The 62,901-nt window shown below is 37.5% G+C and overlaps 1 protein-coding gene and 8 non-coding genes across 9 annotated transcripts; 2 read left to right on the top strand and 7 right to left on the bottom strand.

The window, feature by feature from the left end:
* Positions 1 to 11,705: 11,705 nt before the first annotated feature.
* LOC115230011 lies at positions 11,706 to 11,844 on the top strand. Its single transcript, XR_003883388.1, has one exon. It is a non-coding gene; the product is annotated as a U4 spliceosomal RNA (small nuclear RNA).
* A 2,903-nt stretch (positions 11,845 to 14,747) lies between these two features.
* On the bottom strand, positions 14,748 to 14,885 carry LOC115230015. The gene has a single exon (XR_003883392.1). It is a non-coding gene; the product is annotated as a U4 spliceosomal RNA (small nuclear RNA).
* A 3,933-nt stretch (positions 14,886 to 18,818) lies between these two features.
* On the bottom strand, positions 18,819 to 18,956 carry LOC115230010. The gene has a single exon (XR_003883387.1). It is a non-coding gene; the product is annotated as a U4 spliceosomal RNA (small nuclear RNA).
* Positions 18,957 to 24,996: 6,040 nt separating this feature from the next.
* On the bottom strand, positions 24,997 to 25,134 carry LOC115230014. The gene has a single exon (XR_003883391.1). It is a non-coding gene; the product is annotated as a U4 spliceosomal RNA (small nuclear RNA).
* A 4,494-nt stretch (positions 25,135 to 29,628) lies between these two features.
* LOC115230007 lies at positions 29,629 to 29,766 on the bottom strand. Its single transcript, XR_003883385.1, has one exon. It is a non-coding gene; the product is annotated as a U4 spliceosomal RNA (small nuclear RNA).
* Positions 29,767 to 34,271: 4,505 nt separating this feature from the next.
* On the bottom strand, positions 34,272 to 34,409 carry LOC115230008. Its single transcript, XR_003883386.1, has one exon. It is a non-coding gene; the product is annotated as a U4 spliceosomal RNA (small nuclear RNA).
* A 4,753-nt stretch (positions 34,410 to 39,162) lies between these two features.
* LOC115230013 lies at positions 39,163 to 39,300 on the bottom strand. Its single transcript, XR_003883390.1, has one exon. It is a non-coding gene; the product is annotated as a U4 spliceosomal RNA (small nuclear RNA).
* Positions 39,301 to 41,296: 1,996 nt separating this feature from the next.
* On the bottom strand, positions 41,297 to 41,434 carry LOC115230012. The gene has a single exon (XR_003883389.1). It is a non-coding gene; the product is annotated as a U4 spliceosomal RNA (small nuclear RNA).
* A 1,361-nt stretch (positions 41,435 to 42,795) lies between these two features.
* On the top strand, positions 42,796 to 43,494 carry LOC115230006 (zinc finger BED domain-containing protein 5-like). The gene has a single exon (XM_029800254.1). The coding sequence runs from the start codon at positions 42,796 to 42,798 to the stop codon at positions 43,492 to 43,494; it is 699 nt and encodes a 232-aa protein (XP_029656114.1).
* Positions 43,495 to 62,901: the final 19,407 nt, after the last annotated feature.

The raw sequence follows: 62,901 nt of genomic DNA, 5'->3' as shown, positions 1-62,901 counted from the left end.
TAATAGTCCAACGGATTATGATCTGGAGAATTAGGAGGCCAAATGTTAGGGGTTGTGTGATCTTGAAAATTTTCAGCTATCCATTCCTGTGTTGCTTGAGCCTTGTGTGATGGTGCAGAGTCTTGCTAAAACACATGGCTTTCCATTGTGTACATTGTCTATCCAGAGCTTAACAATTGTTTCCAAGACCTCAATATAGGCAGCAGAGTTAACTCTAAGGCCTTTTGGAAAGAAGTAAGGAGGCATAACATGTCCTTCATTGCTGACAGCCCTTAAAACCATGACAGTTGCATGGAATTTTGTATGCATAACTCGTGGAACTTTAGAAGGGCCTGCACATAACCATCTGTCATTTCTTATGTTAACTTTTTGATCTTGGTAGTAGTTTTTCTCGTCTGAGAAAAACCAAATTAAATCTTCTTCTGCTGAATTTTTCAGTTGGTTTAAGGGCCTTTTAGTTCTGATGCAGTAATTTGTTTTTGCTTTTTCTGACATAAATTAGCCATTCCTCACCATACAAGACTTATATTTAATGTCTTCATTACTGGTTGTTCCTTCTGACACACAGAGATCTTTTGCAATTGACTTCATGGATTTTCTTGGATTCTAATCTGTTGAACTTACTGGATGAATTCAGGTGTTCTGATGATTTCAGAGTGTTTAGAATGCTTTTTGCATTTTGATACTCATGATACGATTCCATTTTCGGTCTCTTACTTCTTAGAAACTTCATAGATGAAAGAACTGGTGACTTTTAAAAATCGAGATATTTCTAAATTGCTATGCTCAGCCTTTATAGCCATGATAACAGCATGCTTCTTCATTTCTTAAGTAAGCTGAGGGTCTGCTTTTATTATTTTCTGAAACAAAGATTATATAGATTATATAGCGAGCAACAAATGCTGCAGTGATGAAAAAAGGTATGTCCTCAAATACCTTACACACCCTGCATACACTCACATGTGCACATGTGTTTCTTTGTGTCTGTGTTTGTCTCCCCATCACCACTTGTGAACCAGTGTTGATGTGCTTGCATCCCCATAACTTAGCAGTTCGGCAAAAGAGATCGATAGAATAAGTACCAGGGTCAATTCATTCTACTAAAAAAAATTCAAGGTGGTGCCCCAGCTTGGCTGCAGTCTAATGACTGAAACAAGCAAAAGATAAAAATATAAAAGATATATACATACATACAGACACACACATGTACATACACACACACACACAGTGGATCACAACTGCCCAATGAACGGAAACGTAAAACTCTGCATAGCAGTTTTTTGTGATGTTTTTGCAGCTTTTATTATAAAGTGTATATATATATATAATATATATATATATATATATATATATATATATATATATATATATATATATGTATGTATATGTATGTATATATATATATATATTATATATATATATATTATATATATATATATATATATATATATATATATATATATATATATAAAACATGCAGACAGTTAGACAATATAAAAAGGACAGGAAAAACAAGGACGGGTCATTCGGAGCCTACTATCTTCAGTTGAGTTCTAGATCGTCATTGCAGTTTCAGCCAGTTACACTCAAGAAGAAAATCTAAGCTAAGAGCACTAGATTCTTTGGTAGAAAGCAAGCGAATGTATACAAAAATAATGACAAAAAAATGAAGAAATGGTACACAATTACAAATACAAACAACAGCGTACACGTTTGGTCTCATATATATATATATATATATATATATATATATATATATATATACAAATACATATATATATACATACTGTTTGTTTATTGCTATGTTTGATAATTGAATGTAATTAATATGTTTGAGGGTAATCAAATGTATTTGATATCTAGTAACTTAATTGATTTCTGTCAATAACTTGAGTGTGAAAAACAGTGTTTTATTGCATTTTCAATCATCAGCTGGTGCAGCTGTATTGTATGAAAGCTGCTTATTAATTAGTTTGGAGTATGTAATTTTTACTAAAAGAAAGCAATTATTAAAGTCTATGCTGCTTACAAAGTTCTTACAAATTCTAATTTTCAAAATATTCTCTTTTTATCAAATGTTTTTCAAGTTTCTTCTGTTATTGAAGATTTCAACTACAGAAAATTAATGTAAGTTCACTGTGAGATAGAATTTCCTACTTGTCTTCTCTGCCTGTAGAAAGTATGCAGCACATCTATGTCTAGTGGTTGTGGTGAGTAAATCTTAACCAGTCAATCAGTTAGCTTTCTTTTGGATGTAATCTAAAACCTTTGTATGTGTGTGTGAATGAGAGAGAGAGAGAGAGCAGTACCATCTCAGATATGTAAGCAGTACTCCGATGCAGGTTTGAAATTTGCATAAGATCAAAATTAACTAGTAGTGCAATATTTTATTGCTCTAAAGAGAAAAGCTATTGATGTATTACAATGTGAAAATGCTTTGCTTCCTCTGACCTGGACATGTGAACAGCCAAGGTCCATCAGGCCTTGCCTAGGCCCACCTGATCAACTAGCCTTTCTCCTTCTCATCATTCTTATCAGGTCATATTTCTCTTCACTGTAAATTTTGCACTAAGCATTTCACTAAACCATTCTTCTCCCGAGCACTCTCCTTGCCTATATTTTCTCTAAACTTCCAAAGTTAAAAAGAGTCTCTATGCATTTATTCAACTTGCTAGAAATAGCAACTAAATCTCCCTTAACTCTCACTCTGTCAAAGGTTAACATCTGGCAATATGTAATGAAGTCTTATATGCAGTATACCTAACTAAAAGAAGGATGGTTATAGTTGGAACACCAACTGTATCCATCTTCCTGATTACAGGACTAATTGATCAAGGCTCACCTGGAGCTAAACATCAACAACAAGCCAACAAGGAACCTCTTTTGTTGCATGACCTGCTAGAAAAAAACAGTCAAATTTCCCCCAAATCACACTGAATCTTCAAAGAGGAAGAATACATTAAATAGTGTAACTCCATAACACAATTTTTTTCCAGCTCAAATGGCCAACAAGGCTGTTGTTCACAAATGTATGGAGTAGATAAAAAAGATAAGGATACATTATTCCTATAAAAAAGATTGGATGGTCACAACTAGAATGATTTTGATCACATATTTGCTAACTCAGAATTACTCTGGGTCTAAATAACAACAATTACTTCACAGTCTAAGAAAGCCTGAAATGGTTATGATCCAGGTTCTTCTTCCTTAGACCAAAGAATGAAATAAAAATAACCAGGAAACCAACCAATGAAAATAATTTTTTGGTTAAGGATTGATGTGCCTATAGATTAGCTGTAATAGTAGTAGCAGCAATAATAACAACTCTTTTACGTCATTCATTATCTCCAATTACATAAGTAATATCCAACAGCTTTACAGCAGCAGTAGTTGTTTTGTACCTGCAGCAGTAAAAGCTAAGCTTTTACTTTCCCCCAAGGAAAAGCTATCATCATTATAGTAAGATTGCTCATATAGACCTAAACTTAAAATAGGCTATTTGTTAGGTTGGCTACAGTGGCTTAAAAATGTATACATACAAACACACACACACACACATGCAGCATGGTTGTGTAGTAAGCAGTTTGCTTTCCAACCACATGCTTCTTGGTTCAGTCCCACTGCATGCCACTTTGGACAGGTGTCTTCTTCTATAACCCCAGTCTAACTAAAGCCTTGTGAGTGGATTTGGTAGATGGAAACTGAAAGTAGCCTGTTGAGTGTGTGAATATATATATATACTAGCAGCATAGCCTGGTGTTGCCCGGATATGTAAGAGCCCCTAGTAGGCAATGAATAATCCCAATCTAGTCCTTTCCCTCTAGGGAACGAAGGCACATGTGTAGGTTGCAATATCTTCTCTTCACTCCCAAATAACTATCAAACAGCTATCAAAATAACTATAATTCAACCCAATCAATTCCTACCAGGAAGAAATTACATTCGAGACTTTACCCCCAACACTTCTGCTAATAGCTGCTGCAGCTGCAAGTTATTCGAATACTCTTTTTGTTTAAACTTTCTTTATAACTACCATCCCAAACGTTTTACCTTAAATTTTTGACGTACCCTAAGGGTCCTCGGATGCTACTTGCAAATTCTTGGTTTATTATAAACCGCTTTTGTCGTGTGCACCAAAAAACCTTTTCTATTCGTTTGTTCAGTTTGGTCACTTTTGACTTTTTCGTTGTTGTCACTCACATTGCTGCCCGCTTTTTTGCCGTTTTTGTACATTTTTATACATTTTGGGATACTTACCCCACATGTTCCGAGAGTTAAAAAGGTCGAGTTGCGTCCCCTAGACAGTCTGTAGAAAATGTGTTGCTTATAAAAAGCTTAGATTCTCGACCCATGTCGAATTTATCGATTTTTTTTCAGAACTGGGGGAACTTTTCAAAATTTTCGCTGCGTTAGTTTTGAATTATGACATTGGGCTATGTGTGTGTCAAGTTTCATCAGAATCGGTTGAAAGCCGTGGTCAGGGTGAGGGCACAACCTGACAGACACACAGACAGACAAACTGCCGTTTATATATCGAGAGATGAATATGGATATCTGTGTGCGTGTGTGTCTTTGTGTTTATTCCACACTACCACTTGGTTTGTTTTTAAATCCTTGTGACTTGGAGGTTTGGCAAAAAGTCACTGATAGAATAAGTACAAGGCTTTGGAAAACATAAGTACTGAGCTCAATTTGTTTGACCTTTCAACTGTTTAAGCATTAACCACAAACACAACACAGGGAGACTAGTATAAACCACTGACCTCACAATTGGTTGTCCAGTAACCTATCAGTTTGACCATAGACAACACCAATAATATGAAATAAACAGTTGACTTCTCAGTTGGTTACCCACTACCTTAGTGTTTCAGAAACAACTAAGAACTGTAGATACATTTGTAATTATACAAGAGTTTTAAAAGAGGATTAAAGAGAAACAGAATCAAAATGTGAAAAGACTTTTTCCACATGAAAGTTAGGGGAAAAAAATCATTATAAATACCTTCAATTTTCTAAGTAAATTTTCTCTTAAAATCTAGACTTTATGGTCTTTGTCTGGTTGTGATCATTAACATGAATTGAACTACTACATCATCATTGTTTTATGTCCACTTTTCCATGCTTGTATGGGTCAGATGGAGTTCATTGAGGCAAATTTTCTAGAGCTGGATAACTTTTCTGTCACTAACCCTAACTTGTTTCTATGCAGAGTTATATTTCCTCATTTCCTCAGTACATTGTCATATCTACTACTGATACCACTCCCATCTATGTTCATCATTCATTATTTTCAACCCTACATACCTCTGACCTCTGTCTCAATCACTGTGCATCCCTCCTCACTACATGCATTTCACATTATCCCATTATTTCTCATCTGTCTACATTTTATTACACCGTTGCTCTCCAGCTCCTTTTTATGCATTGCCATCTATCAACTCCTCTTCTCTAACCCTCTTCTATTTCCTTCACCTTCACCCTAAATATTGATATTTACCATTGACCATGCCCTCACCTGTGGTTACCATTCACTGCTTACATACATACAAACTGAAAGAAACCTGTTGTATATATATATATATACAACAGGCTTCTTTCAGTTTCCAATTCTCAAATTCATTCACAAGGTTTTGATTGGCTCAGGGCTTAAACACTTTATGGACATGAAATCCTAGGTAACACCATAGACCAGCCATAATTATCTTCATCTGACTACTCTACTGCTCTCTAACTTAGTGTGCTTTTCTTTTGGATGTATGATTTGCTAATGATATATAAATAGTTGTTAAAGAGGACAACAAACATTCAGGCAAGGCAAACATCTCAAGCTCTATAAAATATTATTATTGTATAGGACTTGAGGATATGAAGCCAGGAAAAGCCCCTGGCCCATCAGGAATCATCGCTGAGATGCTTAAAACATCTGGTGGTGTGGGCTATGGCCTAGTCACCCATATTGTAAAACAGTTAGTTCATGATGGAGTCATACCCAATGACTGGCATAACAGCACCATAGACTACTGCTACAAAGATAAAGGTGTTGCTTGTAGGTAAAATTAGTAGGGGTGCTGCTTCAGAAAATTTTAAGCCACTGTTTTGATATTGTGTAAAAAGAAACAAACATATAAAAAGAAAATTTATACATAAACTTGATCTGTCCGCATTTTAGCCACTGCTGAGTAGTGTATTTAATTTGTTCACTGAACACCACTACAAATTCCCACTTGTTTTTCAAAAATCCCCTCTAAATCACAAAATAAAGTGGGGAAATGTGCCCTATTTTTTAAATCCTGGCAGCAACACTGAAGCAGGAAGTAGGATAATAATCTAATCCTACACATTATTATATTCAAGAATATGAACACATTTTTAAGCATAACACACATGGGGTCAGTACTGTTGTTCATGCAGTGCTCTCTCTCCCTAGCATGAAGCTTCTTATCTCAGACATGTGAACATGTGCACAACAGCCAAACACCATGTCACTGGAATTGTGAAATGCACAGTTCTATACAAGGATTTTTGTATTTTTTTCATAAACTAGGGGATGGCTACTAACATTAAGCTTAAGGGTTATATAATGTACAAGTATAAAGAAAGAATTAAAGAAAAAAGGACTCATTATATTGAATGTTATCGAAAATATTGAATGGAAATAGGGGGTGCTGCAGTTGCACAGTGCCAATACATGAGCCGCCACTATCTCTGGCTTAACAGTTTTAGTCAAACCGCCTAAGCCATGCCAGCATGGAAAACAAATGTTAAATGATGATGATCACACACACACACATGCAAAAAATAAGACAACACTTTCAGAAAAGTGTGACAACAATTCAATGTTAATATCTCTTACACAATATAAATTACAGTGAGTGACTAATGACACTTAGCAAGCTAAAGAAGAAAGAACAGCTGAGAAATATCAGGATAGATAACTATTTTGATATTATGTGTCCCATTCAAGTGTGAGCATGCACACACATAAAGATACTGTGCTGACAAATGGAAAGTTTTGATATAAAATTATTAATGCTATTAATTTGACAACCCCCCTTTCTCCAAACATGTCCGACATAATTCGGATTTTTTAAGAATTCAGAGTTTTATGAATAAAAATTGTTTCTGTAGACTTTTAACCTTTTGCCTGTCCTGTATATCACATGTGATACACAGGAAATACTTTCCTGGTGTCTCTGCATCATATATGATACATATTCACAATTTATTGATCATCAGAGTAACTGAGGACTTATGAAAGGAGATCTTTATATTACCTACAACATATGAAATAAAGGTTAACTAAAAGTCCGAAAACAAGCATGGACATTTAAGACAAACTTATGAAAATGCTTTGAACAGGCAAAGGGTTAACAGGGGGAAATTGGGAATTTGAGATGTCCATGGATTTGCCAAGTGTGTTGGTTATTTAAGAGATACAAATTGGTTTTAACTTGGAAGGAAGAACAATGTTATTGGAAATTTACACAGATGTACAGATTTCTAATTTAGAAATAATTAATATTGATTTTTAACATAGACACAAGGCCCTAAATTTTAAAGGGAGGGTATAGGTAATTTAGTTTATTCAAATACTTGATTGTTACTTATTTTACTAACTCTAAAAGGATGAAACAAAGTTGATCTCAGCAGAAAAATAAAAGGACATTTTTTAAATATATATTTTAATCAGAAGAAACGGCAGCGTCCATGACCCTTTGCAGGGCCTCCAAAACTGATGGGAATGGAGAAGAAGGTATTCTCAAATTTAAGACCTGGCACAAATGCTGACTACAGAATAGATTTTGCTAAAGCCATCTACTGTAGTTCTAGAAAATGGTGTTAAACTGGGTGATAGAATAAGTCTACATGAAAAAATAACTAGAAATTAACTAATGTTAGCAATGCCTTTGACTGGAATGGTAAGATTGATGCAGATAATGCACAAGTCAACCATCTGAGAGTTGATATCTGCTGGAAAAAAAAAAAGGGGGCTTGAAAGGGAGCTATGATAATTGCATTATTCTGAATGCTTGCTACAGAATGAAGTCTGCTAAATGCATGCAATGATTGCATTATGGTGTTAAACTAGATGATGTTTAAACAAATGTCATTCAAAGTTAAGCCTAACCAAATTTAGTGATGCACAATTTAACAAGAGAACTTCTATTTATTTGTTTACCATGTATGAAGTGGCACCCACAAAAATTTCTTATCAACAAGCTCCTTACTGTCTTTAAAATAGGAGATTACATTTGAAACTCTAAATGCTATAACATATAAGCTCTTAATAAACTTAATAAACATAGGATAATTAGAAAACATCATATGAATGTATTTGTTTTCTTTTTGAATAGCTACCTTCAAACATTTGAAATCCAGAAGAGGTAATAAGGGCTACCCAACAACAAAGGCAACAAAAAATGAGGGGCAGCTCTACTGTCTAGAAATAACACTCAAATTTCTTTCAATTCACACCATATTGCCTTCAAAAACAGGATGTACTGGAGAATGCAGTCCTAGATATATAAGACTAGCACTATGACCCGGCGCTGTCGGGTCTAGTGCTAGTCAAGCATATTTGGTCTTTCATGAAAATCCCTCTCTCTCGTCATTCACTTGGCCTAACTCGTTAATTATTCCCTGTATTTCTCAAATCAAAAAAGCATGCACGTTTGAAAGCCAAAACACATGATAACAACACTTCTTCGCAAAACACAAAAATGCGCAGTCATACAGACTGTCTGCAAATGCACAAGTACATCCAGCTGTCAGGTGTAAAATTATCTCCGTCCAATCAAAATACAGACATTTTGCCATTTATAGATATAGAGATATTTTTTAACGTCATTTTCAACAAAGGCCACTTAGATGCTGTAGATTCAAAGTATATAAGGATTTATGGGAAAGAATTTTTCTGAGGAGTGGGGAAAAGAGTTTCGGACAATTCACACAATCCAACTTTTCTCCCGCATAACCTTCAGGAAAATGGTTATATTTAAATGAAATTTTATACAAATACCTTTCAAACGGCATAGATTACGATTATAAAGAAATGTGTGGAGAAAATTTTTTCCGAAGGTGTGAGGAGAGGAGTTTCGGATTAGGATGACCAATTAAGTTGGAACTACACTGTTTTTTATTTCCTCACAGCCTTCGAAATGGTCGGGGGGAAGCATCTTTTTATGAAAAAAAGTTTTGAAAATTTTTTCACCTCCATTCTTCACCAGTCCATTCCAGACCGACTTTGGCCATTTTTTAAAAATTAAAAACCTTCTAGCACATCCCAAACTACCCTCCGTTTTCACCTCTCAAATGTATTGATGTTTTTCAAATATTTTTCTCCTATTAAACATATTTTATGGAATGATGATGCCCAAGTTAACAAATGCATGGTCCATTGGTGGGATATAAGCAACAACAACAACAACAACAAAAAATTGTAATTTAAATTTTTACCCCCACCTCAATCAAGCGAAGCTGTGTGTATGCGTAAGAAAAAAAAAAGGATCTTCTGACCATCAAATTGAAAAGATCCGAAAGAACATTTCCTAACAGAAGAGTGTGCTATTAATATGAATTATCGTTTACATACCTCTTTTTTAAAAATCACTATGGATAAATACCAGTAATAACCTTCTCAGTCTCTACAATATTTTAAATTATAAGCAGAAACAATGACAGGCAAGAAGTGGGGGTTGCAAAAAATTCTTTTTTTTTTATAGCATTTAAAGCGAGGTGGGGGGTTGTCTGAGATGTGTTAGAAACAACAGCCAAATCTCCTTTAAATAGCTTTTCCTCTGAAAATATTAATTTTTTTAATGTTTTTTTTTATCGAAAAGACTCCTCCCATGGCTTTTAAGTGCAAAATAGCTGGCCAAAATCAATCCGGAGTGGGATGATGAGGATGAGGGTGGGGGAATTGTAAAAAAAAAAAAAAAAATTCAAAACTTTTTTTTTCATAAAAAGATATTCCCCCACCCATCATTTCGAATGGTGTGGTTAAATAAAAAATGGGGGAAAAAGTTCCAACCTATTTGGTCTTCCTGATCCGAAACTCATCTCCTCATCCCCTCGGAAAAAAATTCCTCACAAATTTCTTTATAATTGTAATCTATGCCGTTTGAAAGGTATTTGTATAAAATTTCATTAAAAGATAACCGTTTTCCTGAAAGTTATGAGCCAGAGCGTGTGAATTTTCTTCTCCTCACCCTTTCGGAAAAATTATTTCCAATAAATAGCTATATACTCTGAATCCACAGCATCTAAGTGGTATTTGTTTTAAATGTCGTTAAAAAGTATCCGTTTTCCTGGACGTTATGAGGCAAAATAGTTGTGGGGGAGAGACTACACATCTAGTTATGCCAAGATTTTTTGTAAATACGTTGGTCAAGCACTGACCAATAATTTCTTTTATTTATTTGGCGATGTTTCGCTTGTCGTAACACACGTTTCCGTAAAAAATGTAAACACTGAATCGTCCATACATACATACACACATACATAGATACATACACACACACATACATACACACACACACACATAGATACATACACATACACATACATGCAGACATACATATACACATACACCGAGTAAAAAATTTCAGTTATCTCTCTCTTTCACACATTACTCTCTCTGTCTCTTCGCACACACTAACAGAAGCACTTCACTTACACAACATACTGTCTGTCTCCCACACCCCATCAAACACACACACGGGGACTTCAAAGAGAAATTTCCTCGTCATAAAATCGCTTCCTCTTAGTCTCTTTCGCTCTCATTACTTATGTAAAAAAATAAAAGTTTTTTTCGCCGCAAGGAAAATATCTTCCTCTTACACTAAAAAAACTGACACTAATGTTTGAAAAAGTGAAACTGGTACGTTAAACTCCAATAACGTCTAGTCCTAAAAACACAGGCGCGAAAAAATAACATTAAAAAGAAACATTATGGGTTCAGAAGAATGTTCTCGATTAGAAGTCTTTTCGACCAGAGCTGATCCGGGTTACAAAACAAAACACGTCTTTTAAGTTTAACGAAATTGTTTTCCTAACAAGAGTTCTCTCCCTTCTATAATATAAGTTCTCGAAATTCTGAGCGGTTCCGGCTGAACGACAATATTAAATTTCTAAAAATGTATTTCTCTTACTATTTCTTAAATATGTGTATAAACATTCTTCTTTAGTTCCACTAAATTAAATTGACATTTCGCTCATGACCTATGTCACCGGCGATCGAATGTTAAAACATAAGTTTATCAATTTCTGTAAAGTACGTTAACAAAATCATAAATACTTATATATATATATGTAGTTTTAATTTATTCTTAGCAGTGTCAAGCGGTTATTCTTTATACATTTTCCTCTTGTAATTAAAGGCTAATATTTTGTTAGAACTTATAAACAACAGGAAGTTAGCCCCTTTTAACTTCCTCTTCTCTCCCCTTCATCCCACTTAATGGTCTCAAAAAATGGGTTGGTGGTGATTAATTTCTGTAAATGATTATGAAAGTGTTCTTTAATAACAGTAAAATATTGTTGCATAAGACAAAACTATTGGAAATAAAAATTTATAATTGAAAAAATATTAATATTTTAGCAAACAATTGATGGCAATTAATAATAAACAAAAAGCTGATAGCTAACGCCAGTGAATAATACATTTTAGTATAAGGCTAAATATATGTCAATTTCACTGTATCGGTAGCTTTGCGCAGAGGCGGTACCATGGCCAATGAGGTAAATCCGAGGCGTGGTTATTGCTAGTTGAAAACTATTCCCAATACCCCGCGTATGGCATCCCACGAGGGTGCTGTGCGCAATTTTTGCGCACCTCTACGGAGGTGTAGAAATCAATGTAATAATAGATTGTAATTTTATTTGTAAGTTGCAGAGATGATAACCCAGGTAAACCTATAACTAAGTTGTTCGTTGCTTTTGAATTTGTTTACTAGTGTCCCTGCTAATTTACGCATGGTAGATTATGCAGTATTCGCTGTTATATCTAGCACATCGATTAACCACACTGAGGGCCTCTCGATTGTTAAAAATGGAATATCATTATTTATTACAATCCAGTGGATCAGTACAATACAGATAAATACATTTCATTAACTGGTAACACACTCCCGTATTTTTATTTCGACTTGCAGATTATTGCAATACTGATTAATTCGCCTATCCGCAGGAGAAATGCTTTTTAACCTTCATCGGGATTTGAATACGGCGTAAGGTATAGTGTTCGAAGCTTTATCAATTCCATCATTCACTGCTGGCTCTCTGGACAATAAGACCAGTCATCTAATTTTGGGTATACTTTACTTTAGCGACTGAAAAACAATTGTCACCCACAATTATGACCCTACTATCGATCTATTGCATTTCAATGTTTTAGTGTTAGGGGTGGGGGTAAGGGTATCTTTTTTTCTTCACAAATGTAAATAAACCCAACCTGTTTCTTAAACGAAGGACATATTCATAGGGCACAGAATTTTTTTACCTCAATAGACGTCATTGATTGGTTGAAATTGAAGAAAAAACAACAACAAATATCTTACAAACCATTGAATCTTCTCAATAAAGCCAAGAGAAAAAGATGTTTTATAAACACATTCAACCAGTATACGAAGTTTAAAAGTGTTTAGTTACGTGGAAATTATTTTAAAAAACTGCCGTTCAAACTGAAAAGATCCGACATGTCTTTTACCAAATGCTCGTCATTTATTAAGTGTTTCAACCATGATTAGGGATTCAAATGTAACCATCTAGTCTTTTGTAAGAGTCAACAGTGACCTTTCCATCTTTTTTTTTTTTTTTAAGCCAAATAGGACTAACCTTAACGACGAAAATATATGTATTGAAGATAAATGAAGCTGTTATTTCTAGCATGTTGAACAGCAAGAGTACATAAACATTAACACACATAAGTTTACCACTTGTAATTGTTTTTAGCTCCAGGTCGGTTCTGATCCAGCAACCTCATGATCCAAATACACGACTACATTATCCAATGCACCTTTTAAATAACAGGGTGTGACATGCGGGAGAATTTGACTATGTTCTGAATTATTACAATTGGAACGTAAAAACCAGAAATGTAAAAAGGTGGGACTCGCTTTACTAAATAATTCATTACTATTAGAGAACATATTCATGTGAAGAAAATGTTTCGGAAAATGAAAATATTATTTAATACTATTAATGATAAGTCAATTTTTAAAACAGTTAAATAATGAAATAGGTTGCCTTTCGTTCCAGGGACGTAGAAGTAACGGAAAACGAAAAGAAAGTGTGACGCCGAGATTGTATAAAATTAAACATGGGTATCCCAAAGCGAAACGAATTTGTAAATACTTGAAAGTAGTTTTATTAAGCATCAGTTTAATACATCTATAAATATATATATATATATATATATATATATTATATATATATATATATATTATATATATATATATATATATATATATATATATATATAATATACATACATATATATACATACATATATATACATACATATATATATACATACATATATACATACACACACAGAGATTTATATGGTCGCCATCCTTAAACCCATTCCAATACAATGGTAAAGGACTAAATAAATAAATAAATGAATGAATGCTGAATAGGAAGGGGGTTACCCCTTCTCTGTCAGTCTGTCTGTCTATCTATCTATCTATCTATCTATCTATCTATCTATCTATCTATCTATCTATCTATCTATCTATCTATCTATCTATCTATCTATCTATCTCCATTGTCATGGAACCTCACCCCAAAAAACAAAAACAATGTTCTCTTCTAAACAACCCGCCACGAAAACAAAAAAAGTTTTATATAAATGAACAAGCTGTTAGTACATTCACAAATTTTTATTTGATAAGCTCGAGAAAGGAACGAAAGCGTTAATAATAACGAACTTTTTTCTCAATATTCAATTTCTGTAAGTCACACCTAACACACTCTATCTCTATATATATACATACATATATATACGTATAGATGTATGTACATATACGTATGTATATATAATTTATATATACTTTTACTTGTTTCAGTCATTTGACTGCGGCCATGCTGGAGCACCGTCTTTAGTCGAGCAAATCGCCCACAGGACGTATGCTTTGTAAGCCTAGTACTTTTTCTATCGGTCTTTTTTGCCGAACCGCTAAGTTACGGGGACGCAAACACACCAGCATCAGTTGTCAAGCGATGCTGGAGAGACAAACACACATTTATGTTGTTTGTAGCTGTTTTGTTAAGAAGCCTGCATCTCAAACGTGGTCTCAGATTTAACCCCACTGCGCGGCATATTGTGCAAGCGTCTTTTGATTTATATATTAGTGTGAGTATGTGTCTATCTGAATGTGTAGCTGCCGTTTGACTGCCGGTGCTAGTTTGTTTACGCCCCGGTCCCGCGAAAGAGATCGGACTTGCCCGATCCTATCAAACCGTCCATCCCAGCCCTGCAAACACACACACACAAGGTAGGGAGGGAGAGTGTCTCCCTTGTCAGCCGTTAGAAAAGTGCTCTTACGTGGTTATGAGTTGTTTGATGATATCAAGGCCATTAGACTGACGCATATTTCTTCTGTTTATGTCTGCACAAAGCTATCGGCAGCTCATTCAGAATTTAATACCCAGTCCTCGTCAAAACTCACACACAAGCACGTATAAGCGCCCACACACGATCACCAAAAGGCTATATTAATGTCTATTCTTTAATTGATATTGCACCTCCTCAGAGGTGAGTAAAAATTGCGTTTGCTATCTATTATGGATAGCAACGCGGGGTATTGGGAATAGTTTTCAACTAGCAATAACCACGCCTCGGATTTACCTCATTGGCCATGGTACCGCCTCTGCGCAAAGCTACCGAAACTGACGCCATTTTTCAACTTAACAGAAAATCAACCCTATACAATCACTGATATTGCTTTTCACTTTATTGTTATTCATTAATTCCCGTGAATAGTAGCAATAGATTTCTTTAGTGGCTGTGCATCGGTTGTATATACTTAATTGTTTAACTAATACAAGAATGCCAAATATGTAGCTTTTATATCATATTTCTGTTTTCATATGTTTGGTATATGACTTCATACAGAAGTGACCTTTGTTTGATGATATCAAGGCCATTAGACTGACGTTTATTTTTGTTTGTGCCTGCACAAAGCTATCGGCAGCTCATCCAGAATTTGTGCCCCGGTCCTCGACAAAACTCATACACTGACAAACAGACATACACACGCATGCATGCATGTACGTACACACGCACACACACACACACACTATTTCTTTATTACCCACTAGGGGCGACACAGAGAAATACATCACAACACATTGAGGACATAGAACAATCTAAAATTATGAGAAATTAATTTTAAAATGAAAATGATAAAATGAAAGCGGTGCTGAACGGCCCCATCCGCCAGCACCACTTACCTGTCCTTCATCACCCATTTCCAATCACAATTCCTTCCTTTCCCATCACACTCTTCGTTTTCCTTTCATACTTCTCTATCTCTTCATCCTGCATTGTCACTTTCATCACTTTTATACCCTTTTCCTCACACAACATCACCATTGTGTCCATAATTTCATCTTTCAACACCGCGCAACTCCCGTCTTCACGTTCATGCCATAAATCTTTATGTATTATTCTCTTTGAGTTCTGGGTGTCCTTCTTCCTCACAACACATAAAAAATAGTGCCTGGGACTTCGTTCGTTCTGTGTGTCTGCATTTGTTTTTGTTTTTCTTGTAGGCGGGGAGTGGGTGGAATCACTGTTTGCAGAGGAAGGATGGGACTCAGAGGGTGCGGGTGGTGTTGGGGTGGGTTGGGGTTTCATACTGTTTGCTTTTTTCTTTCTTTTTCTTTTTTTTCTCCCTTCTTCCCACTCTTGCTGGTTCTCCTCTTCTTCAGTTGCTTCCCTTTCTGTTTGGTTCTCCCTTTCCTTAGTGTCTTCCTTTTTTGGGGGTTCCGTTTCCTTTTCCTTTGGTGGGGGTGGGCAGTTGGCTCTTATGTGGCCTCTCTGGCCACACTTATAACATCGTGGGGCTCTGCTCTCCACCCACACTCTCATAATAATGTTCCCTGTTCTTATATTTTCTGTCAACCTTTCTATTGTTTCCGCTTCTGTCTGTACATTCATGTCCAAGGTGGCACCTCTCACGCCTTCGTATTTCATAGTGGCGTGGAGGATGTCCACCTTTTCCTCGTTTCCCTTAATCACCGCTGCCGTTATGTATTCACCCTCTAGGTGTGGGGGTATTCCCTCCACCCTAATTCTTGTGGTTCTTCTATTTAGATACGAGGGCAGTAAGTATATCTTCTCCGTTTTTACCACCTTGGTTGCTATTTTTCTGGCGACGTTCTCACTTCTATATTGAACCGTTACAGTTCCATACTCCATTCCTCTTGTCAGGTAAACAATTTCCTCTCCAGTCTGTTTCAATGCCTCTTCAATAGCTTCCATATTTACTATTTCAATCCTTCTTCCTCCATTCACGTACACTCTATATTTGATGGTTCTACGGTTGAACCACTCGCCACGCTTTGCTGGAGGTGACAGCTCGACTTCGCCGTTCTCCTCCTCTTTCATAAAATCCTGGAAGCCTGGTAATTTAGCCAGGTCCACCTCTTTTTCTTTCGGCCTCATCACTCCTGCATACGTCTTTTCCAGCCTTCTATCCATTTCTTCCACTGCTCTTTCCAACTCCTCCTCCTCAGATGACGATAATTCCGACAAACTTTCAAATAAATTCTTCCCGAGGGAGAGGCGGTTCATAATCCTTTGTCTGTCTCACCTCAGACAGACAACGGCCGCCAGAACAGACGCCGTGTGACGCGAAACCGTATCAACAATTATTCAAATAACAAATATGGCAACTTACGATAGAAATACTCCAGCTCCTCAAAACACGTGCGACCTGAACAAAACTTGAGCTAACACGCACACACACACTCAATCTCCCACGTAATTTCTGTTTATTCCCGCACAAAGCCATCGGCAGCTAATCCAGAATTTAATTCCCGGCCCAGGACAAAACTCATAGGCACAAACACTCATACATACGCATGCACGACCGAACCTATGCACATACGTCCACATACGCGTATATACACGGACACACACACACATGCGCACCCACGTGATTTCGATGCCTTCTCTTTCTTAAATTTTGAACTAGCTGTCGTTCCTATGCATCATTGCCAAAAAATGACGACGATATGCTTTTGGGGTAGTTGTTGCTCAATAGAGTGTTACTGAGCTTAATCAATTCTTCGTGGTGGGTATCACGATCGCTACTTATATTCATTGCTCGATGAATATATATATATATGTATGTGTGTCTGTGTTTGTCCCCCTAGCATTGCTTGACAATGCTGGTGTGTTTACGTCCCCGTCACCTAGCGGTTCGGCAAAAGAGACCGATAGAATAAGTACTGGGCTTACAAAGAATAAGTCCCGGGGTCAATTTGCTCGACTAAAGGCGGTGCTCCAGCATGGCCGCAGTCAAATGACTGAAACAAGTAAAAGAGTAAAAAGAGTATACCGTTTCAACATACTGATTCATTTTTAAATTGCAATTTTTAGTGTTTAGCTATAAAAGAAAATTCAAATGTCCGAAGAACAGTTTATTTCTGGATTGGAGTATCATCGCATTCAACTATGTAATGTTAATTCGGACATTAGTGTAAATTAGCTTTAGCACTTTGCATTTTACCACATAATATGCTGACTTGGACAGAGTATTCAACTATATGAATTTTAAGAAATCAGATGAGCATAGAAAGTTTGAACACTAAGAAAATTTGAACATCTCACATGCACATTACCGAAGTGACAATTGTCGTTATGATCATAAACGTCTTAGCAAACTGTTGAAAAAAAAAAAACAAAAAAAAAACAGGGCCCATAGATGTTTATAAATCACGAGAAACTGCTCTTTGGACATCAAAAGAAAAGGAACAGAAATTGTGTGAAAGCAATTATGTTAATTCGATTTCAATTTAATTACAATAGTTCCTTTTTTATTTTAAACAAATATTTTGATATGTATACCCCTTTATGTATTTTTTGCTTAGCTGCTATTCTTTGACACCTATCACTGTTATGTTTTAATATTTAGCTATCGAAATAGTAAGTTATAAAATTTTGTATTGGCAGTCGTTCCTATGCATCATGCCAAAAAATGACGACGATACGCACTAAATGGTCAATGGGACTCTAAGTTAAGGGAATCATTTAAACAGAGAACGATTGCAATAGGTTTTCCGACTAAAAGGCTATATTAATGTCTATTCTTTAATTGATATTGCACCATCTAACATGCACTTCACCGCAGTGAAGTGAAAATTGTTGTTATGATTATAAACATCTTAGCAAACTGTTGAAGAAAATTGGATCCATTGATGTTTATAAAACATGAGAAACTGCTGTTTAGACACCAAAAGAAATTGTGGGAAAGCAATTATGTTAATTTGATTTTAATGTAATTACGTTAGTTCCTCTTTTGTTTTCAATAAATATATTGATATTTACACCCCTTTATGTTGTTTTTTGCTCAGTTGCTATTCTTTGATACCTCACTTTTATATTTTAATATTTAGTGCCTTTTAGCTACCGAAATAGTGAGTTATTAAATTTTGAACTAGCTGTCGTTCCTATGCATCATTGCCAAAAAATGACGACGATATGCACTAAATGATGAACGGGACTGTAAGTTCTGAGGAAACCACCACTGCAGTAAGTTTTCCAACCAAAAGGCTATATTAATGTCTATTTTTCAATTGATATTGCACCTCCTCAGAGGTGAGTAAAAATTGCGCTTGCTATCTATTATGGATAGCAACGCGGGGTATTGGGAATAGTTTTCAACTAGCAATAACCACGCCTCGGATTTACCTCATTGGCCATGGTACCGCCTCTGCGCAAAGCTACCGAAACTGACGCCATTTTTTAACTTAACAGAAAATCAACCCTATACAATCACTGATATTGCTTTTCACTTTATTGTTATTCATTAATTCCCGTGAATAGTAGCAATAGATTTCTTTGGTGGCTGTGCATCGGTTGTATATATTTAATTGTTTAACTAATTCAAGAATGCCGAATATGTATTTTTATATCATATTTCTGTTTTCATATGTTTGGTATATGACTTTATACAGAAGTGACCTTTGTTTGATGATGTCAAGGCCGTTAGACTGACGTTTATTCTTTGTTTGTGCCTGCACAAAGCTATCGACAGCTCATCCAGAATTTAATTCCCGGCCCAGGACAAAACTCATCGGTACAAACACTCATACATACGCATGCACGACCGGACCTATGCACATACGTCCACATGCGCGTATATACACGGACACACACACACACACACACATGCACACCCACGTGATTTCAATGCCTTCTCTTTCTTTTTTTTAGTATTAAATGTAATGTTACATTGAGTACTTTTCCACTGAAGTGAAATCAGAATTGAATTCGGAATTTTCTTACCTAAATTTAGGTCGCATGTCATTTCAACTACGCACTCAGAATTTGCTGTTGTACAAATTTCCACATTTCTCCAGGAATTTCAATCATCATCAGAATATTAGAGACAATAAAAATCATTATAGATTTGAAATATTCGTAGGACAAATTACACTAAATATAAAAATCATTTATTCTTATAAACGTTTTTGAAATACTTTTAATCCCTTCATTATATACAAGCGCAAAACCCGCAATCCATGCAAACTTTTATGTTTGTTCTGTGGTGTGTGCGAGATAGTTGATATGTAAAGGCACCTACCTTCTCTTCGCTCCGATAGAGACCCTTCAGTGGTAACGGATCCTTCGTCACAGCCCCGACCCGAACGCTAAAGATAGCAGCTGCTTCACCCAACCTTAGCAACGTCTTCACACGTCTTAACACCTCGACGACCCACGTTGGAAAGGCCGAAATCCCCGCAGCCTGCGCACGCCTCACTGCAGCCCCTTCCGGTTGCCCCAGCTTCCGGTCAACGCACCCAGCTGCTGACGTCATCCCACACGCCACCCTCATCTTAAAGATCACAATCTCTCCGCTCCATGTCGTAGTCCACCATCCAACCGGGAGGGCGCCTTGCGCGTCGAGATCTTCTCAAGCTGGGCACCTCGTTCTCCCCCTCTCCAGAATCGTCGTCGGTCGAAGCGACAATCCTGCGAAGGTCCAAGACGTGTCGCGGCATTCCATCCACGGATACGTTGTTTCTGGAATTGACCGCCGTCACCGTTCCTCTGCTCCATTGAGACGTACAGTGTGCCTTTGGTGGCTTAACCCAGACTTCCTCCCCTATTTTCACGCGAACGGGTCCCTTCTCTTCCTCGTGACCCTCCGGCGCTTTGCTCGGGTGCCTCCATTCATATTTGAACACAGCTCTCTGCGGCGCAGATTCCTCAGCTTACCCGGATCGGGGAGACAAGTTGTACCAAAAAACTGCTTCAAGCGGCGAAATGTGCCCTCTTTCTGCTATGGCCTTGACTGTCCAATGGTGCCTCTCCACGATCCCGTTACCGCTCGGCCTATACGCTGCTCTGAACAAGCGACGCACATTCCACCGATCAAGCATAACCCTCAATGCTTCCGAACGAAACGCCGCCCCGGTGTCCATCAGTAGTTCTCTCTCTAAAAATATCCCGTTCAGGATCTGCGCGATCTCGTCAGCAATGCCCGTTCTTAACTCCCTCCAAATGGCCAGCCAGCCTGACCCGCAGTCGACCATGGAGAGGTAATTCCCTGACGGTAGAGTGTCACAACCACAGCTAGCCTTTTCCAGTTCTGCTCCTCCGAAAGGCTTCCCTGTTCATGCCCACACGGAGCAGGGTCGATGGACTGACACCTGTCGCAGCTCCCAACCACCTTCCGGATGCTTCTCCTAGTGACGTCAGCATCAATTTTCTTCACCAGATACAGAGTCCTGTCCACACCCAGGTGATGCATAGCGTGCAGTCTCTTCAGTTCGCAGTCATCCAACCGACACGCCGCAGCTATCCCTTTCCGGGCCTCCTCCGGTTCTTCCAACCACGCTCTTTTCACCCTGGTCAGTGCGTCTGCCCTGTTTTTTTCCGAAGGCACGAAAACCACATTCAGCTTCAGTCCGAACTCGGCGATCAATTCACCTAGAACTCCTAGACGGCGCTTCACTAACATCTCCGCGGCACCTTTCGTCCGCACTCTCCTTTCACCGGTGATCACCGATCCTACCCAGCCAAGCACAGTGGCCGAATCCGTCCGATCTCAATTGTGCGCAGCCCCCATTTCAGGGCCAAGTTCACCCCTTTCAGCACCGCGTCTAATTCGGCGACATTGATGTGTTTGAAATCATCTGCTTTCCGAAGCCAGGCCGCGTCCTCCACCGCAGCACCTTCGATTGCCAACACAACCCCTATCGCTATACTGCTAGCAGCACACCAGACGGTCCCGCATTCCGTCTTGGGAACGTACCAGTTCCCCCTGACCGGGTCTTCCGCTCTCGTCCTCTCTAGGATTTCCTGCATCATCGCCACCGTCCCTTCCCCCACCTTGTCGCCCCAACTCTCCCCCTCTGCTCGTCTCTTCGTGTAACTACACGCCGTGCGCAGCCATCCGGCGATCGGGTAGTGACCGACCAACTTCCCACACACCGAGAACAGCTCTCTCCTGCTGACGCTGGAACTCAGCTCTGGGATTTCATTCACTCTCCGGAACACCAATTCACCCGATCTATCTCTCCGCAGCTTCAGCCCCAGCGCGGATCCCCCTTCCATCGACTCCGGTGGCTTCGCAATCAGTCCAAACTTCGCCAGATGTCTAACTACCTCGTTGGCTGGCACTACAGTTTCGTCCACCAAAATGTCGTCAATGTAGGAGCTGGTGGCCTTTCTAATCTTGCCGTCTTTCCCTAGGACGGACTTAAGCACTGCCGCCATGATCTTCAGAGCGGAATTCAGCCCGAAACCCAGCCTGGTTAAACAGTACGTCCGGCCTTTGTACCGCACCAGCTGATATCGCCACAGTTTGTCGCTCACATGGAGCTGCAAGTATGCCGATTTCAAGTCGACAATCGTCGCTGCCTCGGTCGACTGTCTCCACGCACGTAACGTCTCGCCACATACGTCTGTCGCCTCACCTCCCTTGTGACACGATATATGCTGGTTTAGCTCCCTGAAGTCCAACACCGGTCTGACTTTTCCCTTCGTAGGCTGCACCACCGCCATCAGGGGTAGCAATCCGCCCGTTACCTCCTCCTTCCAAGGGAGAAGGACCCCTTTCTCGATCCACCTCTCCACCCCGTCTTCAAACGCAACCCTGGCGTGGCCTTTAAGGGTATGTTGGTAACAGCTCACCCTGTTTTCCAGCGTCGGGTGCTCGTCCTTCCATTGCCACTCTATCGTCCACCGCTGACCATCGAACACCGCCTGAAAGTCTTTTTCCTCGATGGTGTAAGCGGCGCAGTCCCTCGCGGGGCTCTGCTCTCTCTGGCGATCCTGGCTCGCAGTGCACGACGCCCCCACGCTTCCGAACGTGACCTCATTTCCCACAACACCGACGCCACCAAGGCAGTTGATGGCGTCCATCCCCATCACCACATCAACACCATCTATCACGTGTTCAGCCACAATTACCTGCAGCCTTAGCGTCGCGCCGCGCACCACTATCTCTACCTTGCTGCTGCCTCTGCAACGGATTTCGCTGCCGTCGACCGCCCGGACGCTACTAGCCCCGTTCCATTCCTTCGTCACCCTTGAAGTCACAAGGGTGGTCGTACAGCCCGTATCCACGAGGGCCTTGAACGTCTTCCCCTCGGCTTCCACGTCAATTAATGGCAGCGTCTCCAATAACGCCTCTACTCGTTTGCGGGGAAAGTTCGAGAGGCAGCAACTTCCCCGCAGTCGTTTCCCTGGTCGCAATCACGGGCGATGTGCCCTGTCTGCCTGCATCGATAGCAAACGGGCCCCATTTGCGTACAGTCCCGCGCCATGTGCGACCCCTGGCATCTAAAACACCGACCTGTGAACGGCCGCTTCTGTACGTCTTTCTCCGGTCGTCGTCCGTCTTTACGCACCTCCGTCACCGCCATCGCTATCGCCTTCCGCCCAGATTGTCGCGTCAACACGCGGACTTGAGTCACAGTTCGCTCAGTGCCATCTTTTTAATCCCGGGCAATCGTTGTAGGTGAATCCCTACATCGTCGGGGAACCCATTTACGAACGCCAGCCGCGCCGCTCGCCCCAGCCCTTCTCCCGTAAACCCAGCCAGCGTCGCTAACCTTCTAACTTCTGCCGCATACTCGTCCACTTGTCCCCCCGTCCACTGAATCGTACCCAGCTTAGCAAAAGCTGTGTATTCACATACTGTATCGGCATCCCGCAATCGTTGCTCTATTTTTTCCTCGTTCAGACGTTCTTCCTCGTCCATCTCAAGGTATAGCGTTAACGCACTCCCTTCTAAATACAGCGCCATAAAACTTTCCACATCGCTTATACCTTGCAGTCTTGCCACCAGCCTGATTTTCCGCATCCAGGCCACTACATCGCCTTCGCCATTGAAGGGTCTGATGATGTCGCTGGCGATCCTGATTTTCGCAGACATCGTGGTGACGACTTACGTGGAACGCCGAAATAGCTTGTGGTGTGTGCGAGATAGTTGATATATAAAGGCACCTACCTTCTCTTCGCTCCGATAGAGACCCTTCAGTGGTAACGGATCCTTCGTCACAGCCCCGACCCGAACGCTAAAGATAGCAGCTGCTTCACCCAACCTTAGCAACGTCTTCACACGTCTTAACACCTCGACGACCCACGTTGGAAAGGCCGAAATCCCCTGCTGCTTCATTAAAAAACAAAATCGACATTGAATGAATAAACAAGTGAAACAATATGACTATCACAGTCATTTTGATATTATAAAGCAGTAGAATATAACAATATTCTTGCAGTTATTTTTTATATATAAATTTTCAACACAGCTCTTCAATATCCTCCCGAAGAACCTGAGAGACCTGCATGGGGTGGATACAGATGTCTTTAAAATGAAGCTGGATCTCTTCCTGTCAGGTGTCCCAGATGAACCAACTTCACGGCAGGAGGGGCAGATGAGGGCAGCTGCATCGAACTCTCTCATGCACAAAATAGCAGTTGCTAGAAAGCCTCCATGAAGTGAAACCAAGTAGCAACACCAAATGGCGGTGCCCCAGCATGGCCACAGCTCATAAGCTGAAACTAGAATCAATCAATCAATACTGATTATATTATATTTTTAAATTGCAATTTTTAATGTTTAGCTAAAAAAAAAAAAAAAAGAAAATTATGTACGATGAACGGTTTATTTCTGGATTGTAGTATCATCGCATTCGACTGTTTAATACCAATTCGGACATTTATCTAAATTAGCTTTAGCGCTTTTCCTTTTCCCACATAATTTCCTGAAATGTCCAGAGTATTCAACAATATGAATTTTATGAAATCAGATGAGCATAGAAAGTTTGAACATCACACATGCACTTTACCGAAGTGAAAATTGTTATGATTATAAACATCTTAGCAAACTGGACCCATAGATGTTTATAAATCATGAGAAACTGCTGTTTGAACATCAAAAGTAATTGTGTGAAAGCAATTATGTTAATTTGATTTTAATTCAATTACGTTAGCTCCTCTTTTGTTGTTAATAAATATTGATATTACAATACACCCCTTTATGTGACTTTTTGCTCAGTTGCTATTCTTTGCTACCTGTAACTTTTATATTTTAATATTTAGTGCCTTTTAGCTACCGAAATAGTGAGTTATTAAATTTTGAAGTAGCTGTCGTTCCTATGCATCATTGCCAAAAAATGACGACGATACGCACTAAATGATCAACGGGACTCTGAGGAGACCATTTAAACAGAGACCGACTGATACTACAACTGCAGTAGGTTTTCCAACCAAAAGGCTATATTAATGTCTATTCTTTAATTGATATTGCACCTCCTCAGAGGTGAGTAAAAATTGCGTTTGCTATCTATTATGGATAGCAACGCGGGGTATTGGGAATAGTTTTCAACTAGCAATAACCACGCCTCGGATTTACCTCATTGGCCATGGTACCGCCTCTGCGCAAAGCTACCGAAAATAACGCCATTTGTCAACTTAACAGAAAATCAACCCTATACAATCACTGATATTGCTTTTCACTTTATTGTTATTCATTAATTCCCGTGAATAGTAGCAACAGATTTCTTTAGTAGCTGTGCATCGGTTGTATATATTTAATTGTTTAACTAATACAAGAATGCCAAATATTTAGTTTTTATATCATATTTCTCTTTTCCTATGTTTGGTATATGACTTCATACAGAAGTGACCTTTGTTTGATGATGTCAAGGCCATTAGACTGACGTTTATTTTTCTGTTTATACCTGCACAAAGCCATCGGTTGCTCATCCAGAATTTGTATCTGGGTTCTCGACAAAACTCATACACTGACAACACACATATACACGCACACACAAAGGTAATTCCAATGCTTTCTCTGCTTTTCTAATTATTAAGTTTAGTGTTATATTGAGTACTTTTCTACGGAAGTGAAATCAGAATTTAATTCAGAATTATTCCTACCTAAATTTAGGCCGCATGGCACTTCCACTGCGCACACGGAATTTGCCATGGCGCAATTTCCACCTTTCTACGGAAATTTTAGGCATCTTCATAATATAAAAACAATTGAAAATCATTATAGATTTGAAATATTCAGAGGACAAATGACATTGAATATAAAAATAATTCATTTTTAGAAACGTTTTTGAAATACTTTTAATTCTTTCATTATATATAATGAAGATAAAAACCCCGTTATCTATGCAAACTTTTGTTTGTTCTCGCGGAGAATTACTTATGCCTTTGGCCCATTCGATTACGATTTCAAAAAACAAAAAACAAAAAAAAATTTATATGGAACAGTAAAAGTTGTAAAATATGACTATTGCAGTCAATTTGATATAGTAAAGTAGCAGAGTATAACAATATTCTTGCTGTTCTATATATAAGAGATGAGGAATTATGTACATTATTTACGTTATTTACAGTTGACGGATATTTGTCTTCATCTTTTTTGTTGTTAACAAAACTTTTCGGCTGACATACCCCCCAATCTTCATCAGGTGTCTTGGGGAAATTTCGAACATGAGTTCTCATTCTTAAGGTATTTTTCGATGTTGTTGTTGTTGGTGTTGTTGATATCACATCTAGACTCACCACCTGGCTGGATTCAATGGGGGTATCCTTGATCAATTCTGTGAAGTGGGTGGAATTCTTCACGTACGATGTTGACTGTTCTGCTAATGGACTGATTATATCCACAAGGAAGCGGCTCAGTGGATGAATACAACCAGATGGTGAGTCTAGATGTGATAAGTCTGTTCACTAAAGTCCCAACTGGTGAAGCACTATCGGTGATTCAAGAAAAACTAGTGATAGTCATCCATCTAAAAGAACGCACTAGTATACCAATAAGAACTTGATGGAAATGTTAACCTTGTAATGAACTCGTGTGAATATCTTCTCTGGACCTTTTGGGGGTGCGAGAAGCAATCACTTTCCGTTGCTTTAATAATCCAGATTCTCTACCAGTCAGAAACAACAAGACGCAGACGTAAATAATATATATCTACTTTATTCTCTCTATGTGGAACAGATAATTGGTGTATCTGGCATCCCTTTGGTATAGATGTGTCTCAGCTGAACCTTATCGCTGTAAAATAAGAAAGTGTTCAAATGCAAAACGACACTTGTCAAAGATGGCGTCCGGAGAAAGGAAGATGATGTAGTCTGCAACAATTTGGTTAAAGCCTTCGGCCGACTGCTATCAAAAATGGACAGAGAGAATATACGTGTTGTACCTTCGATAGCCATGTCTCAAGTCGCTGCTGACTGCTGCTAGTGGTCAAACGTTCTACGATCCCCTTGCCTCGGCTAACTGCCACGTAGGCAAAAGGGTCCTACTTCCGGTGGTGAAAGCACCAACCCCGCACGCGCGAAACAGGAATGGACGGTGCGCGCGCGCGCCGCTGTATAGCGTCACTACAACCTTCTGTGTAGAAACTACCTACTTAAATATGGACACTGCTATATCAACAGAAGAGGGTTTAGCTATTGGTTCGCTATTATCACCGATAATAGCCAATATATAATGGAATACTTTGAGAATTTGACTTTAGGATCTACAACACTAAAACCAACCCTATGGTTGCGATATGTTGATGACACCTTCATACTCTGGCCTCACCAGGAAGATATCCCAGTGCTGTTAGATCATGTGAACTCAATAAAGCCATCCATACAGTTCACAATGGAAAAAGAAAAAAGACAATCAGCTAGCATTCCTGGACGTATTAATTATACGCACCAAGTAATTATTCAGGACATCCGTATACCGCAAGCCGACCTTCACTGGACGATGTCTCAACTTCAACTCCCGTCATCCATACAGTGTAAAGATATGGATTGCTCAGTGCCTAAAACATCGAGCAATGAATATAAGTAGCGATCGTGATACCCACCACAAAGAATTGATTAAGCTCAGTAACACTCTATTGAGCAACAACTACCCCAAAAGCATTCTCTCCACTCCAATTATGAATAAAAGAGAGGATAAAACCAATAAACTGTCCACAGTCTGTCTACCCTATGTGAAAGGCCCCTCCGAAAAGATACAAAAGATATGTAGCCCATATGACATCAGGACAGTATTCAAAAGTAATATAACACTTCGCAAATATCTCTTTCGAGTAAAACCACCAACAGAAGAGAATATGACTAAGAACTGCGTGTACTCCATCGCATGCAGTTGTCGTAGGTTATACAAAGGCGAAACATGCCGCCCTTTCAAAATAATGATAGAGAAACATCGCAAAGCTGTGACACGAGGAGATATTGATAAATCGGGTATAGCTGATCATGTATGGAAAAATGGAGACCACCTCCCCCTGTGGGATAAAGTTAAAATAATAGACAGAGAACACCACTGGAAAATACGAGAACCTCCTAAGCAGACCAAGTGCAGATATGAACAGCATATGGGAACCGGTATCAAGGAAGGATAGGAGAATATTAGACTTATGAGTCCTAAAATTCACTCCATAATTGCCCACTGGCATATGGCGTAGGGTTAAGAGCGCTGGCTACTAACTCCAAGTTCGATTCCAGGCAGTGACCTTAATAATAATAACAACATCGAAAAATACCTTAGGAATGAGAACCCAGGTTCGAAATTTCCCCAAGACACCAGATTAATGCTTGAGGGTATATCAGCCGAAACGTTGTGTTAACAACAAACAAGATGAGGACAAATATCCATCAATTGTAAATAATATTCTTGCTGTTAATTTTTATATATACCGTTTCAACATACTGATTCATTTTTAAATTGCAATTTTTAGTGTTTAGCTATAAAAGAAAATTCAAATGTCCGAAGAACAGTTTATTTCTGGATTGGAGTATCATCGCATTCAACTATGTAATGTTAATTCGGACATTAGTGTAAATTAGCTTTAGCACTTTGCATTTTACCACATAATATGCTGACTTGGACAGAGTATTCAACTATATGAATTTTAAGAAATCAGATGAGCATAGAAAGTTTGAACACTAAGAAAATTTGAACATCTCACATGCACATTACCGAAGTGACAATTGTCGTTATGATCATAAACGTCTTAGCAAACTGTTGAAAAAAACAAAAAACAAAAAAAAAAACAGGGCCCATAGATGTTTATAAATCACGAGAAACTGCTCTTTGGACATCAAAAGAAAAGGAACAGAAATTGTGTGAAAGCAATTATGTTAATTCGATTTCAATTTAATTACGATAGTTCCTTTTTTTTTTAAACAGATATTTTGATATGTATACCCCTTTATGTATTTTTTGCTTAGCTGCTATTCTTTGATACCTATCACTGTTATGTTTTAATATTTAGCTATCGAAATAGTAAGTTATAAAATTTGTATTGGCAGTCGTTCCTATGCATCATGCCAAAAAAATGACGACGATACGCACTAAATGGTCAATGGGACTCTAAGTTAAGGGAATCATTTAAACAGAGAACGATTGCAATAGGTTTTCCGACTAAAAGGCTATATTAATGTCTATTCTTTAATTGATATTGCACCATCTAACATGCACTTTACCGAAGTGAAGTGAAAATTGTTGTTATGATTATAAACATCTTAGCAAACTGTTAAAGAAAATTGGATCCATTGGTGTTTATAAATCATGAGAAACTGCTGTTTAGACACCAAAAGAAATTGTGTGAAAGCAATTATGTTAATTTGATTTTAATGTAATTACGTTAGTTCCTCTTTTGTTTTCAATAAATATATTGATATTTACACCCCTTTATGTTGTTTTTTGCTCAGTTGCCATTCTTTGATACCTCACTTTTATATTTTAATATTTAGTGCCTTTTAGCTACCGAAATAGTGAGTTATTAAATTTTGAACTAGCTGTCGTTCCTATGCATCATTGCCAAAAAATGACGACGATATGCACTAAATGATCAACGGGACTGTAAGTTTTCCAACCAAAAGGCTATATTAATGTCTATTTTTCAATTGATATTGCACCTCCTCAGAGGTGAGTAAAAATTGCGTTTGCTATCTATTATAGATAGCAACGCGGGGTATTGGGAATAGTTTTCAACTAGCAATAACCACGCCTCGGATTTACCTCATTGGCCATGGTACCGCCTCTGCGCAAAGCTACCGAAACTGACGCCATTTTTCAACTTAACAGAAAATCAACCCTATACAATCACTGATATTGCTTTTCACTTTATTGTTATTCATTAATTCCCGTGAATAGTAGCAATAGATTTCTTTGGTGGCTGTGCATCGGTTGTATATATTTAATTGTTTAACTAATACAAGAATGCCAAATATTTAGTTTTTATATCATATTTATGTTTTTATATGTTTGGTATATGACTTCATACAGAAGTGACCTTTGTTTGATGATGTCAAGGCCATTAGACTGACGTTTATTTTTCTGTTTATACCTGCACAAAGCCATCGGTTGCTCATCCAGAATTTGTATCTGGGTTCTCGACAAAACTCATACACTGACAAACACACATATACACGCACACACAAAGGTAATTCCAATGCTTTCTCTGCTTTTCTAATTATTAAGTTTAGTGTTATATTGAGTACTTTTCTACGGAAGTGAAATCAGAATTTAATTCAGAATTATTCCTACCTAAATTTAGGCCGCATGGCACTTCCACTGCGCACACGGAATTTGCCATGGCGCAAATTTCCACCTTTCTACGGAAATTTTAGGCATCTTCAGAATATTAAAAACAATTGAAAATCATTATAGATTTGAAATATTCAGAGGACAAATGACATTGAATATAAAAATAATTCATTTTTAGAAACGTTTTTGAAATACTTTTAATTCTTTCATTATATATAATGAAGATAAAACCCCGTTATCTATGCAAACTTTTGTTTGTTCTCGCGGAGAATTACTTATGCCTTTGGCCCATTCGATTACGATTTCAAAAACAAAAAACAAAAAAAAATTTATATGGAACAGTAAAAGTTGTAAAATATGACTATTGCAGTCAATTTGATATAGTAAAGTAGCAGAGTATAACAATATTCTTGCTGTTCTATATAAGAGATGAGGAATTATGTACATTATTTACGTTATTTACAGTTGACGGATATTTGTCTTCATCTTTTTTGTTGTTAACAAAACTTTTCGGCTGACATACCCCCCAATCTTCATCAGGTGTCTTGGGGAAATTTCGAACATGAGTTCTCATTCTTAAGGTATTTTTCGATGTTGTTGTTGTTGGTGTTGTTGATATCACATCTAGACTCACCACTTGGCTTGATTCAATTCTGTGAAGTGGGTGGAATTCTTCACGTACGATGTTGACTGTTCTGCTAATGGACTGATTATATCCACAAGGAAGCGGCTCAGTGGATGAATACAACCAGATGGTGAGTCTAGATGTGATAAGTCTGTTCACTAAAGTCCCACTGGTGAAGCACTATCGGTGATTCAAGAAAAACTAGTGATAGTCATCCATCTAAAAGAACGCACTAGTATACCAATAAGAAACTTGATGGAAATGTTAACCTTGTAACGAACTCGTGTGAATATCTTCTCTGGACCTTTTGGGGGTGCGAGAAGCAATCACTTTCCGTTGCTTTAATAATCCAGATTCTCTACCAGTCAGAAACAACAAGACGCAGACGTAAATAATATATATCTACTTTATTCTCTTATGTGGTAACAGATAATTGGTGTATCTGGCATCCCTTTGGTATAGATGTGTCTCAGCTGAACCTTATCGCTGTAAAATAAGAAAGTGTTCAAATGCAAAACGACACTTGTCAAAGATGGCGTCCGGAGAAAGGAAGATGATGTAGTCTGCAACAATTTGGTTAAAGCCTTCGGCCGACTGCTATCAAAATTGGACAGAGAGAATATACGTGTTGTACCTTCGATAGCCATGTCTCAAGTCGCTGCTGACTGCTGCTAGTGGTCAAACGCTCTACGATCCCCTTGCCTCGGCTAACTGCCACGTAGGCAAAAGGGTCCTACTTCCGTTGGTGAAAGCACCAACCCCGCACGCGCGAAACAGGAATGGACGGTGCGCGCGCGCGCCGCTGTATAGCGTCACTACAACCTTCTGTGTAGAAACTACCTACTTAAATATGGACACTGCTATATATCAACAAGAAGAGGGTTTAGCTATTGGTTCGCTATTATCACCGATAATAGCCAATATATAATGGAATACTTTGAGAATTTGACTTAGGATCTACAACACTAAAACCAACCCTATGGTTGCGATATGTTGATGACACCTTCATACTCTGGCCTCACCAGGAAGATATCCAGTGCTGTTAGATCATGTGAACTCAATAAAGCCATCCATACAGTTCACAATGGAAAAAGAAAAAAGACAATCAGCTAGCATTCCTGGACGTATTAATTATACGCACCAAGTAATTATCAGGACATCCGTATACCGCAAGCCGACCTTCACTGGACGATGTCTCAACTTCAACTCCCGTCATCCATACAGTGTAAAGATATGGATTGCTCAGTGCCTAAAACATCGAGCAATGAATATAAGTAGCGATCGTGATACCCACCACAAAGAATTGATTAAGCTCAGTAACACTCTATTGAGCAACAACTACCCCAAAAGCATTCTCTCCACTCCAATTATGAATAAAAGAGAGGATAAAACCAATAAACTGTCCACAGTCTGTCTACCCTATGTGAAAGGCCCCTCCGAAAAGATACAAAAGATATGTAGCCCATATGACATCAGGACAGTATTCAAAAGTAATATAACACTTCGCAAATATCTCTTTCGAGTAAAACCACCAACAGAAGAGAATATGACTAAGAACTGCGTGTACTCCATCGCATGCAGTTGTCGTAGGTTATACAAAGGCGAAACATGCCGCCCTTTCAAAATAATGATAGAGAAACATCGCAAAGCTGTGACACGAGGAGATATTGATAAATCGGGTATAGCTGATCATGTATGAAAAAATGGAGACCACCTCCCCCTGTGGGATAAAGTTAAAATAATAGACAGTGAACACCACTGGAAAATACGAGAACTAAAAGAAGCAGCACATGTGCTAGGACACAACAACCTCCTAAGCAGACCAAGTGCAGATATGAACAGCATATGGGAACCGGTATCAAGGAAGGATAGGAGAATATTAGACTTATGAGTCCTAAAATTCACTCCATAATTGCCCACTGGCATATGGCGTAGGGTTAAGAGCGCTGGCTACTAACTCCAAGTTCGATTCCAGGCAGTGACCTTAATAATAATAACAACATCGAAAAATACCTTAGGAATGAGAACCCAGGTTCGAAATTTCCCCAAGACACCAGATTAATGCTTGAGGGTATATCAGCCGAAACGTTGTGTTAACAACAAACAAGATGAGGACAAATATCCATCAATTGTAAATAATATTCTTGCTGTTAATTTTTATATATACCGTTTCAACATACTGATTCATTTTTAAATTGCAATTTTTAGTGTTTAGCTATAAAAGAAAATTCAAATGTCCGAAGAACAGTTTATTTCTGGATTGGAGTATCATCGCATTCAACTATGTAATGTTAATTCGGACATTAGTGTAAATTAGCTTTAGCACTTTGCATTTTACCACATAATATGCTGACTTGGACAGAGTATTCAACTATATGAATTTTAAGAAATCAGATGAGCATAGAAAGTTTGAACACTAAGAAAATTTGAACATCTCACATGCACATTACCGAAGTGACAATTGTCGTTATGATCATAAACGTCTTAGCAAACTGTTGAAAAAAACAAAAAACAAAAAAAAAACAGGGCCCATAGATGTTTATAAATCACGAGAAACTGCTCTTTGGACATCAAAAGAAAAGGAACAGAAATTGTGTGAAAGCAATTATGTTAATTCGATTTCAATTTAATTACGATAGTTCCTTTTTTTTTTAAACAGATATTTTGATATGTATACCCCTTTATGTATTTTTTGCTTAGCTGCTATTCTTTGATACCTATCACTGTTATGTTTTAATATTTAGCTATCGAAATAGTAAGTTATAAAATTTGTATTGGCAGTCGTTCCTATGCATCATGCCAAAAAAATGACGACGATACGCACTAAATGGTCAATGGGACTCTAAGTTAAGGGAATCATTTAAACAGAGAACGATTGCAATAGGTTTTCCGACTAAAAGGCTATATTAATGTCTATTCTTTAATTGATATTGCACCATCTAACATGCACTTTACCGAAGTGAAGTGAAAATTGTTGTTATGATTATAAACATCTTAGCAAACTGTTAAAGAAAATTGGATCCATTGGTGTTTATAAATCATGAGAAACTGCTGTTTAGACACCAAAAGAAATTGTGTGAAAGCAATTATGTTAATTGATTTTAATGTAATTACGTTAGTTCCTCTTTTGTTTTCAATAAATATATTGATATTTACACCCCTTTATGTTGTTTTTGCTCAGTTGCCATTCTTTGATACCTCACTTTTATATTTTAATATTTAGTGCCTTTTAGCTACCGAAATAGTGAGTTATTAATTTTGAACTAGCTGTCGTTCCTATGCATCATTGCCAAAAAATGACGACGATATGCACTAAATGATCAACGGGACTGTAAGTTTTCCAACCAAAAGGCTATATTAATGTCTATTTTTCAATTGATATTGCACCTCCTCAGAGGTGAGTAAAAATTGCGCTTGCTATCTATTATGGATAGCAACGCGGGGTATTGGGAATAGTTTTCAACTAGCAATAACCACGCCTCGGATTTACCTCATTGGCCATGGTACCGCCTCTGCGCAAAGCTACCGAAACTGACGCCATTTTTCAACTTAACAGAAAATCAACCCTATACAATCACTGATATTGCTTTTCACTTTATTGTTATTCATTAATTCCCGTGAATAGTAGCAATAGATTTCTTTAGTGGCTATGCATCGGTTGTATATATTTAATTGTTTAACTAATACAAGAATGCCAAATATTTAGTTTTTATATCATATTTATGTTTTTATATGTTTGGTATATGACTTCATACAGAAGTGACCTTTGTTTGATGATGTCAAGGCCATTAGACTGACGTTTATTTTTCTGTTTATACCTGCACAAAGCCATCGGTTGCTCATCCAGAATTTGTATCTGGGTTCTCGACAAAACTCATACACTGACAAACACACATATACACGCACACACAAAGGTAATTCCAATGCTTTCTCTGCTTTTCTAATTATTAAGTTTAGTGTTATATTGAGTACTTTTCTACGGAAGTGAAATCAGAATTTAATTCAGAATTATTCCTACCTAAATTTAGGCCGCATGGCACTTCCACTGCGCACACGGAATTTGCCATGGCGCAAATTTCCACCTTTCTACGGAAATTTTAGGCATCTTCAGAATATTAAAAACAATTGAAAATCATTATAGATTTGAAATATTCAGAGGACAAATGACATTGAATATAAAAATAATTCATTTTTAGAAACGTTTTTGAAATACTTTTAATTCTTTCATTATATATAATGAAGATAAAACCCCGTTATCTATGCAAACTTTTGTTTGTTCTCGCGGAGAATTACTTATGCCTTTGGCCCATTCGATTACGATTTCAAAAACAAAAAACAAAAAAAAATTTATATGGAACAGTAAAAGTTGTAAAATATGACTATTGCAGTCAATTTGATATAGTAAAGTAGCAGAGTATAACAATATTCTTGCTGTTCTATATATAAGAGATGAGGAATTATGTACATTATTTACGTTATTTACAGTTGACGGATATTTGTCTTCATCTTTTTTGTTGTTAACAAAACTTTTCGGCTGACATACCCCCCAATCTTCATCAGGTGTCTTGGGGAAATTTCGAACATGAGTTCTCATTCTTAAGGTATTTTTCGATGTTGTTGTTGTTGGTGTTGTTGATATCACATCTAGACTCACCACTTGGCTTGATTCAATTCTGTGAAGTGGGTGGAATTCTTCACGTACGATGTTGACTGTTCTGCTAATGGACTGATTATATCCACAAGGAAGCGGCTCAGTGGATGAATACAACCAGATGGTGAGTCTAGATGTGATAAGTCTGTTCACTAAAGTCCCAACTGGTGAAGCACTATCGGTGATTCAAGAAAAACTAGTGATAGTCATCCATCTAAAAGAACGCACTAGTATACCAATAAGAAACTTGATGGAAATGTTAACCTTGTAACGAACTCGTGTGAATATCTTCTCTGGACCTTTTGGGGGTGCGAGAAGCAATCACTTTCCGTTGCTTTAATAATCCAGATTCTCTACCAGTCAGAAACAACAAGACGCAGACGTAAATAATATATATCTACTTTATTCTCTTATGTGGTAACAGATAATTGGTGTATCTGGCATCCCTTTGGTATAGATGTGTCTCAGCTGAACCTTATCGCTGTAAAATAAGAAAGTGTTCAAATGCAAAACGACACTTGTCAAAGATGGCGTCCGGAGAAAGGAAGATGATGTAGTCTGCAACAATTTGGTTAAAGCCTTCGGCCGACTGCTATCAAAATTGGACAGAGAGAATATACGTGTTGTACCTTCGATAGCCATGTCTCAAGTCGCTGCTGACTGCTGCTAGTGGTCAAACGCTCTACGATCCCCTTGCCTCGGCTAACTGCCACGTAGGCAAAAGGGTCCTACTTCCGTGGTGAAAGCACCAACCCCGCACGCGCGAAACAGGAATGGACGGTGCGCGCGCGCGCCGCTGTATAGCGTCACTACAACCTTCTGTGTAGAAACTACCTACTTAAATATGGACACTGCTATATATCAACAAGAAGAGGGTTTAGCTATTGGTTCGCTATTATCACCGATAATAGCCAATATATAATGGAATACTTTGAGAATTTGACTTTAGGATCTACAACACTAAAACCAACCCTATGGTTGCGATATGTTGATGACACCTTCATACTCTGGCCTCACCAGGAAGATATCCCAGTGCTGTTAGATCATGTGAACTCAATAAAGCCATCCATACAGTTCACAATGGAAAAAGAAAAAAGACAATCAGCTAGCATTCCTGGACGTATTAATTATACGCACCAAGTAATTATCAGGACATCCGTATACCGCAAGCCGACCTTCACTGGACGATGTCTCAACTTCAACTCCCGTCATCCATACAGTGTAAAGATATGGATTGCTCAGTGCCTAAAACATCGAGCAATGAATATAAGTAGCGATCGTGATACCCACCACAAAGAATTGATTAAGCTCAGTAACACTCTATTGAGCAACAACTACCCAAAAGCATTCTCTCCACTCCAATTATGAATAAAAGAGAGGATAAAACCAATAAACTGTCCACAGTCTGTCTACCCTATGTGGAAGGCCCCTCCGAAAAGATACAAAAGATATGTAGCCCATATGACATCAGGACAGTATTCAAAAGTAATATAACACTTCGCAAATATCTCTTTCGAGTAAAACCACCAACAGAAGAGAATATGACTAAGAACTGCGTGTACTCCATCGCATGCAGTTGTCGTAGGTTATACAAAGGCGAAACATGCCGCCCTTTCAAAATAATGATAGAGAAACATCGCAAAGCTGTGACACGAGGAGATATTGATAAATCGGGTATAGCTGATCATGTATGAAAAAATGGAGACCACCTCCCCCTGTGGGATAAAGTTAAAATAATAGACAGTGAACACCACTGGAAAATACGAGAACTAAAAGAAGCAGCACATGTGCTAGGACACAACAACCTCCTAAGCAGACCAAGTGCAGATATGAACAGCATATGGGAACCGGTATCAAGGAAGGCGGCGAGCTGGCAGAAACGTTAGCACGCCGGATGAAATGCTTAGCGGTATTTCGTCTGTCGTTACGTTGTGAGTTCAAATTCCGCCGAGGTCAACTTTGCCTTTCATCCTTTCGGGGTCGATAAATTAAGTACCAGTTACGCTCTGGGGTCGATATAATCGACTTAATACCTATGTCTGTCCTTGTTTGTCCCCTCTATGTTTAGCCCCTGTGGGTAATAAAGAAATAGGTATCAAGGAAGGATAGGAGAATATTAGACTTATGAGTCCTAAAAATTCACTCCATAATTGCCCACTGGCATATGGCGTAGGTTAAGAGCGCTGGCTACTAACTCCAAGTTCGATTCCAGGCAGTGACCTTAATAATAATAACAACATCGAAAAATACCTTAGGAATGAGAACCCAGGTTCGAAATTTCCCCAAGACACCAGATTAATGCTTGAGGGTATATCAGCCGAAACGTTGTGTTAACAACAAACAAGATGAGGACAAATATCCATCAATTGTAAATAATATTCTTGCTGTTAATTTTTATATATACCGTTTCAACATACTGATTCATTTTTAAATTGCAATTTTTAGTGTTTAGCTATAAAAGAAAATTCAAATGTCCGAAGAACAGTTTATTTCTGGATTGGAGTATCAACGCATTCAACTATGTAATGTTAATTCGGACATAGTGTAAATTAGCTTTAGCACTTTGCATTTTACCACATAATATGCTGACTTGGACAGAGTATTCAACTATATGAATTTTAAGAAATCAGATGAGCATAGAAAGTTTGAACACTAAGAAAATTTGAACATCTCACATGCACATTACCGAAGTGACAATTGTCGTTATGATCATAAACGTCTTAGCAAACTGTTGAAAAAAACAAAAACAAAAAAAAAAACAGGGCCCATAGATGTTTATAAATCACGAGAAACTGCTCTTTGGACATCAAAAGAAAAGGAACAGAAATTGTGTGAAAGCAATTATGTTAATTCGATTTCAATTTAATTACGATAGTTCCTTTTTTATTTTAAACAGATATTTTGATATGTATACCCCTTTATGTATTTTTTGCTTAGCTGCTATTCTTTGATACCTATCACTGTTATGTTTTAATATTTAGCTATCGAAATAGTAAGTTATAAAATTTTGTATTGGCAGTCGTTCCTATGCATCATGCCAAAAAATGACGACGATACGCACTAAATGGTCAATGGGACTCTAAGTTAAGGGAATCATTTAAACAGAGAACGATTGCAATAGGTTTTCCGACTAAAAGGCTATATTAATGTCTATTCTTTAATTGATATTGCACCATCTAACATGCACTTTACCGAAGTGAAGTGAAAATTGTTGTTATGATTATAAACATCTTAGCAAACTGTTGAAGAAAATTGGATCCATTGATGTTACACCAAAAGAAATTGTGTGAAAGCAATTATGTTAATTTGATTTTAATTTAATTACGTTAGTTCCTCTTTTGTTTTCAATAAATATATTGATATTTACACCCCTATATGTGGTTTTTTGCTCAGTGGCTATTCTTTGATACCTAACTTTTATATTTTAATATTTAGTGCCTTTTAGCTACCGAAATAGTGAGTTAATAAATTTTGAACTAGCTGTCGTTCCTATGCATCATTGCCAAAAAATGACGATGATATGCACTAAATGATCAACGGGACTGTAAGTCCTGAGGAGACCACCACTGCAGTAAGTTTTCCAACCAAAAGGCTATATTAATGTCTATTTTTCAATTGATATTGCACCTCCTCAGAGGTGAGTAAAAATTGCGTTTGCTATCTATTATGGATAGCAACGCGGGGTATTGGGAATAGTTTTCAACTAGCAATAACCACGCCTCGGATTTACCTCATTGGCCATGGTACCGCCTCTGCGCAAAGCTACCGAAACTGACGCCATTTGTCAACTTAACAGAAAATCAACCCTATACAATCACTGATATTGCTTTTCACTTTATTGTTATTCATTAATTCCCGTGAATAGTAGCAATAGATTTCTTTAGTGGCTATGCATCGGTTGTATATATTTAATTGTTTAACTAATACAAGAATGCCAAATATATAGTTTTTATATCATATTACTGTTTTCATATGTTTGGTATATGACTTCATACAGAAGTGACCTTTGTTTGATGATGTCAAGGCCGTTAGACTGACGTTTATTTTTTGTTTTGCCTGCACAAAGCTATCGACAGCTCATCCAGAATTTGTGTCTCGGTCCTCGATAAAACTCATACACTGACAAACAAACATACACACGCATGCATGCATGCACGCACACACACAATCACCCACGTAAGTTTTGTTTATTCCCGCACAAAGCCATCGGCAGCTAATCTAGAATTTAATTCCCGGTCCAGGACAAAACTCATCGGTACAAACACTCATACATACGCATGCACGACCGGACCTATGCACATACGTCCACATGCGCGTATATACACGGACGGACACACACACACACATGCGCACTCACGTGATTTCAATGCCTTCTCTTTCTTTTTTTTAGTATTAAATGTAATGTTACATTGAGTACTTTTCCACCAAAGTGAAATCAGAATTGAATTCGGAATTTTCTTACCTAAATTTAGGTCGCATGTCATTTCAACTACGCACTCAGAATTTGCTGTTGTACAAATTTCCACATTTCTCCAGGAATTTCAATCATCATCAGAATATTAGAGACAATAAAAATCATTATAGATTTGAAATATTCGTAGGACAAATTACACTAAATATAAAAATAATTTATTCTTATAAACGTTTTTGAAATACTTTTAATCCCTTCATTATAACAAGCGCAAAACCCGCAATCCATGCAAACTTTTATGTTTGTTCTGTGGTGTGTGCGAGATAGTTGATATATAAAGGCACCTACCTTCTCTTCGCTCCGATAGAGACCCTTCAGTGGTAACGGATCCTTCGTCACAGCCCCGACCCGAACGCTAAAGATAGCAGCTGCTTCACCCAACCTTAGCAACGTCTTCACACGTCTTAACACCTCGACAACCCACGTTGGAAAGGCCGAAATCCCCTGCTGCTTCATTAAAAAACAAAATCGACATTGAATGAATAAACAAGTGTAACAATAAAAGTTGTAAAATATGACTATCACAGTCATTTTGATATTATAAAGCAGTAGAGTATAACAATATTCTTGCAGTTATTTTTTATATATAAATTTTCAACATTCTGATTATATTATATTTTTAAATTGCAATTTTTAATGTTTAGCTAAAAAAACAAAAAAAAAAAAAGAAAACAGTTTATTTCTGGATTGTAGTATCATCGCATTCGACTGTTTAATACCAATTCGCTTTTCCTTTTCCCACATAATTTCCTGAAATGTCCAGAGTATTCAACAATATGAATTTTATGAAATCAGATGAGCATAGAAAGTTTGAACATCACACATGCACTTTACCGAAGTGAAAATTGTTATGATTATAAACATCTTAGCAAACTGTTGAAGAAAACTGGACCCATAGATGTTTATAAATCATGAGAAACTGCTGTTTGAACATCAAAAGTAATTGTGTGAAAGCAATTATGTTAATTTGATTTTAATTCAATTACGTTAGCTCCTCTATTGTTGTTAATAAATATATTGATATTTACACCCCTTTATGTGACTTTTTGCTCAGTTGCTATTCTTTGATACCTGTAACTTTTATATTTTAATATTTAGTGCCTTTTAGCTACCGAAATAGTGAGTTATTAAATTTTGATGTAGCTGTCGTTCCTATGCATCATTGCCAAAAAATGACGACGATACACACTAAATGATCAACGGAACTCTAAGTTCTGAGGAGACCACCACTGCAGTAAGTTTTCCAACCAAAAGGCTATATTAATGTCTATTCTTTAATTGATATTGCACCTCCTCAGAGGTGAGTAAAAATTGCGTTTGCTATCTATTATGGATAGCAACGCGGGGTATTGGGAATAGTTTTCAACTAGCAATAACCACGCCTCGGATTTACCTCATTGGCCATGGTACCGCCTCTGCGCAAAGCTACCGAAAATAACGCCATTTGTCAACTTAACAGAAAATCAACCTTATACAATCACTGATATTGCTTTTCACTTTATTGTTATTCATTAATTCCCGTGAATAGTAGCAATAGATTTCTTTAGTGGCTGTGCATCGGTTGTATATATTTAATTGTTTAACTAATACAAGAATGCCAAATATGTAGTTTTTATATCATATTTCTGTTTTCATATGTTTGGTATATGACTTCATACAGAAGTGACCTTTGTTTGATGACGTCAAGGCCGTTAGACTGACGTTTATTTTTTGTTTGTGCCTGCGCAAAGCTATCGGCAGCTCATCCAGAATTTATATCCCGGTCCTCGACAAAATTCATACACTGGCACGCACGCAAACATATGCGCGCGTGCTTACGTAATTTCAATGCTTTCTCTTCTTTTTTTATTATTATTAGTGTTACCTTGGTTACTTTTACACTAAAGTGAAATCAGAATTTGATTTGAAATTGTCTTACCTAAATTTAGACCGCATGATACTTCCACTACGCACTCAGAATTTTCCATGGTGCAAATTTCCTCATTTCTACAGGAATTTTAGTCATCATCAAAAGATTAGAAACAATTGAAAATCGTCATAGATTTGAAACATTCGTAGGACAAATATCAGTGAATATAAAAATAATTCATTTTTATAAATGCTTTTGAAATACTTTTAATTCCTTCATTACATACAACTCAAAACCCCACTATCCACGCAAATTCTTATGCTTGTTCCTGCGGAGAATTACTTATGTCAGGGGTGTCCAGTACGTCGATCACGATCTACCGATCGATCGCAAAGGCAGTGTGGGTAGATCGCATGGCATTAAAAAAACAGACGTCAGCCTATCCACTGCTATGAAATTTGTCACTTGATTGGCATACAGGGCAGCCAGTCTGACATCTGACCTTCTCTGAAACATGCGTCACCACGCATGCGCATACAACGGTGCTAAGTGCTGCAAAACTCTCGCAAGCTAGTTAGTGGGGGAGCTGGACCAAGTAAGAAACCAAAAATCTACCACTTCCATACAGAATGGGAGGAGGACTTTTTTTTTCAAAATGTTATATTCGAAGTGCGTTTGCCTCATCTGCCAGTGTGCCATTGCTATTCCGAAGAAGAGAAATGTGGTGCGGCATTTTCGGATCTTTCATAAAACTATGGCACTGACCCCACCCCCGAAAAGCGAGCTGAGAAAGAGAGTAGTGATGGAACTAAAATCCCAGTTGTCTGGACAGTTGTCATTTTTCACACAGCTAACTTCAAAAGCAAAGGTAGCCACCGAAGTTCATTCCAGTTGAGCCACTTCATCGTTAAGAACAAGAAATCCTTTCAAGATGGAGAGATGGTAAAAGAGGCATTCATTGAAGCAGCTGACTCGTTGTTCCGAGACTTTAAAAACAAACCAGAAATACTATCTTCAATCAAAGCTCTCCAACTATCACGAAGTACGGTTATACGGCGCAGTGAAGCCATGGTCGAGGATTTGACCCAACAACTCTGGAAAGACATCGCGAACTGCGAGTGTTTCTCACTGCAGTTGGACGAGTCTACAGATGTGAGTGACACGGCCCAGCTGTGCATTTTTATTCGGATGGTGTTTACCGATATGACTACAAAAGAGGAGCTGTTAACAGTACTGCCCCTGAAAGAACATACGCGAGGAGAGGACATATTTCAGTCTTCCAAAAACTTTATCGAGAAAACTCAGCTCCCAGTGTGCAAATTGGTGTCCATAACCACGGGCGGAGCACCCACGATGGTTGGCCGGCCAAATGGATTTATTGCCAAGTACAGGGAGTACGATGCTTTCCCGGACTTCCTCAATTACCACTGTATAATACACCAACGAGCGTTATGCGCAAAAATGCTCAACATGAAAGAGATAATGGATGTGGCAACGAAGATCGCTTGTTCTATTCGTGCCAGATCTCTTCAAAGACGGGTATTCCGTGCGCATCTGGAGCAGGTTGACTGTCACCAATTTGAGTTGTTGCTACACACTGACGTGAGATGGCTTAGTCGAGGAAAATTCCTGCAATGATTTCAGGAGTTCTGTCCGGAGATTAAGGAGATTTTCCGTGAAGTTAAACATGCAGAATACAACCAACTAAATGACAATCTGTGACTACTAGACTTGGCATATTTAACCGATCTGACCAACATGTTGAATGACCTTAGTGTAGAGCTGCAAGAAAAAGATAAAACCGTGATCAATATCATCAGCTCAGTTAATGCTTTCAAACGAAAAATGCAACATCTCTCCTCAAAGCTGCAGTGCCATGATTTGGTAAACTTAAAGAACCTCACATCAGAACTAGAGAGCCAAGGGAAGGTGTGTGTGTGTGCAACTTGACAGTGCACGCTACACAAAGCAGATTGACAATTGTCTGTCAGAGTTTGACAAACGTTTTCAAGACTTTGTTTTACTCAAGCCAGTCGCTACCCTTTTCGGAAAGATACCGAGGTTGATTCACTCGCATCAAAAATTGTAACACTGCTCCATCTGAACTCTTCTAGAGTGGAGGGTGAGATTTTGATACTACAGGCTGACATTCAGCTGAAGTCAAGGGCTCACGGACAGTTCTGGAACTTACTCACAGAGGAAAAGTACCCCGACATGAGGAAATGTGCTACCTCCTTGACTGCATTGTTTGGCTTCACTTATGAGAGTCAACCTTTTCTCGGATAAAATGAAGATTATCAAGTCCAAATATCGTTCTACCAGGACTGATAATCATTTGGAAGTGTGCTTTAGGCTAGCTACCAGCAGCTACTGTCCGGACTATGCATTCCTGGCTGATTCCATCCAGTGCAAGTCATCAGAGTAAGGTAATGACAAAAAATGTACAGAGAAATAGTATGTTGAAGTTGATATATAATAGTGAAGTGTTGTTAGGAACACGTTATCTTGACTGGTGAAATGCATGCGTTTTTTCTTTACACATTGTAAATGCAGATGACAGCGTAAAAACCTCAGTTTGGAGGAGTTAATTTTATTATTCCATAAAAGATAACTTTATAAATTTTGGCTAAAAAGGTATTGCCTTGAAATTATTTTTCAGTGAAAGAGGAGAGTGTAAAATAGTTACACTCAAAAATTAAAAACAAATTTATTCTTCATAATATATTTTAAATATTTGACATATTTGCTCCCTTAATTTCCATCCACGTTTTAGAAATGTTATCATAGGGCTTCAATTCCGACACGAACAGGAGATAAATACATATAAACAGAATAGGGTGAAATAAGTTTATTCTATGCTTCAATGAACAAAATGTGCGTACATGCATGATACATCTAAACAGAAGAATTTTTGTCGAAAAATTAGGCATATAAAGTGTTCATTTGAAATAAAAACGGTTGAGCAATGATGGAATCGGAGTTAAAAGACTGCATTACATAACAATGGTCTTCCTTACGTCGATTGTAAATGTTTTGATTTCCTTCTGCCAAGTTTTTGTATTAAAGTAAAAGAAACACCCCCGTTCCCAGTCACTGCCGGTGGCATCGGGAATGACACCAGGAATTCTGGACATCCATATTTTTTCAATTTTGTTATAACGCCATTCTCGTTTGAAGAGTTCAAACGAAGCCGCCATTTGCATCGTATCTCCAACATATACGTAAAATAGATAAAACAATACATCATCGGAGTACCTTGAAAGTTTTACTGGAGGCAATTGCTCCTTTATTCTGTAATTGTTTATGTATTCGGTGGGATTATATTGATCAATGTTTTTTGGTTGAGCAGGAATCGGTGTCCAGGGGGTTTTGAATTTGTCCAATTGACTTCCATTTTTATTCGGTAACAATTTGTTTAAATTCAGGCCAGTCAAATGCTCGTTACCCGGTGGCAAACTTCGTTTTAATTCTAAGTCTTGAAAGAAAGACAAGAGCCCAAAATCATAACCAGCATTAATGTTTCGATTTTTTGTTGCACTGTACCTAGATTCCGGCATACTACCTCGCACGTTTAGAGGAGGTTTCTTTCTTCCGTCTGTGATACTTGGATGTTCGTGTGGGAACTGCTGTACTGGTGTAATTCCTGATAACGCTGAATGATCACTAGTAAGTGAGAAAGTCGTGCCTTTTGGAGTCGCATAATCGTCGAGGATAGTATTAGTGGAAGGAATTACGTTCTCCTGCTTCCCTGCCCACTGCCACGTTGATGCACAAGTGCTTGGATCCATCCAAGTTTTGGAAACATCAGCATAGGTAGGGACTATTCCTCTTGAGGCATTGAATTGTGCATGTCTTTCCTGAATTTCGCGAGATGTAGTCGATTTGAACCTGGTTTTGTTTTGTTTGTGCGTTATACTGGGTTGATGACTAACAGTTTTAGAGTCTGATATTTTATTATATATTTTGCCACTTGATTGATCCATGGTGATATGTAAATCAAGGTTTAGTTTATCGTCTAAAAGCGGTAACGATAGATTAGAAAATGCAGTGGAAGATTGTAGATTTGACTCGTTTTCATTCAGCTGAACATTGTCCTTATGTGTTGTAGCCCCATATTTCACAACGTTTGAATACAGGCATGGATGGTTTGCAGTTCGTGAACGATACGTATAATTTCCTTCTCCAAGGCACAAAGAAACATTTTCTCTGTTTTGATTAGAATTCATTTTTATCTGGGCAGATATTCTGGAAACACAGCACAGTTACATCTGAATATGGCACTGCCTGTAAAAGACTGTGTAAACTAACCAAGCTTTCAACTTTTTATAGTGCTCAAAGTTTTTACACTTTTTTCTACACTTAACCAAAGAGAAATATCAAACAGCCGACAATTTTGCAATCCGGTTTCGATTTTCAGTTGAAACCAGTTAATTTTTCTTTACCTGGTAATGTCTTTAGATAAAGCAGGAACATAACATCCTATTTACGTACCTAAAATATTGGGCCTTCATATCAGTTTTTAAATGTTGTTTGTTTAATCCCCGATCGAACAAACCTATGATCAAAGGCATCCCAACCGGTTTTTTTTTTGTATATCTACAACTATATTTCTCAATGTATTCTCCAATTTTTTTACAAAAGGATTAGTTACTATTTCTAGTAGGTCGTCCTCGGTCTTTTCGGTTGTACCAGCACAGAACATCTTTCACCATTAGATAGAGGAAAAACACTCGTGCTTCCTGGTCAGAGGAAGGTAGCAGGGGCAATTCACACAACTGATCTGTTCTGCATGTGAGTACAGCTGTTTGATAAAAATTCAAAATTCTTAAATGTTCGGACAATGGATGACTATGGGTAGACTGATTTCATAGTTCTCTGGGCGCATCTCAGATAGGCCCAGCTAACGGCACTTCTAGCAACGCCTACAATGGATTCTCGTCGATGCCTAGAGTTTTTTTCTGTAAATATTATCGCTCTTCCTTCGGTCGTATCGCTCGATTTGAAAGGGCTCTGAGTACCTGACAATATACCAGATACCAAGCACCAGTTTGGGTTTTTGCTTCACTCGGGGCTGCAGCTCTGTCAAAGGGACAAGCTGTGTGTGATGTGTATGTAGAGGGAACCCACTCACCATCCAGGAATCTCTCGCAAATGTCGCAGCCTCGGCACATCCTGAACCTCACCAACCATAGTATCTCGAACCCTCTAAGCTGATGATTTTGGTGGTAGGCCGCTTGCCCAATGGAACACCTCGCATCGACAAGAAGCAAATGGCAGACATTATAATGTGATCAAACGAAAACTGGAACAAAGCATAACGGTGGCGATGCAGCGTTCGCCACCATTACTCGATCTTTCAAGAATAGATTCATTGGCATTTCTTCCGGCTTTTCATGTTATAAGTTCAAATCCCATCGAGGTCAACTTTGCCTTTCATCCTTTCGGAGTCGATAAAATAAAGTACCAGATAAATACCTGGTCGACGTAATTTCCTCGGTCCCTCCCCCCAGAATAGCTTGCCTTGAACCCTGCAACTGGTCGGTGTCTCGTTCAGAGGAATATTGCGATCTAGAAACCGGGTAACCGGCCTCATGAGTTCTTGGGCTAAATAAAAATGTAAGCCTAAGTCAACTAAATCGAACTCTGTAACTTTCCTGGTATTTTATTTCATGGACTCAGCAAGGAGAAAGGCGAAGTTGAGTTCGGCAGTATTTGAAGGAAAATATCTTTCTCTTTCGTGCTTTTCTCAACGTCTATAATTTCTATATATGTGCAGAGACTAGCAGTATTCTTGGAAATTACAGTTATTTTGAAAAGTGTAAGGTGGTCGGAAGTTTATAAAAAAACCGCGAAATATGTATAATTTCTTTTCAAATGACATTTTGTTTCAAACATCTGATCAGATAGTGAAAAGATCCATATAAGTAGTATTGAATGTTCAGTCTTAGGAAATATCTCTGAAAGTTATTGTGTCTCGTTATAGTTACCTCTTCTACTTTGAGAGTTGTTATTAATTTTCTCATTTACTTCAAGAAGTAAACAATCTTAATTAATAAACGAAACTAAAGACATAATCTAACTATATTATTCTGTTTTGGAGACACCCAGGGTTTCATGTCCATATAGCGCTTAGCTTTACACCGTCTTTTCAGACCCTAGTGGCCAGTAAGCCACCGGTCACTAGGGTCTGAAGAGACGTTGTAAAGCTAAGCGCTTTATGGACGCGAAACCCTAGGTAACCCCATAAACCGGCCATAGCTATTTTTACCTAATTACTCTACTGCTCTATAACTTAGTGTGCTTCTCTTTTGGATTTATGATTTACTAACGATATGCATATCTATCTATCTATCTATCTATCTATCTATCTATCTGTCTCTGTGTGTGTGTGTGTGTGTGTGTGTAACTTGTTTCTTATGCATCCGCACTCGTTTGATACTTGACACTTCAACGTTGTTCAACACGAACTTGTGATGAGGCAGCTTGTATTTTGCGTGCTTGTGATCACCCTAAAAACGAGCATTATCGATGTGTGATACATTTTTTATTTCAAAAATGGTAAGAAAGCAGCGGAATGCTGCTGGTAGATATGCGTTGTATACGGAGAGAATGCTGCTACGAAACTTGTGTGCCAGAAGTGGTTTTCAAGATTTCGATCGGGAAATTTTTCGGTTCAAGATGCACCTTGCTCAGGCCAGCCAACTGAGATTAACAACAAAATGAAGGAGTGAGTCGACACCAACCCCCGTTATACGACTAGGATGATCGCATATATTCTCCAACTAACCAAATGGCGTGTTGAAAACCATCTGCATCAGCTTCGTTATGTCAGCAGATTCAGTGTTTGGGTCCCATATCAATTGAATGAGAGTAACCTCCCCCAACGGATTTCCATCTGCGATTCGTTGCAGAAACGTGAAGAAAACTATCCATTTTGAAGAAAACAATATCAGGACACAGAAAATGGATCGTCTATAACAATGTGGAACACAAACGATCATAGGGGAAGCATGATGAACCATCACAAATAACCTCCAAAGCAAGACTTCACTCGAAGAAGGTTATTCTTCCAATCTGGTAGGATTAGAAGGGTGTTGTCTTTTATGAGCTTCTTCTCACTAACAAGGTCATCAATTCGAACATAAACTGTCAATAGCTGGGCAAGCTAAACACAGCTATCCACCAGAAGTGTCCAGTGTTTGCTAACGGTTAGGGCATTGTCTTTCTTTATGACACTGCCAGGCCGCACATTTCTTTACAGGCATCACAAATAAATGAAATTACTTCAACAAAAATTAAAATACTTTAAAAAAGTTAAAGAAACTAAATAATATATTTACATACACTTTATTTTATTAAAAAAATGAGTATTGGATAAATCCTAATTTTTCTATTAATGATGTTTTTAACAGAGACAAGACTCCACCAAAAAAAAACAACAACAAAAAAACTATAAATAAATGGAAGATGAAATATGAAATGATTTACTTTTATGGTGAAGTATACTTTTATACCCAACATTAGTGTGTGTGTGGCTTGGTACTTCAAATGCAAAGTAAATGGGTGCATAGTTGTGTGGTTAAGTTTGTTTTGTAATTACAGTGATTCAGTTCCCATCCCATAATGAAGAATCTTGGCAAAGTGTCCTATACTATAGCATTGGATCATCCCAAGTCTTGTGTGTGAAATTAGCTAGAAAGGAAGTATGTGAAAGCCCATTGGATAGGCAGCCCTTGTAATTTGAAGGGTCAGTATTGTTACACAGACAGAATCAAGAAATGTGTCTGAAAATTATGTCAAGGAGAGATGTTTGTAGAATGCTCAGCTACATACATTATAATTCAATGTGTAGGTTGTTTTAATTATTTGAATTTGAAAGAAATGAAGCTTGTATGCTTTTCTTGATATGCAATTTCAGCATGCATATATGACAGAGTGTAAGCATCTTGAGAGAAAAACTGGGCATAAGAGGCATCAGATGTGGTGTGCAAGAGAGATGACTGCACTGATATAGTTATGTGATGCGTATGGACAAAAACTGCTACATAAAGAAGTGCTGATCTCTAACTGCGGAGGGAACCTGTGGAAGAAGTAGACCCAGGAAGACATGGAACGATGTGGTGAAACATGATCTTTGAATGTTGGGTCTTACAGAGGCGATGACAAGTGATTGAGACCTTTGGTGATTTGCAGTACTTGAGAATACTCATCAAGCCAAGTGAAATTGTAGTTGTGACTGGTACTGGTGTCATGTAAAAGGAACCCACTACACTCTTGGAGTGGTTGGTATTGGGAAGGGTATCCAGCTGTAGAAACCAATCAAAATCAGACTGAAACCTGGTACAGCTGCCCAGCTTACCAGTTCCAATCAAACCATCTAATCCATGCCGGCATGGAAAGTTGAATGATAAGTGTCAATCTGTTGCTTTTGCTAAATATTAATATACTAAATATATATATATATATTTTTTTCTGTGTCCCTTTCTGTAGAAGAGTGTAGGCTCGAAATGTAAAAGACTTTTTCTATTCCTGAGTGTTATACTAATGCATCTGTTTGTTTTGTACACCACCTGTCCTCGTCTTTTGTTTTTTTCATAAACTCTCCCTATATATATATATATTTGCTCATTCATTTTTCCATGCAAGCATGGGTTTGATGAATATATTATTGAGGCATTGTTTTACAGTTAGATGCCCTTCTTCATTCTAGCCTTTAACTGTTTTTCAAGAAACAGGTTTATTATTCCAGATAACTTTGAAGGCACTGAATGGGCAGGCACTTATTGATAGAAGTGTAAGCAACACAGCTCAAAACTCGTGACTTTCATACAAATGAGCACAATCATAAACACTCAGATGCACATGTATATCCATAGCTATCTTTGTAAAGCCACTACAAACAATAGTGGCCCCCGAGGGACACCATTTACAATTGATGTTTCTTCAGAAAGAGAACCAGTGGATATATATCTCTGACATCAACCCTTTGAAAATGTCATGCAGTCACTCCTCTAGTTTTCCAATGATGCCAAGGTCAGGCCATTTGTGACACATCACTCAGTGATCAACATTGTTGAAGGCCCAAGCAGAGTTGAGGTACATCACAATCATATTTAGATGGTTAAGCTGTTGCTTCAATACCAAGCCTTAATGCTATGGCAGCTGTGTAATGCAGCTGCTTCCTGAACAGAAGTCATGCTGCATATTAGTAAGCAAGCTATTTTCTTCTAGGAAATGATCAGCCTCTTTCTGACAATATGTTCCATGACTTTGCTAAATGTGAGGACAAAGAGATTGGCCTGTAAATTTTAGCATCTGCTCTACTTCCTCCTTGATGGAAAGGATGTATTGTATCGTCTTTTAACACTTTGTGAAGTCTGCCAAATGCAAACATTCTGGGAAAATATCTGCAGTGGTTTTAGGAAAGTTTTCTTGCATGTCTTTAAAAGAAAATCAAGAAAACCATCAGAATCCATTACTGAGTTCAGTTTCTTTCATCAATGGCTGATATCACATCCCCTTTTATATTGATGCAGTCAGAAGTTACCTCTTCCCTGTGTGAATCTGCAGTGTTGAAGAACTTACCAGGCTTACTTATTTGCATATCTCCCAGTGAGAAAAGTGAAGACACTTTGGAACTGTTTATTTAGTATTTTACTTAACCTTATGAAGTCTGCAGTTGGTGAAACATTTCCTCAAACAATAGCCCTATCTTGTAGTACAGCACTGTGGATTCTTTTGAAAATTTGTGGAAGGCCAAGTTTATGTATATTTAAATGAAGATACATACATATATATCTATCCAGATATAAATATCTATCTATAAACTTATCTAGCAAGATCATATTATGTATGTATGTATGTATGTATGTGTGTGTGTGTATATATATATATATATAGTTGAAATTTATAGAAAAACAAAAGACAAAGACAGGTGTATGAACAAGCAAGTATATTAGTTTGACACTTGGGAAAAATGAAAAAGTCTTTTACGTTTTGAGCTTACGCTCTTCAGCAGAAAGGAATAAGAGAAAATAAGCAGAAAGAGAATGAAAAAAACTTGTTGATTTCAGCGGTCTAGCATGGTGTATACATATATATATATATATATATATATATACACACACACACAATTTCATACATAGTGTACTTACCAGATTTAAAATATGTTTAACTGACAGTTGAGTTCTCGACAACTCAACCAGCTGAATTTTTAGAATCCTTTTATTATCAATCCATATGCTCTTAATCATCACAGTTTGTCAGGCGGACCGATATTCCATAACTTGTTTACGTTTATTAATCCAGATCATTAACTGGTTGTCATATTATTGCTGTTATTTCCTTTCAGAACAGGTTTAAATAATTTTAATTAACTGTTTTTCTTTTATCTTTCTTCCAACCTTACTTGTGTCATTTAGTTTGTGGAAAGGAAAAATTAGAAACATTTTCTGACCACATGTCTCTATATATTTGCCCAGTGGAATTTGGCAAACATTGGTGTTCCGGATTTGTTGTCTGTGGACTCGTGAGAGTTCTGATAATGTATTCCCTGTCTCACCAACATATAATTCCTCACAATTTGGGCACTTAATGCAGATCAAATTTCTACTTTTGCAGTTCCTTTTTTGTTCTAATGGATCAACCCATATGCATGTATTGACACTTTCCACATCTGTTATTATTACACTTGGATATTGTGAATGTGTTATCCCATTTATTCATGTTGAATTTTGCCTTTGTTAATAGTTTCTTTAGGTTATGTAGTTACCTTTTGCTTAAGATAAATATTTGATTAGTTATTGTTTTTTAATCTTTCACTTAGTTTTGATGATGTTAAAAATGTTTTGGTGATGCGGATTGTGTGTTACTAGAAATGGTATTGTGTTTCTTTGAGGGGTTTGTCTTTTTTGTGTTGCTCTAAGTTGTTTTATAGGTATCCCTTTTGCTCATTTTTATGCTATTTTCTATAAGTAGGAGAAGATAATTTTGCTTGAGCAGAAATCCTTTGAGTTCTATAAGTCATGTGTTTCTGATATTTGGATTACCGACTATAGTTCAAATTTTCCTGACTAGACTGTATGGGATGTTGCGTTTTGTGTGTGTTGGGTGGTATGATTTGAAATTTAGGTACTGATGTGTATCTGCTTTTGTAATAAATATCAGTTGTGATTGAGGTGTTGTTTTTTAAATACCATTATGTCAAGAAATGATAATTGTGTGTTGATCATTTCTCTTGTGAAGTTAAGACTAGGGTACAGATTATTGAGGAGGGTGCTGAATTCTTCTAAATTTTCTATGGATTTGGTCCAAATTAGGAAACAATCATCGCGGTATCTTTTCCATGTGTCCTCTATATGTCTTTTAGAGGTCATGCTGTAGTTTTCTTCATTTTTTTAATATATGTTTTGTTCCAAGTATCCCAATACTGAGTTCACGAAAACTGGAGCAAATCACATCCCCATGTCAGTTGAACACATTTGAAATCTGATGAGTACATTATGTATGAAAGCGCTAGTTGTATCAAAATACCATAATAGAAAACATGAAAACCAGACTTTGTTTTAACTTTATTCAACTGATATATACACTTATATATACATATATATATATATATACACATGTGAAAAAGTCTTTGGCCACTTTAAACTATTGTAAATTTCTAATAACTGCCAACTTATAAGTGGATGTTTCACATCGTGCTTTTACAGATGAAACATTGGCCCTGTTGGAGTAATTTCCATACCTAATCATATTTTGTAGGAGTTCTCAATGAGAGAAGACCACCAAAAATGGCTGTGCAAAAGTCTTCGGCCACCTCGCATAAACTGATCAAGATACAGTGTTTTAAAACAGAAAAACGTCTATCATGAAAATTTATTACATAACGTTCATTTCAAGAAGTTACTGTACATTGTTAAAATTTGTGTGGTTTCCCTTAGCTTGAGGCTTCAAGGCACCTGGGAAGAGATGCATACAAATCATCCACCATCGTCACAGGAATGAGATGCCATTCTCTGTTGCTGAGTTCCCACAACTCTTCAAGATTGCATAGATTCTTCTGATGAACTCTTCTCTTTAGTTCTGTCTACATTTCTTCCATAAGAAGGCAATGACCAAGAACTTTGGCATTATATTGTGCTTGAGAAGACCCATCAAGCCAAGCAAAATTGCAGTTGTTGCAGATACTGGTGTCACGAAAATTGGCACCTGTGGTGGTGGTATGTAAAAGTACCTTGGTGTCACACAAATGGCATCCATGCCAGTGACATGTAAAAGCACCCATTGTCCTCTCAGAGTGGTTAGTGTTAGGAAGGGCATTCAGCTGTAAACTATGCCAAATCAGACTTCAGTCTAGTGCAGCCTTCCAGCATGCCAGCTTGGTCAAACTGTCCAGCCCATGCCAGCATGTACAGTGGATGTTAAATGATGATGATGATGAATTCCTGGTGACGCATTGTGTCCCTGTACAAGACACTTTATTTCATGTTGCTCCAGTTCACTCAGCTGGCAAAAATGAGTAGTACCTGTAATTCTAAGGGCCAGCCTTGTCACATTCTGTGTCACACTGAATCTTCCTGGGAACTACATTAAGGGTACATATGGCTGTGGAGTGCTCAGCCACTTGCATGTTAATTTCATGAGCAGGCTGTTTCATTGATTGAATCAAGTGCAACCATCGCCGTCATAACCGATGGAGTGTCAGATCTCTCTCTCTCTCTCTCTCTCTCTCTCTCTTTATATATATATATATATAAATACAGTCTAAGGAAACTGGTGGCATTGGTAAAAATTGTTTTTAATGATATAGATCATTTAAACTTGAATAATTTTATCTTTATCCAATTGCACATGCATGCACACACATGCGTGGTAGTGGTAACTGGAAAGTTCAATGCCTCACAGTGATCAGTGATGAAACTCTTTTGACTAGTGAAGAATTGAGAAAAAATACAAGTGAATTTAGAGGTTGTGTGTTTTCTTTTTGGTGGTGGGGAAAAAGAGGTCTTTTTATTTTTATTTATTTATCATCTGCTGGTGCTGGTGGTGTTTATATACGTATGAAAAAGGCAATGCTCACGCTATTCATCCATACATGAAACACTGCTGGCTAATTCCTTACGATGTACAACAAGTAATCTCCCTTGAGATAAGAGCTAACTGGATAGTGCTCTCCCTGAATGATAAAAAAAAAACAGGAGGCTAGGAGACACATATACGTTTGGGTCTGTTGCTCAACATGTCCCTGTAAATCTTTTTGATAAACTCATGTTTATTTCTCCTATTTACTATGTCAGGCTACCTATGTAATTAGAGATAACAATGTTGTCTCTTCCATTCATTGAACCATGTAACAAGGGGTAGCATTGGAACTGACTACACTGGGAAACAAAATATTGTTGCTATCCAGACAAATGGAGCTGTGCTAGACTAAATCAAGTACACTGATTCCAAATCTGAACTCAGAATTACTGTAACACATCAGGATTCTGAGTTATGTGTATAATTATATATTGATACTATATTAATATCAGGAATAGTTCAGTTCAAGGTAAATAATAATTATAACAATACATTAGTACTGTATATAGCATATTTATGTTTAAGGCAAATAGTATCATAATATAATGGTACATAGTATATTTATGTTAAGGGAATACTCACTTTATTTTTGATATGCTCAGCTCAGAAATGTTTGAGACACTTGCTCTTGAGCTTATGCATCATACTGGTCTCCTGTTGTAGGAACCAGCAGTAGTCACCCATCATGTGTGGATTGAACCAGCCTTGATACCTCATTTCCATCTCAGATATGTCCTGGTAGTACCTCTCCCCATGCTCATCATTAAAGGCACCAAGATTTGTTAGAAAAAAAATTGAGATGAGAATGCAAGAAGTGTATTTTAAGGGACATTTGGCATCCCATTCTTTCATACACTGTTAGCATGTTGTTTATTAAATCAACATAGTTTTCAGCTCTTTCCAAGAAAGTTCTGTACAACTAACATGAATGAATCCTATGCCATCAGCTCAACTGAATTTGCTATCAGACATCAGTTCTCTGATCTTGGGTCCAATGAAAATGTCTGCTTTCAGTTTTGTTTCACTTTTCTCTGCATCAAATTTTACTTATAGGTACTGGAAGCCACAACCATCATGTGTCATTGTTTTTGCAAAGTTTTTTAATGAGGCCAAGTTTGAAGTGAAATGGTGGAAGGAAGATCTTTTTCGGGTCTACCAGAGGCATATGCTGCACATTGCTGTCGTCACAGCTGTTTCAAACACACAAGAAACACATATTTTTGATATATCCCAGCTGCAGTCCTAGGAGGAGGGAAATCACCTTTAAATCATGACAAATATTCCACGTTTGAACTGAATAATTAACTCCTTTCAGAATGAGTTCCATTGATTCTTAAGTTTCTTCCATACCAACATGACCTACAGGAATGGAAAGTTTTTCATTACCATTATGTAACAACACAGCTTTGAGGCTAACCTTATGAGTCTATATACAAACTCCATTCGTTAGTCACATGCATGTGTCCTAGTTTTTGCATGAGTGCATTAACATCAGTACACAAACAATCATTATTTTCTTGCTTGAAAAAGACCGATAAGCTTCATGGCAAGAACGGAAAAAGGAAGTTTTCACACCTTGCTGTAGGAGTTTCCTTTGCTGCAGTCTGGATTCCAAAACTCCTGCCTTCTCCTTTTACAATGCTAGGTTTCATACTAAATTGTTCAAATCTTCTTGATTAAACAAGCATGGCTTATTCTTTTTGGAATCAACTACATACTCTTCGTCGATAGGAAAATCAGGGGGTTCAATGGGCAACATGTCTAGGTCTTCAAGTGAATCAAGTGAGAGGGGAACTTAGACAGAGTTCTCAAAATCATGTGGGACCAGCTTTAGAGCTGACTTACAACCTGCATACACAATTTTTGCTTTGGTTTTCTTTGAGAAACCACTAATATTAGTCATGCAAAAGTAACAATCAGAGACATGATTGGTTGGTTCATGCCATACCATTGGTACAGTAAAAGGCATTCCCTTCCATTTTTCCATTCAGCCAGTGTAAGCCCTGAGTAACACATGGTACAGCATATGAGGTGCCCACCTTTTGTCTTGGTCCCAAAATAATATTTACAGGCTGACTTGGTTCCAAAATAATATTTACAAGCAGTTTTTAATTTGGTGGGAATGTTCTTCCATTGGTCACATGGAGCAAATTTTCCACAGACATAACAAAAGTTGTTTGGGTGGGTCACACAGCCTCTCCTATTCATGACCTAACACAATGAACACAGTTAAAACAGTAACCACGTAGTGCAAGAGATACACATACCATATGTGACAGTAGTGCAAACGACACTGAGAGTTACCAAGAACAAATTGACATATTTGGTGCTTGCACACAATATGTCAGTGCCATCTATTACTAAACTAAAGAACTTCCTCATCATTTATTTTATTGCTGTTATTTCTTTAATTTTGAATTAAGACTGCTTTCCTTTTAGCAAATTTTATAATACAGCCTATATTTAGCCAAAAGTATAGTTATAATCTTGGGCATGTGCATAACTCAAAATCCTGACGTGCTAGAACAATTCTGAGTGCAAATTCGGAATTAGCATCCCTTGTTGTCCAGTGCTATTCAATACCCCTCAACTACCTTCCTTATCACTTAACCTCTCTTCTCCATGACAATAAGTCGGTTTGTATCTGATACACTCTACCAACACACTTTCTGTGCTACCAGCCTGCATTTCCTCTTTTCCAGGACACTCATTACAGACATCTGTTACTCTCTCTCTCTCTTACCATTATCTAAATTATTATCCATCACTGAATCTCTCTCTTACTAGTATACATATAGTTGCTATCATCGTCTCACTTCCATTACTCTCTCCTTTCAAACCCTCTTAACTTGATCACAATTTCTCTCATCATACTCTTGCTTCCTTCACCTAATCATCCCAGTTTTGTGATCAGACTCTTTCCAATTTACCTTAATGATAAGATTGTCTTGAATGAATACAGACACTGTAAAGTAATGAGGACTCTTTAGTCTTGTAGGGTACAATGCAACATACTTTTGTTGGCACCATGATAATATGTACTCAGTACACTCTGCAAAGTGGGTAGTGAATGAGTAATAACAAAGTAAGGTCAAGAGTACTCTTTAGTCTGTCTGAGGAGATGACAACCTCTCTAATGTTACTGTCACAGAATGCACCCAGTATACTCTATAAAGTGGTTGGCATTAGGAAAGGCATCTAGCCATACAAAACATGCCAAAAATGGAATGTAAATGTGACATGTGGTCTTCTGATCCATTTAAAAGGGTATAGGCGTTACTGTCCCCCTAATGGATCATGATAACTCAGTCAGCTCATGTCAAATATAAAATGATGATATACAGTATGCACTATCTGGAGTGAATATGTATATATAAAGTATGCATGAATGTACACATACACTGTGTATCATACTCAATGTAGATACATTGCCAGAAGCAAATTTGCTGGGTATCCATCCAAAATAACTCTTATGGATGTGCTGTGTTTAAAAACACAATATGTACCAGGGCCAAATGAAAATCATGACTAGCGAGAATGCTAGATGAATTTCTGCCTATTTGCATATTGTCAGTAGCATGTACTCATGGCCAACCTCATGCAATGATAAAATCTTATCATTGATGTACATTAACAGTGAATGAACAATCACTGATGTTGCAAACAGCCATCCACCTGAATAAAAATCCATTACAAGCAACACAAGTAGTATGAGATTAAAATAGCCACTTATGTTTCCTACTTAAAGCAAATACATCACAAAAAGTAAATTTACAACAATACTGGGTTTAAAAGCAATACATATATCTACCAGAGGCAGGCAAAAATCATCCTAGCAGTGGCTGGTGGGAATGCTCAATACATTTCAGCCTATATAAGCATTGTCAGTGTTTATACACAGTGATTTTCATGATGTATTTATAACTACGTATGATACACAGATGGCTATTTTGATCTAATATTGCTTCTGGTCCATAGCACACACACACACACACATTGGATGGTCTTACTGCTTTTTTTGTATGGTAAATGTTTAAATGCCGGAAGTTAAGATTCCATGTGATTCAAACACTTCCAACCAAACACACCAACTATAAATGTAACATCCATTCTTCAACTGTTCACTAATCAAAAAATACCCAATCCTGGATGAAACTCAGTTACAATTAGGTAATGAACTTTCCTAGTTCTTACCATAAATCTTTATAAAATTGAGTTCTCTCTTAGTGCACTCTTTTCTCTTCTTCTTTTTCTTCTTCTCTCTCTCTCTCATATATATATGAGGGAGAGAGAGAGAGAGAGAGAGAGAGAGAGAGAGATACAGGTAAAAAAACAGAAAACTTGTAGTATCTGGAATTAGATTTTGGTAGTTTTGTTTAGTAAAAAAAATTTAAGTGAATTAGTAACAGATTAAAAAAGATTTTAAAAATCACTAACTTCCTATTTCATGAAATGAGAGTACTTTACTAAGAACTTGTTTTAATCCATACATTATTGGTTACAATGGTAGTAGTTGCAGTAGAAGTTCAGTGAAAGTAACAGTTTTTTTGGTTAGAAAATATGATGGTGATAGTAGAAGTGTTCATAGCAACAGTGATGTGATAACTTTTTAAAACAAATAACAATAAAATATCATCCCCATCTCCCACAAAAACAAAAACAAAAACAAAACAAAAAAAACAAACTAAAGTAAATTTGACCGGTATGACATTACTGAAATAATTTCGTATAGATCATCCTCCATACAAATATATATATATATATATATATTATATATATATATATATATATACAGGACATTACTGGAATACTTTGGTACGGATCATCATCCATATATATATATATATGCAGGACAGACTTAAAGAGTAGTTATTTAAAAACAACTGCTGCTACCCCGAGAATTTATGTGGGTAGCATTTCAGTTGAAAATGGAGTAGACGAAAGCAAGAAAAGAATGATCCAAAGATTTGTGCTCTTTGAATTTTTAAGCGAATAATCTCATTGGTTCAGTATTTTTTCTTTTTGTTCATTGGTTGTTTAAATTAGCATTTTCAGTACTGGCTGATATTTTGTTTCTTCTTTTCTTCTTGTTATATAACAACCTCATCCATTATCACTTTAGAGGCAAATGCTACAGAAAAGGCAAGAAGGATTCCCACAATGGCATTATATGTCAAGGCAAAGTTAAAAACCTGCAATGAGAGGAAAAAATAGCAAATATATAAATGAGTGACATTAGGACATACAAATGTCGTCACACATTTTTATGCATATGCTAGATAAAGAGATAATCAAATGCATGATAAAATATACAAATGACAAGCATCAAGCAAATGAACATCTACTTGTATACCAGTGACCAGCTAACAACAAATTAGTGAACAACTACCAGCATGCGAGCGATTAGATATGATGCTTATGAACAGCTAACAATATCATCAATTAACATCTTTTTTCCATGCTGGCATGAATGACAGTTTGACAGGAGCTAGTCAAGTCAGAGAGCTGCACCAAGTTCCATATCTGTTTCAGCATGGTTTCTACAGCTGGATGCCCTTCCCAACACCAGTCACTTTACAGAGTGTACGGGGTGCTTTTTATGTGGCACAGTCATCAGCAGGGTCTCCAAGTAACTTGTGGGATGAAGACCTCTCAGCTGGGAGAGGGACTGGAACTAAGGGATGTGGCTTTGATCCAGGTGAAAGGTTAAAGTATAATAGAGGGATAGAAATAGGTATCTTGCTATAGAGGAGAAACTTGGCTATCCCTGTAGGGAGAGAAAGGAGAGATAGAGTTAAAGAGAAATTGATTGTGGAACAGTGAGTGTGTGTGTGTGTTTGTATGAGGGAAGTATGGAACTTCTACCAACACTTTTTCTATATATCAAGCAGGGTCATCTCCCTGAAAGGATTGATGCTGTGTCTGCTTTCTTACTTACTAGGATTTTGGTCTTTGCTAAATTAACTCTAAGGTCCTTTGATTCCAAACCATCCTGTCCTTGTTTTCTCCAGAGATATTAAGAACTACATTATCCAATGTATAATGTATCATTCATCTCTTAAAACAGATATGAGAGTACAGTTCGAAGGATATTTTGGCTGTTAGTTCTAGCAAGTGATTACATGAAGGCTCTTGCTGGCTTGTAAGGTATCCGCTGGAGGTTCATCTGTTAAGGCACTGACAATCAATATACTCATTAAATCAACCACTCAGACATTAACTCTGCATGTCTCAGCCTACATAACTGAAAAGTATCACTCCGGTATCTGTTGCTGAATGGTTAGTTATAGCAAAATCAGACATAAACTGAGCTGTTTGTGCAAACCTACTAATTTATATCAACATTTGAAGATTAGAAGACACTTTCCTTCAGAAGGGAGGCAAATGGAAAATAGGAAGGAATGCAAGTAATGCTGAGATACTAATTAGGTAATATGTATATATACACACAGACATGCAGGAAATAAATAGACACCTTTACTTTCCAAAATCTTTCATTTAATATGCAAAGTGAATGACTGAAATGTAATCAATAGGTAGGACTATATACTTTAGTATTTAGTAGACATTCCCTTTGCAGTTTTTAATTCAGAAACTCTTTTTGGCAATGAACTGATGAGCTTTGTGATTGTCTCTTGTGGAATTTCTGCTCAGTTTTCACGCAACAATCAAAACAATTCATCTTTAGATTTAGGTTTCTGTCGAGTTTTCGTATAGCTTTATCTAGTATGCTCCAAAGATTTTCAATTAGGTTCATGTCAGGAGATAGGCTCGGCTAAGGAAGTTTTTTGATCCCATTTTCAGTCAACCATTGTTGATTCCTTTTTGCTGTGTGGCATGGAGCCCTATCTTCCATGAATAAAACTCATTTTTCATTATGTTATTGTGTGAATACATCAGAAGTAATCCTTGCTTAAGTATTTCAATGTATTTTTCAGAGTTTATGGTTCCAACAAATTTGATCAGCTCAGAACAACCATTGCTGATGACAGCTACTCATACCATTACAGAGATACTGCCACATTTCACAGTTGGTTGGAGTCGTTTCAAATCAAATTCTTGATTGGGAAGCCTCCAGGCCCAAACACGTCCACTGTCTGAAAATAATGCAAATCTGGATTCATCTGAGAAAATCACTCTATTTAATTTGCTTTGCAGGAAGGACTGTTTTAATGAAGTCACATAATGTCCCTACCTTCGAAACACAGAGTAGATAAAACAGGGGACAACTGATGAAGGGAATGTTCTTTATGTTGTCTGTCTTGTTTCTCTATTTGTTTCTTTTGATGTTGGAAAAAAAGTTCGTTTTCTATGCTTTTGTTTTTTATGTTCTCGTTTTTCCTTTTGTTCATGATTTTTTGATGTCCTGTACCCATATATGTATGTATATATACATATATATGTAGGTATGTACATATATGTATATATGCATATATTTATATATTATGTATATATATGTATATATGTATATATTTATATATTATGTATATATATATATATATATATATGTATATATTTATATATTATGTATATATATATCAAATCTTCGAGCTGTGCGGATAATATCAGACAGACTTAGTGCTTCAACTTAAGTACCTAATTCAACTGAATCTCAATTATTTCATATATATATATATATATATATATATATATATACAGAGTATAGTAGTGCCAGTTGGGCACCATCTGTGAGAAAAACAACACTGCCAGAAATTTGGAAACATGCTGTACTGCTTGGCATTCATGCTAGAAACTCTAATATGAACAGATGGTGAATAACTGTTGACTTGCCATGTCCCCAAAACATGTACCGAGAGTCATAAAAATCAAACACCCATTCAACATCATGGTGTTTGGAGTGATCGCTAGTGATGGCAAAATTATGCCTCCATTCATCTTCCTACATGGCCCCAGACACAACATGGAGGCCTACATCAAGTGCCTGGAAGAGGTACTGCTGCC

Source organism: Octopus sinensis, unplaced genomic scaffold (assembly GCF_006345805.1).
Source record: "Octopus sinensis unplaced genomic scaffold, ASM634580v1 Contig14053, whole genome shotgun sequence".
Taxonomy (NCBI): Eukaryota; Metazoa; Mollusca; class Cephalopoda; order Octopoda; family Octopodidae; genus Octopus; species Octopus sinensis.
This window is presented reverse-complemented; position numbering and strand designations above follow the sequence as displayed.

Bases quoted from the DNA above. Each gene is read 5' to 3' on its own strand.
- LOC115230006 (XM_029800254.1), top strand. From the start codon at position 42,796: ATGGTAAAAGAGGCATTCATTGAAGCAGCTGACTCGTTGTTCCGAGAC.